Source organism: Pholis gunnellus (genome assembly GCF_910591455.1).
Source record: "Pholis gunnellus genome assembly, chromosome: 14".
Classification (NCBI taxonomy): Eukaryota; Metazoa; Chordata; class Actinopteri; order Perciformes; family Pholidae; genus Pholis; species Pholis gunnellus.
The window spans coordinates 17,583,655-17,647,324 of NC_136541.1; the positions used below are offsets into that span (position 1 = coordinate 17,583,655).

At 44.4% G+C, this 63,670-nt stretch overlaps 4 protein-coding genes and 1 pseudogene across 6 annotated transcripts in view; all 5 read left to right on the forward strand.

The window, feature by feature from the left end:
• Window positions 1-6,528, forward strand: part of dspa (desmoplakin a) — a 17,765-nt gene extending 11,237 nt beyond the window's left edge. The window contains exons 22-24 of one of the 2 annotated variants that reach the window (XM_079173426.1): window positions 241-339; window positions 474-2,288; window positions 2,817-6,528. In XM_079173426.1, coding sequence (XP_079029552.1) covers window positions 241-339; window positions 474-2,288; window positions 2,817-6,041 — 5,139 coding nt within the window. In that variant the 3' untranslated portion in view covers window positions 6,042-6,528. The remainder of the gene's footprint in view (window positions 1-240; window positions 340-473; window positions 2,289-2,816) is intronic. The other variant, XM_079173427.1, reaches the window with a different exon arrangement.
• A 9,093-nt stretch (window positions 6,529-15,621) lies between these two features.
• Window positions 15,622-26,952, forward strand: LOC306706369 (desmoplakin-A-like; the record flags this gene model as incomplete). Its single annotated transcript, XM_079173428.1, has 24 exons — window positions 15,622-16,003; window positions 16,457-16,541; window positions 16,752-16,870; window positions 17,114-17,258; window positions 18,366-18,491; window positions 18,663-18,722; window positions 18,836-19,003; window positions 19,174-19,278; window positions 19,364-19,459; window positions 19,546-19,671; window positions 19,881-20,033; window positions 20,125-20,279; window positions 20,677-20,803; window positions 20,986-21,172; window positions 21,263-21,558; window positions 21,690-21,871; window positions 22,015-22,153; window positions 22,751-22,944; window positions 23,054-23,216; window positions 23,526-23,609; window positions 23,717-23,824; window positions 24,123-24,221; window positions 24,356-24,853; window positions 26,074-26,952. The coding sequence occupies exons 1-24, from the start codon at window positions 15,774-15,776 to the stop codon at window positions 26,950-26,952; spliced, it is 4,524 nt and encodes a 1,507-aa protein (XP_079029554.1). The 5' UTR covers window positions 15,622-15,773.
• Window positions 24,996-26,085, forward strand: LOC306706372 (desmoplakin-B-like). Its single transcript, XM_079173430.1, has one exon. The coding sequence runs from the start codon at window positions 25,130-25,132 to the stop codon at window positions 25,586-25,588; it is 459 nt and encodes a 152-aa protein (XP_079029556.1). The 5' UTR covers window positions 24,996-25,129; the 3' UTR covers window positions 25,589-26,085.
• A 12-nt stretch (window positions 26,953-26,964) lies between the features above and the next one.
• On the forward strand, window positions 26,965-28,331 carry LOC306706370 (desmoplakin-A-like; annotated as a pseudogene). Its single transcript has one exon. The product of its transcript is annotated as a desmoplakin-A-like (transcript).
• Window positions 28,332-29,308: 977 nt separating this feature from the next.
• LOC306705858 (tensin-3-like) lies at window positions 29,309-60,645 on the forward strand. The gene is made up of 27 exons (XM_079172720.1): window positions 29,309-29,575; window positions 36,701-36,868; window positions 37,099-37,149; window positions 37,399-37,521; window positions 37,822-37,886; window positions 38,962-39,045; window positions 40,049-40,161; window positions 40,643-40,703; window positions 40,847-40,922; window positions 41,018-41,147; window positions 41,402-41,467; window positions 42,266-42,367; window positions 46,930-48,198; window positions 51,579-51,736; window positions 51,823-51,955; window positions 52,059-52,142; window positions 54,157-54,289; window positions 54,852-55,411; window positions 55,539-55,625; window positions 55,717-55,848; window positions 57,295-57,390; window positions 57,844-57,921; window positions 58,030-58,107; window positions 58,321-58,489; window positions 58,582-58,650; window positions 58,764-58,793; window positions 58,915-60,645. The coding sequence occupies exons 2-27, from the start codon at window positions 36,719-36,721 to the stop codon at window positions 59,057-59,059; spliced, it is 4,242 nt and encodes a 1,413-aa protein (XP_079028846.1). The 5' UTR covers window positions 29,309-29,575; window positions 36,701-36,718; the 3' UTR covers window positions 59,060-60,645.
• Window positions 60,646-63,670: the final 3,025 nt, after the last annotated feature.

Consider the following 63,670-nt stretch of genomic DNA (forward strand, 5'->3'; position numbering starts at 1 on the left):
ACACCTTAGTTATTACTACTATTTAATTATTTATCCATACTGTGGGACTAATAGATTATTATTTTATCTTAAATATAAATTAAACAATGGTTACATCATTTGTATTATGAGCTTATGTGATACAACCAATTAACCAGTCAATCCCTTAAATGCATCTGTCTGTTAATGTTCTCACTGGCATGTAATTAACACGAGAATATTTGACATCGGTATTCATCCACTCATTTTAACTCCCTTCAGGCGGCTGACCTCCAGTCTCACTACATAGAGCTACTCACCCGCTCTAGTGACTACTACAGGTTCCTAGGGGAGCTGCTGAAGAACATGGAAGAGCTGAAGGTAGGGATCACATTTGTCAAGGATATTGTGTTGGTAAAATGAATAGTATGGTAAAATAATAACATATAGGTTTGTTCAATAATATGAAAGTAGGTGACTGAGGCTCTTTCTGTTTTTGTCATTGCTGTCTTCAGATCAGAAACACCAAGATCGAGATGTTGGAGGAGGAACTGAGGCGTCTGAAGGACGACGTCCAGGATCGCAACCAGAAAAACAAGTCTCTGGAGGATGCTTTGGCCCGCTACAAGCTGGAGCTCAGTCAATCACAAAGCGAGCTCATTTCTGTTGAAGAAGTCAAGAGAACCACGGCAATACAAGTTAACGCTACCAAGGACAGCCTGGCTAGCACACACAGCCAGCTTCAAGAGCTCAATGACCAGCTGACCCAAATTAAGTTCCAGCTGGATGAAGAAAAGAGGAAAAAAAGGTTGGCAGAGGAGCGCTACACCAGCCAGCAAGACGAGTATGAGGCGGCTGTTCGCCGCAGACAGAAAGAACTGGAAGAACTCAACTGGACCAAGATTGACCTGGAGAAGTCTGTGAAGGACAAGGAACGTGAACTGGAGAGGATGAAGATACTGCTCGATGAGGAAGCGGCACATCGACGTAACGCTGAATCAGATATCTCAAAGGTAAGAACACAGTGTACCCAGGAGATTAATCAACTTAAGCAGACATACGAGACGGAGATCCACGTCACCAAGACCACGATCCTGAAAACCTCACAACAGAAAGAAGAAGACACGGCAGAGCTGAGACTGCAAGTTGACAGACTCACCTCTGAGAAGAGAGACCTCGAGGAGGAGCTGAGGAGACTGAGGCAGTCCATTGCTCACACAGAAGAGCAGAAAAGCAGAGCCGAGCAGGAGGCCAGCCAGCAGAGGGCCTCGGTGGTACAAGAAACAAGAATGCGCAGTGAGTTGGAGGTTCAGTTGAGAACACTCACGCAGCAGGGAGGAGACGCTGAGCTCAAACTAAAGGAGGCCATCAAAAACACTCAGGAAAAGTCCAGGCAGATCAGCATGCTAACATTTAACCTGGAGGAGGAGGGGAAGAAGAGGAGATCTCTGGAACTGGAGATCAATCACCTGAAACAGGCTGAGGCAGATCTGAAGGCAAAGAACGCCTCCTATCTGGAGTCCATTAACAAGCTTAAAGTGTCCGAGCAGGAGATCCGCATCACCCGAGTGGAGCTAGAGAAGCAGACCAGCGAGAAAACCAAGGTTGAGCAGAGTTCTGTCAGGCTGCAGAGCCGTATCCGGGAACTTCAGTGCTCTCTGGATGGAACGGAAGCTGAGTTGGAGAAGCAAAAGAAGGCAACCCAGGATGAGTTAACGCGTAGGAAGAGAATGGAGGCAGAGTTCGAGAAGATGACACATACCTGCAGAGAGCACACCACCACAATTACCACACTGAAATCTATCCAGCTGGAGACGTCCAACAGTGGAAGGAAGTATGAGCAGGACCTCAGCGCCCTCCAGGAGGCTCTGGACAAGAGTCTGAGGGAGCATAAAGTCACCAAGCAGGAGCTGGCAGCTGTCTCAGCCGAGCTGAAGACACTCAAACAGAAGCTCCAGCAGGAACAGGCTCGAATTCGTGAGCTCAACCAACGCAATGAGAGCCTGTATAAGACCATTGAGGAGAAGAGCCGGCAGCTTAACGAATACACTGCAGAGATCGAAAATCTGAAGACTCTGACGCAGAACATGACGAAGGAGAGACTCCGGCTGGAGGAGGAGCTAAGGGCAGTTAGACAGGCGAGGGATGAGCTGAAGCTTAGCAAAGACAGTATCGACGGAGAGAGTGCCACCCAGATCTCAGCCTTGCATGTCCAACTTCAGAGTAGCACCAAGAGGACCACGGAGCTCCAGACTCTCCTCAGTGACCTGACCAGAGAGAGAGAAAAGCTTAAACTGGAAATAGACAAATTCCAAAAACAATCAACTGAGGTATTTTTGATCGCACTGAAGGATCATCTCCACATAACTAACCCCATTTTGTTCTGCTTTTGCATGCAACTGCTATAGATGCATTGAGACTGAGCATGTTTTCAAAGTGGCCCGGTTACATTAGTGGCACGTTGCTCATTTTAGGTGTTTTGCATGAAATGCACTTACTAACAAATGCTTTATCTTTCCAACCTTTAACATTGCACATTGTGGTACTGAACAATCATTTAGTTAATGCATACTTATTAAAATAATGAATATAATGTACACATCTTTTTAGATATATACATTATAAATGAGTTCAGACAGTACAGCTGATTGGCATTTCTAAACATTCAATTATTGATTGGTGACATCACAATTTATATAGATATTGATGAAAAATGTAATATGTTGATAAGCTCTTACAACATGCTGTAAAGGAATGCAACATGTAATTAATGCATTAGAATTGTGGGTCTTGGCAAAATCTGGTTTTATTGGCATTTCTTTGCAGGCATAGTAATATGTTTTCTTGTCTCTCCCCAGACATCCATGAGGATGCATGATTCCCAAAGCCAATACAGCGAGGTGATGCTGGAGAGGGACCGTTTGCTGTCCAAGCTGAAACTGCTGGAGCAGGACAAGACTCGTCAGCTGCGCATAGAGGAGGAGCTCACTCGCATCAAGCTCACTCTAGAGACCGAGCTCCGCAACAAACAGCGGCTGCAGGATGAAAAGAATGCCGCTCTCAAGGATTTCAACTATTTTAAGAGCCAATATGAGCTGAGAGACAGCGACATCAAGAGGTTTGAATCGGACAGAGAAAAGGCTGATCGAGACAGGCTCTCCCTGAAGAACGAGATTGAGAGGCTCATGAGGGAGCTTAAGATTGTTGAGGAGAAGTACAAGAGTAGTTTGTCGATCTCTGAAAAGGAGGCTTCAGACCAGGCTCTCAAGAGAGATGCCCTGCAGAGAGAGATACAGAGGCTGCAGCAGAAACCCAACTCTCTGACCCAGCAGACCCAGACGGATGAAAAGGTCCCAACAATCGATCCATCCAAGCTGATATTTGATGGGGTGCGTCGCAAAGTCACAGCCCACCAGCTTTGCGACTGTGGCATAATCAGTAAAGCCACACTAGACCAGCTCCTAAATGGAAAAAAGAGCGTGGATGAGGTAGCTGTGGACATCCAGCTTAGTCTAAAGGGTACCGGCATCATTGCTGGCATGACAACAGGTTCCCAAGGGAAAATGCCATTCACTGAAGCAAAAAACAAGCAGCTCCTCAGCAAAGAGAGCGCCATCATGCTCCTGGAAGCTCAAGCTGCAACAGGCTACATAGTTGACCCCGCATTTGATGAAAAGATGCCTGTTGATACTGCCTGCTCAAGAGGGATTGTAGACACCGAAGACAGAGACACCCTGCTGACAGCTGAAGCAGCTAGCACAGGCTTCAAAGATCCATACACTGGCAAAGTGTTATCTGTGGGTCAGGCTTGTAAACAGGGCCGTGTGAACAAAGAGACAGCCATCCGCTTGCTCCAGGCTCAGGAGTCTGTGGGAGGTATATTGGACCCTGTCCTGAGTGTGTTCCTTCCAAAAGACCTGGCCTTGGATCGCAATCTTATTGATGAGGATCTCTACAGGGCTTTGGGCAAAAAACCCACCTGCTACCTGGAGCCAGTGACCGGAGAGAAGATAACCTATAATGACCTCAGGAAGAAGTGCACAGTGGAACCTGTTTCTGGCCTGCTTCTGCTCCGTGGTCCGGAAAAGCCCATGACAGTGAAGGGACTCCGTGGCGAAGTCTCTGTGACAGAGCTCATCAATTCTGAACTGCTGGATGAAACTGATGTGGCAATGCTCAACGAGGGAAAGCTAACCAGCAGAGAAATTGAAGACAAGCTAAAGTCCTATCTCTATGGCTCTACCTGCATTGCGGGGATCTATGATGAAGCCAATGACCGAATAATGCCCTTCTATCAGGCAATGAAGGAAGGCCTGCTCATGAGAGGAACCACACTGGAGCTTCTTGAGGCCCAAGCTGCTTCTGGCTTCATTGTTGATCCAGTCAACAATGTGTTCTTGACGGTAGAGGAGGCCACAAAGAGAGACCTGATAGGAAAAGAGTTTAAGAATAAGCTGTTGTCGGCAGAGAGGGCCGTAACTGGATACAGAGACCCATCCACAGGAAAGACAATCTCCCTCTTCCAGGCTATTGAGAAAGATCTTCTTGAGAAAGGTCATGGAATCCGTCTTCTGGAGGCCCAAATTGCCAGTGGTGGGGTTATTGACCCCAAAGAGAGCCACCGTATTGATGTTGCTGTTGCCTATAAAAGGGGATATTTTGATGAGGAGATGAATGAGATCCTAACTTATGAAGGAGATGACACAAAAGGGTTCTTTGACCCTAATACTAAAGAGAACCTGACATATCTTCAACTTAAGGACAGGTGCATGAAAGATCCGAAGACAGGCCTAATACTCCTGCCGCTAAAAGACAAGAAGAAGCCCCAGAAGTCACAGGAGAGCCGCAGCAATGTCCTTCGCAAGAGGCGAGTTGTGATCGTTGACCCAGACAATGGGCTGGAGATGTCAGTGAGGGAGGCCTATCACCGGGAGCTAATTGACTACGACACTTTCCTGGAGTTATCGGAGCAGGAGGGCGAGTGGGAGGAAATAACTATCACGGACTCTGATGGCTCTGCACGTTTGGTGATAGTGGACAGGAAAACAGGAACCCAGTATGACATCCAGGACTGCATTAAACGCGGTGTCATTGACCACAAGGCTTTGGATCAGTATCGTGCTGGAACACTAACATTGACCCAGTTCGCTGACCAAATTACCAGCAGAACCAGCAGCACGGAGATGACCATTACGGCCAGTAATGTTGATGACATGGTCACCTGCAGCAGTCCCACCCAGCTCACGCCTTCTTCTCCTACCATTCGTAAACGCTTCAATAGTATTTCGATTACTGTTTCCCCCCCTGAGATGTTCGATGACCACAGCCCTGTGGCGGCTATATTTGACACGGAGACCTTGGAGAAAATCACTTTATCTGAAGGGGTCCGAAGAGGCATCGTTGACACTATTACAGCACAGAGGCTACTGGAGGCCCAGACATGCACAGGTGGTATCATCAACCCTGCCACCGGTGAGAGACTGTCGCTGCAGGATGCTGTCCATCAGAGTATCATCGATGACAGCATGGGCGCTAAGCTGAAAGCTGCTCAGAAAGCCTTTGTTGGTTTTGAGGATGTGAAGACTAAGAGAAGGATGTCTGTAGCAGAAGCAGTGAAGGAGACATGGTTGCCCTATGAAGCTGGCCAGAGATTTTTGGAGTTTCAGTACCTGACTGGAGGCCTGATAGAACCTGGCACTGGACGTCGTGTCACTATCGAAGAAGCTATCCGCAGAGGTTGGCTGGATGGCCAAGGGGCCCAGAGGCTTCAGAATACACGGAATTACCAGAAGAACTTGACCTGTCCCAAGACCAAACTGAAGATCTCCTACAAGGAGGCCATGGACAGCTGCATGGTGGAAGAAAGCAATGGTATGAAGATGATGCAGGCCTCTTCAATATCCTCCAAAGGAATCAGCAGCCCTTACAATGTCTCTAACCCGGGTTCTCGCTCTGGGTCCAGGGCTGGTTCCCTAGCCGGCTCCAGGAGTGGATCTCGTAGAGGCAGTGTGGATTATTCCTCAACTGTCAGCTATAACTTCTCCTCCAACACTACCAGCTATAGCTCCAACGATCCCTTTTAATACACACCATAAAAAAAACAACTAGACTAGATATTACCAGCAGTTTCTATGCAATAAAAAAACGGTTTGCTTTTCTAAATGTTTGCTTTTCTAAATGTTTGCTTGAGTGCAGTTTTTGGTGTTTTAGTGTTTCAATATTCAACTTAATACAGAGTATGATTAATACTTCTAAAGCATATCTGTTGAATGGATATATTTGTCATAGCTCATTTTAATATAGGGATTTTTGGGGAATTTAACAATTTGTTATTAGAAAATATGCTTGTTCACCTCAGCTTCAGCATGCAGTGAAAATTAAGTTTCCTATTGTTTATTCCTAATTTTTTTGCACCTTGATTTATGTTGTTTTTCGTTCATGTTTTTGAAAAAAGTTGTTTTGTTAATTGCAAATACTGAAATTTGCTTAAAATACTGACTTGACAATGTAATGTCAGTATGTCCTTGCCACTAAAATGTTATTCTCACGTGATTGAAAATAAAGTTTTCGCCAAAATTTTGATTCATTCATTTACTCGATGTCTGTTCATCAAAAGCTGAAAATGTTCACTGCATGAGAGAGCAGTATCCATTGTTACCTGTGGATGGCGCTAATTGTCCTGCTAAAACTACAATTGCAAGCCTGTAGACCTCTAAGCACACCAGAGAGGTGGGAAAGAAAATTGGTAATTTCAACAGCAATGCATGCTGTTATTTTTCTATCTAATAATCATGGCCTCACCTATATATCAACAAACATTGGTATTAATAACCAATTAATTAGTCATTAAATATAAATGGACCAGCAAGTTTCTCCTGTGGCCTAATGGCAATTAAACTGCGTATATAATATAATAATTTAAACTAATGTATTTATTTACTAAGTCATTCCTTGGATGGTGCATTCAGCCCAAACAGGTCAAAACAAATCCTTTATTTCTACCATAAATACGGAATTTACCACATTGATCACTGTGCAAATGAAACATACTGAACATAACAATTGGACATATTCGCAGAATTGTAAACGACAAACTGATTTCACTGAAAAAAATGTTGGGTTGGATTTACTTAATTTTTTTTAGGTAAGTGGTTGCACGAAATAAATGTATCTAAATCCAGATATATATTTTAAGTTGACTTTACTTAATTTATATTCATAATTTTACCTCAACTATTTTGAGTAAAGTTTACTCACTATGTTCATGTTCAGTATACTCAAATGTATTATGTAACCTCATTTACTATTTACCTTTTTTGTTTTAGTAGATTGAGATCAATTTAATGGTTTCATTTCTACAAACTAAAATTAAGTTTGATTTAGTTAAACATTTTTAGCTATTACTAGTCTTAACTTTCAATACATTCCATGTTTACACAAATGAAGCAAACAAAAATACTCACTTTTTACAATTTTATTATCTTCATTACCAGCAACATAAATAAGTACATTTACTCAAGTATTGTACTTACATAAAAATATAAGGTACTTTTACTTTACATGAGTATTTCTATGTTATGCTATACTTTCCACTTCTCCTCCCATACATCTCAGAGGTAAATATTGTATTTTAACATTCGTCTGAAAGCTTTAGTTTCTTTTCAGATGAAAAGAAACTAAAGTTCTATTGTGCATTTACTGCACAATACTTTTGATAGTGCAGTAAATGTAAAAGTACATTTTGATGAGAATACTTGCTGACAACACTTTTACTTAAGACTTGGAATGCAGGACATTTACTTATACCAGTGCCATTGCTAACAAAAAAACAATGCACCAGTACCATAGCTGCCAGACAGCGAACACGTACATCAAAAGGATGCATTGAATAGAATACCCAATGTCTCACAAAAACAAGCCCCTATGTCCAGGGTTCACACTAGTGTTAATACAACAGTCCAACACATGTTTTTCAGCCTGCAACACCTTCTTAAGCTGCATTTCACATTATAGTAAATATAGTGACAACAAAACCACATTATGGCTCAAGCAGTAAATGTTCTCCATCACCTCCAAACCAGAAATAATAATGCAGCTTAATTAACAGAGTTCACATGAATGGCTGAAGAAATTCACCAATCCAGCACTGACTTTGGTCAAAGTACTTTTAGGGAAAGCAAAAGCACTTTCTGAATGAATTCACGTGTTCAGTGCATAGGTGACTCCTGGCCTCATTGTAAGGAGCTCGGGCTACGGATCCAATGTTGTCCAGAATGATTACTCCTTCAGCATTAATGTCACTGTCATCATAACGTCCAGCTTCTCCACCCTCTTTTGATGACATGTATGCACATGGTGGATATCTTCAGGTCTCTCAGGATGTCGTCTCCTTGATGTCCTGTATACTGAAAGAGAATATGAGAAAAAAGAAAAAAGTGTTTAAGTTATATATTTAATTACATACAGACAACAGTCGAGTATGAGGTTAAATCAGCATTGTTTTTGTTACTCAAAATCACAGAAATGTTCTGTACCTATTCAACAGGTGTGAACTGAGTTATTTGTGCTGTCGCAATGACTTGTTGTAACTATTAGTGATATTAGGATCTTAAAACATGTTCTGTAATACAAAACAGTACATGTGGCTGGTGACTTACCATATACTTCAGAATGAGATGCCCATCATCTTCCTCAAGTTGGATGCCTGGAGGATGGCAGCCCTTTAAGATTGAAAGCACTTGTCTCCTGTAGAAAAGAATTACAGTTGTTGAAATATCCCTCAAAACATCAATAATTACAAAAAATGTCTAGAATATATAGGACCTATAGTGACCTTAAAAAATGCACTGACTTCATTATACATTCTCTTAATGGAATAATTAATTATCTTAGTTCTGCGTACATGACCCTACTTTTACTTATAGTTATTCTCATAAAGCACAACCTGGTGATTACTTTCACTTTACTGAAGCTTCTGGTGAACTCTGACTTAAGACTTGCACAAAGTGAGCTGCTGCTGTTGCTCTGTCTGCCACTCAGCGTCATTGTGTTGACTGACCGGCAGCTTGCTGCAGCAATATAACGTTAACGTTACTGGCAGCTTGCTGCTGCAATATAACGTTAACGTTACCGGGAGCTTGCTGCTGCAATATAACGTTAACGTTACCGTGTCAGGGCTGCAACGGTAACATTAACCCCTTGCTATCTGAGAGCATCTGTAACACCATTTACGAACGTGATTTCACAGTTCGCTTTGTCTAATTCTACCATACTAAAAATATTTAAAAACATACTTGCAACCAGTCAGGAATATAACGTGACAGTTGGCAATCAGCATGGCCTTAAATAGTCCATTAACATTTGCATGCATGTTTGTGAAGTCCACAAGCTACTAAAACAGTCTAAAAGCTACTACAATTGAATTCACCTAGCATTACACTTGAGCGCAAAATCATGTTAGCTTAACGTTAACGTACATATCACCTTCACATTATGTTACTACAAAACTAAGCTAGCTGTTGAAACGTTAGCTAAAGTAGCAACTAAGCTAACGTTAGCTGTTGTAACGTTAGCTAAAGTAGCAAACACACAATTGATACTGTCAGCTAAATGCTTTTTTCTATCAAACACTGTTTTAAAGTGTAACAAATATAACACACATATGGTTAGAAATTGCTTACTTACCGAAAACAGACCAGTGGACAGACGGCAGTGCGGGAGCTTCTAACGGAAATCCCCCCAGAGTGAAAACAATCCCGCAGCAGACAGGAAAACTTGTGGAAATTAAATTGTACATATTTTTTTCTCATTACTTTTACCTGAATGGAATTAACTCATTTTAAACGAGCGCAGAACATTTTGAGATTAATTAAAAAAGATACGTAGGATTCAATTACACATTAAAATCGATTAAATAAACTAGATTAAGACATGTATCATTTACAAGGGGGCCGAATCGTTTTTTTCAGTGTTGATAAATGAGCCTATGGTCATCTTTGTTTTAATTTACTGCTAAAAGTATATGCTAAAACCGTTTAAAAATATATAATTTGCGGCTGCGCACCTTTCTGCGCCGGTCTGTTTGAGCTATGGTATCTTCTAGATAGAATCATAATTACCGCTACACTAGCTGATTGAATGTCCTATAATCTTATATTTTATTGTATAATAATATATCAAAATAATAATAATTAATTAATTAGAAGCAGAAGCAGTTCAGGAAGCAGTTCAGGAACCGAGCAAAGGCTTCAACTCTATCCCCGGCAGCCACAGCAGAAGGCAATTACATGGTCAGTGCTCCACCCGCGTGCCGCTCGCCGCCTCACCTTGAAGTGAGCCCAGGTGTCAAAGTGCAAACATTGATGTTGGGGGACCGATGGGCTCTCATGTGATATTGATGCGAGCGTATTGATCTCAGAGCGCATAGTGCATCTTTCACTCATGCTTATGTAGGCAGAATGCAGTGATCAAAGAGACGACATTATAAGTCACTGGCTGTGTTGTTGTGTGTTCTCTTTTAGATTATCAACTTGTCGGAGAAAAGACATGATCTCACTAAAATGAACCCGAAAGCGAGTTCACATTTACTGTGTCATCTGTAAAATAAAGTTTATAATATCCTAGCAGGATGAGTATATCTATATCCATCAGCTTGGGAAAAAACCGGTACAATTAATTTAAAAATAGATCTCCGTTCATAAGATCTGCACCATCTGTAAGGCCATGGAGAGCTGGCTCAAGTTTTAAAAACCCTGAAAATACTTGGCTGCACACCGATGACCCCTGCAGGCAGACTGGAGCAACAGCACCGATTTCTTGTCAGTGCAGCATTTGTAGACTTTTATTTTTTTTTAATTGTGTTTATTATTTTATATTTGTGAAGGTAAAGTAGGGATTTCCTTTTAGTGTTGAAAACAAGTTTAAAATTACTACAGATAAATATGTGTGTTAAATGAAGCTTTAGTTAATTTATAATAAGTAATTATTGATTAATGCACATGTGCAACAGCTAATGAATTATAAATAAACCTTTCTTCTTTCTCAAGCTTCTCTATTGTCTGAAAATTAGGAATACAAAACAAAACGTGAATGACCGGATCTATTTTATCTGCATCCTTTACAAATCTGTCACTCAGACAATGATTTCTTTTGCAGTGTGTGTAGAAAATATCGCTTGGCTGCGAGTCAACAGAAACCAGTCTACCGTTGTACCGTCACATTATCTCGCTGTGCTGTTTGTTATCATTCAAACCTGCTTGTCCCTCCCTAGCAACTAATGCAGGTGTGTCCAGGACCCGCCCCAGGCAATGTGTGTGTGTGTGTGTGTGTGTGTGTGTGTGTGTGTGTGTGTGTGTGTGTGTGTGTGTGTGTGTGTTCTATGTGTCTGTCTGTGTCTAATAAACCGGCTTCACAAGAAAAAATCCCAGAGGTGTAACTGAGCTTTCACTCGGCACTCAGTGATTCATCTGTCTGAAAAGATAACTGAACTCAGACAGCAGTCAGATGACAGTGTTTGTATGTATTAAAGACTTATCGATATAGACTGTGTCACAACCTATTGTGATTTAAAAACACAACAATCAATCCTTTCTCGCTGCAGCCACATATAAATATAAATATGCTTTTTAGTTCATGTTGGTTCCAAAGTCCAAGAGTCCACTGTTGTGTGATTTATTACTTTGGGATTAGTATCAATTTAGTAAAACAATAAACTCGAGGGCAGTGTGAATAAAGATCGGCGCACACTGTTGCATAGTATGATACACACACTGCAAAGAGCCTTCAGGTAATCTTCCAGCTGATAAGCAAATATTGTAAAAGAAAAGGCGGTTAACTCAAAGTTGTGGTTTTTTAGCTCTAAATCACTGAGGAATGGCCTCTAATGTTGTTGATTTGTGTCCGAGTTGATACCTGAGGCCAGTATTCTGGATGATTTGGGATGGTTTAATGACCTGAGGAGTTTACATTCTACAATTACAAAAATATGCATTTTAAGGCTGATTCTGGTGATTCTTTTTACATTGAGTTGCTTAAATATATATATATATATACATATATATATGTATATATATATATTATAATTAAATATTCTTTTCCATAATTAGACACCTTTGAAACAAAGACTTTGGACTATTTTGCAACTTGTATTACAGAGCATAACTGTCTTAATGTACGTTATCAACATGGTGATATCTTTTTGTTGAATTGTTTAACCTATTCACCTAAAATCAAATGTGAAAAAAAAAGATCAGAAAATAAAAACAAATGTTGGTCAAGTCAAACATTTCTGAAAGGCTGTGGTTTTTGTCAAATTCCTTATTTAGTGAAAGTGAATGACTCCTGTAGACAGAAGACATGTCTCTTTTCCAGTATTGTTTTATGAGTTTATGAAGCAGTGGAAAGTCTGAGGAACCATCAGTGTGTTAACAAGCTGCTGGGGAAACTCAGATCACAGTGTTAAAAAGTGAGACAATGTCAATTGTCTATGTGATTTAATAAACCAGCTGTCAGCGTTTAAATGTTCCTTTTATACTCAGTGAATACTCAGAGTCAGAGCCAGTGTCTGGAAATGACATCACGTGTGTGTCTCCAGGTGGCAGGAGGTCAAACTCTCACTGTGAATCAGCAGACATCATCTCTGGGAGTTAACCTGGTGTCACCCTCGACTTGTTTTTGATTAATCATATTTCACTTCCCTTAAGTCAGACACTTTGGTGTGCGTCTGTTTGGTTTTATATTCCAGATGTCACTTTGGTACGGGTTACACATGCGTGATTGACAAATTCCCATTTGCAAGAAATCTCCTCATCACAACCAGGAAACAGTGACCCGCACTTTGTATGCAGAAAGCAAAGAAGTTAAATATTTACTCCCAGTCTGAAGAGACAGCCAGCAAAGCTTTCACTTTCTCCTCAATAGTTCCCTTTACATGACTGAATGGACAATGCAGACAGCAAGTATAGGTTAAATACAGACAGTAAAGATAAAGGAGGATAGTCCAGAGGGTGGCTCTACTGCATGACAGATAGATATGACTTAACCCGACAAAATGAACCATCCTGCACTGTTTGGCACACCTCACCGTGTCAGTCATGACCCTTAAATCTCCCAGAAAGATTCACACCTTATTAACGACAAAAATGTAGGCGCAAATGCTGTGCACAAGGACATAAATCTTGGTCGGTTGTGCGTCTTTGGTTTTAATAGGGCCACACCCTTTTTTCTTTGTTCTTAGTTTGTCAAACCCTCCGTGTCTCTTGGCCCGAGAGCCGTTGTGAGCCGCAAGTTTTGAAAATTGTTCATGTTCAGTCTTGCAGTGTCTTTTGAGGACATGTATTAAAAAGCAAACAGGTACAGTGTCAAAATAATGACTTAGCAACTCATAATTATGACTTACTCTCTCATAATTATGAGATACGTATCTTTCCTTGTAATGCATGCTCACAGGATGGATGATCTAAGTGTCTTCCTGAGACAGAGAAATGTTCCTGAGGAAACAATAGAGACCCTAGAGCATGAGAAGGCACTTAACTGCAACTATCAACTAACAACTGTACTTTTTATCGACACTTATTATTGCTTCTAAATTATTATTTCTGAAAAAAAACATGAGCTTTGTTGTTTTGCTGTTTCATTAAACTGTAGATAACTAAATATTATCAAAAATGACTGTTATCTAATCAGGATTGCTGTTTTTTAAACAATTCTATTGCCCTTAGATTGATGCCAGCGCCATACAGATGATGACAGATGAAGAATTAACTTATTTGACATCATATGGTGATAGCAGTGTTAGGATTCAGCAACGTCGTTTTTGTCGGAGACTTTTCTGAAAATGAGCAACAGGATTTGGATGATACACTGCCTGTTTCACCACAAACCATGCCATCCAGCGAGAGAGTGGAGAGAATATCGGTTGTTCACAAAGGGCAGGTACTGCCAGAGCTCATGGCACATTTCTCTGATGATGGACTTCAAGATGTTGACATCAAAATCCAGCTTGTACTGCCAGATGGAACACCTGCTGGGATATGATGATGGAGGAGTTGTGAGAGATTGTCTTTTAGAATTCTGGAGTGAATTCTATGACCAATGCGCAACAGGGAAATGCTCTTAAAGTGCCTTTTCTAGGGCATGATTTTGGGCAGCAGCAGTGGGAGAGTGTAGGTGGAATGATTGCTTTTGGATGGGCGAGGGAGAAATATCTTCCTGTGAAGATCGCGCCTGTCATATTAGAGCAAGCTGCCTTTGGATATGTGAAGAGCGATGTATAGTGGAGAATTTCCTCCGATACATGCCTGAGTCTGAGCGTACAGTGTTTGAATCATGGAGATCAGATTTTAACAGTGTTGACCAAGAAGAATTAATTGAGATCCTAGATACTAGATAAGGGTGACAGTGGCTAAGTGAAGAGCAGGGCTGTCCTTCAATCAGAGGACCTTGAGGTTCGATCCCCGGCTCCTTTTCCGCTAGTCGCATGTCGATGTGTCCTTGAGCAAGACACTTAACCCCAAAATTGCTCCCGTAGCTGTGCCTACGGTGTGATAGGATCTGAATTGTAAGTCGCTTTGTCTAAAAGCGTCTGCTAAATGACTGTAATGTAATGTAATAACCACAACTGCAGAAGGATACCAACAGCCAGCCATGTCAATGACATCCTCCAGGAGCTTGCCCACAAAAGGCTTGTCCAAGAGCCTGACTACGTCATTGAACAATGGGTAAAAAAATACTCAGCACCGCCGGGCACAGCCTTCAGGACCTCACAACTAAACCCTGCAACCAACTGTAAGAAAGGTTGTGAAGTCTCTCACCTTCCCAGAGACAATGAATGTCCACCAGAAGGACATTCAGAAGTACCAAACTATATATTTGAAAAATGCTATTGTTATTCTTTTATTTGTTGGAAATTAAATGCAAAAGTATTGTCCTTTGTAAATAAATATAAGACATTCTGGCTCACATAACGTAATCTAGTATAAGGTAAAATTCCGTAAAAGTAAATTACGGTAGCTTCACCGTAAAATAACGGTAACTTACTGGCAGCAGGGACGCCAGTCATTTTTTTACGGTGAAATTGTTTAGAGTGTGTGTGTGTGTGTGCACAGTGGCTAAAGCTAAGGCCTTAAACACCAGAGGGCACAATGTGTCTGTAAACTATTGTTTCCCCCATTGGATATAAAGGCTGTAAGACTTTAGTATGACCTAAAGGCACCTCATGCATTGTTTGGTTATTGTGTGTACGTTTTATGTCTTTTCCATTTTCCTCACTGCCTTTCACTTTTCAAAGCTCCTGCACGCCTGCGTGTGTGGTGCTGTCTGTGCAGAGGAACGAAGAGACAGACGTAAGGACAAAGGGACAATATTAAAAAGGAGACAAAATTAAGAAGAATATACTTGGTGAACTTGGTGTCACTTAGTTGTCAGCTTCAAGCAAGCTACGCAAAACACTGAACTCTCAAACGGACTCCTTTTGACCTCAAGAATGTTGAACCCGTGATGACAAATTCTTTGCGTAACCACTATCTCTACTCCTCCCCTGGAGATTAAATGTGTTGGCTGATGTGTTACTGTCAACTGCATGTGCACATAGTCAAAATTGGAGGAGTGTCTCGTAAACACAGCAAGGTGTGGTTTCTATCCGAAAGTGGCCAGCTTCCATCTATTCACAGCAGAGCAGTGTCTGTGCAACAGTCAGGAGACGGGGAGGAGAGAGGTGCGCGTTGTGTCCTCTGTCTGGCGACGAACGAACTTGAGACTTTCGCAAAACGTTAAAAAACAACAACAACAACAACAACAACAACAACTACTCGGCAGACATGAGTGCGTTCGGCTCCACCATTGGCCAGAGAAGCAACTCGCGACCGGATTTGTCGAGTGCAAGTTTTAGAAACGACGTGTTCGCCGGTGGAAACGGCTTCCACGGAGACTACCAAGGAGGGGATGTCGTGCAGTCCTACACCACCTACTCCAAGACCTCCATGCACGGAGGGGGCGCACCGAAAGTGGCCATGAGCATGGGGGGCGCGGGTGGAGGTGGCGGCTTTAGGTAAGGAATTACCTGTTGCTTCGAAATTCGTTTTACGGCACGAGAGTGTTTGAATTTGCCATTAAATGTTAATGTAAAAAAATAAATAAAGCATAGATATCATGTTGTTCTCTCAGGCCAACAAAGCCAATATCTTTTTGTATGTTTGTTTACTGTGTCCTCACATGAAAAAGTTTAGCTGTTCCTAATTCTGTGATTCATTACCTCCTTTTTATAGATTTAATTAATTGTGTCCTGCAGGTTGCTATATATTAACTATATTAACAGCATATGTCTTTGTAGCAATGCTTATTAAAAACAAAGCTAGCTGTACTTACACACATATATGTAGAATTGAGTGTGTAAAATACACAGTAGACCGTATTCTTTGATAACACTTTACACATTGGTATTAATTAAAGCTACATTACAACCTCTGAAAACATATATATATATATTTTTCCTCATGTGTAGTGCACAGGCAAGCCATCAAAAAGGGTTGTTCCTGACCGACCAGTGCCAGGAATACCTGCAGAGAGCGAAGATGGTTCTCCAGAGCGTAAGTGCAGCACACACCTTACAATGAACATCATTCATCTCGAGTGTTTGTCTTCACTGCTAGTGATGATTACAGTAATGTTGGCTTTGTTGTTCTAATGTTTTATGCTCATCCATTATCAGATATGATTCAAGACGATATCATCAGCCACAGTTAAAGAGAAGCATAGTTTTGCAAACGGCCGGTGTCTGTACTGTGTGATTTTTATAGGGGGGTCCAGCTGGGGAGGCAGACAAACTGTTGAACATGGCTGCAGAAAGCATGGAGCAGATGAAGCTCTGCGGCAGAGAGCTGCAGCAAATGCGTATTCCCAATGACATCTTCAGAAGGTGAGGCGAGATGCACTGTGTGTTTGCATTTGATGTGTCTACTCATGACCGTGTATGTACACTGGACGAACGTGCTAGCGTTTGAATTTCCTTTTGAAGTTGAACCAAACCATGGAAAGAGTTTTATGCTCACTGAACATTCCTCTCAGCTCTACTGGCCCAGCTGAGCTCTTTGATGTGGTGCTGTCAGTGGGCCCTCGGAAGATTGACAAAGTGTTTTCCCTCTTTTCTGCAACTCTACAGCGTCGACCAGTTCCAGCACATGCACGCTGCGATCCAACAGCAACTAGTCGGTGGTATGACCATAAGACGGAAAAGAAGCAGCGTGGGTTCCCTTGAAGGGGGGAGGGTCTATAATGACGCCATGGCCTGGATCGCTCAACAGAAGGTGAGCTCTTCATACGTCAGAGACATTTAAGAACGTGATAAAAGAAAAAAAAAAATATATATATATGGGTGATGAGGTTGAAATCAATATTATAACAATAATTTGGATTTCACAATAAATTCACAATAAAGTGATTTTATACTATACAAAATATATTGAATTGAATTGAATAGATCAGCACAATGGAATGAATATATGTAGAATCACATATGAAATAATCAAATGCATGAGTAATTTGCTTCACTGTCGTGGACAAAACTCTTCAGACACGTGAAATTAAAAACTTTGATCATACGTTATCTTTTTAACTTACATTTCACTTGTAATTACTAATTTGGACGGTCATTATACGATGGCACATTCTGTTACGGCATCGCCCAAAAAACGTCTTGGTAAAACTCAGTGCCCAATAGTTTTCCAGTAAGATTAGTTGCACCTGCGTGTCCATGCATGCATGTATGCCTGGGCAGGTTAGTGTGTTTTCTTTAAGGGAAACGGATGACCTATACTGCTGCCAGCTGTACCTAGCTGCTCTATTTACTGCCGGACGTTGCTTTTAGCCATTGTACCTACAGTCCAACATAAAACTTTTACTAAAGACAGTCTCTAAACAGCTTCAGCCAAGTCTGTCATGAAGGAAAAGGGAGTGGTGAGAGAACAAAAGCCTTGAGAGAGAGAGAATGCGAGTAGAGAGCAGTGAGCAATTTCCTGCTAAACGACAGACTTAATGATTATATGCTGACACCTGGAGGGGAAGGAGGGGAAAGACATCAGGGAATTCATAGTGTATCTGTTGAGTTAAAATAATGTTGCCTTAAAGAACAAGGAGGGCTCTCTGTGTATTCTTTATTGTTTTTAAATCGAGCTTAATCCTCTGTGTCCCCAGCTTCACTTAAAACCCCATCAATTAGCCACATCGATGCGGTGGTATAGTATATTTTGAGTTCATTTCTCATACCCGGCTGTCGTAATATTCACTACGGCACCAAATGTCTGTTATATTGCAGCTCAAAATAGTGCCCAACAAATAAACACTTTGACGTTGTAATTGTGTTTATTGCTTATTGCATTTTAAAAGGTAATAAACTGCGATTTTGTATCTTGTAGCGCATGATTGAGACGGCTGCATGGGGAGATGACTCCGAGACTATAGAAAAGCAAATCCAAAGCCACAACAAAAACCACAGCTCGGTCCAGAGGAGCCAGGAAGTAGACCGTGCCAGAGATGAACTGGTGAGTGGTCATCCTGTTTTGAAGCTCTTCTTAGTGGCTTTCTTTTTACTTTGGACTGCTTTCTTTATACATCTTGTTTGTAAAGGTTATCTATGCATGATGTGCACAAAAGTGTTGTAATCTTATGTAAAAGCGAGCAAAAAAACCCCAAATATCTTCTTTTATTTTTAGAACAAGAGGGGCGACAAGTACAACCTGTCCATGCTGGAACAAGAATGGGGAAGCCTGCAGGTAGACACAAAACCTTTTATAAAAACATTTTTAGTTTTCTTTTACTTTGTCAATATCAGCTGCTCTACTGTTACTTTCTATCATAATTATATATTACCTTGTGTCTGTCTCAGAAAATGTCGGACAGCCGTGTGCAACAGCTGCGTGGGCTCCAGGGCATCATCAACGAGGTCTCCAAAGCCATCATGTGGGTGAATGAGAAAGAGGAGGAAGAGCTCATGTTCGACTGGGGAGACAAGAACATCGACCAGTACATCCCCAGGAAGCAGGAGAGCTACTCAGTAAGGACCTCCTCTTTTCTCCTGGGTGGATGTTTTCTGTCTTAGTTTATGGGCGTGATCATACCTTCAATATCTGATGTGTTTTACTTCCTATACCGTTCAAATCTTAGTTAGAATTATGTTTGCGCTCAAGAGACAAAAGCTTCCCTTACGTTCCGTTCTCCTGACAGAGCCTGATGAGAGACCTGGAGGAGAAAGAGAAGGAGCTAAACAAGCTGAAGGTGAAAGCAGATGGACTCCTGAACAACAACCACCCCGCCTCTGATAAGATTGACGTAAGGTGTTTCTGGGTGTTCTTGCTAACCTAAACAGCCAGCTATTCATTTGGCTTTGCATTGACGCCTCTGTGTGCGCCCACAGGCCTACATGGACACCTTACAGACCCAGTGGAGCTGGCTGCTCCAGATCACCAAGTGTATCGACATCCACCTGAAGGACAATGCGGCCTACAGCCAAGTAAGCGCTCGGCCCTGCGGTGAAAGTAGTGCCCTGTATGTTTTTTTGCGTGAACGCTGATCAAAGCCTTTTGCTGCCACTTTCAGTTTTTCAAGGAGGCCAACGAGACCTACGCGAAGCTGCAGAGAGCGCACGAGTCCATCCGAAACAAGTTCACGTGCAACAAGAACACCCCGCTGGATAACCTCACTGAACTCCTGAGAAACCTGGAGGTATCATCACGCTCATGCTCAAACAATTTGTTCTGTCGAGTGACACAGGTTTAAATCAATTAAAAGTCTGGTGAACTGGTTCCGCCAGTTTTTCTTTTTCTTCTCAAGAGACTAAGTGGAAGGCTTCTGAATGTCTGCATTCAGGTTGTATAGTTGCAGTGCATAGTGGCTGAGTTAAAAACACAGGTCTGATATCTGCATGTTCACAGAGAGAGAAGGAGCGTGTGATGGAGAATAAGAGGCAGGTCCAAAGTCTGGTCAACAAGTCTAAGACCATTGTCAGGCTGAAGCCTCGCAACCCCGAGGAGAAGAGCAGCAGCCCCGTCATGGTCCAGGCCATATGTGACTTTAAACAAGACCAGGTGGGGTGTATGCTCTCTCTCACACTCACACATATGAGTATGAAGTGGAATGTTAAGTGTAACTCAGCGTCTCTTCTTCTTTGTGCTTCAGAAAGGGATTCTAAATGGGAATGAAGGCATCCTGAAGGATAACTCGCAGCGCAGCAAGTGGCTGGTGACGGGACCCGGAGGCATGGACATGTTGATTCCCTCTGTGTGTCTGAAGATCCCCCCACCGAACCCGCTCAGCATCGGCCTCGCCAACAAGTAAGAACCGCTCAGTCCATGTAGACCGGTGAAGGTCTGCGGCAAATCCTTTTGGTCGGGGCGGTTCAAAATGTGTCAGCTGTAGAGGATTTATCATGTAATGACTATATTGGATACATCACATTTACTGGAGCTAGAGAGAAAAAACAGCCTTCCTTTTGGGAAAGTCATATTTATTTTGTTGACATTGTCCAATAGATTCTAAAAGGTTTCTACAAGACTCAAGTCCTTTACTGCGTAACAGTTTCAAAGGTCTTAAGCGGTCAGAAAATAAGCTGATACCAAGAAGGACCAAGTAGTTATTTCGTTAAAATGAAAACGTGGGAAACATTTTGATAAATATTACATCATGTTTATCATGTAGTGTCTGCATATTCATGGCTTGTGCTGCCCATAGGAATGAGCAGTATTATGAAGCCATCATGAGCATCTGGAATCAGCTCTACATCAACATCAAGAGCCTCATCTCGTGGCAATACTGCCTCAAAGACATGAATTACATCAGCTCCCTCACTGTCAGCATGGTAAGATATCGCAAAGACTGCAACAAACGTAGCCAATTCTGAGTTTTGCTGTTACAATAAGTCACTGTTTTCAAAACCAAGCAAAGTCAAATTAGATTTTGTTTCTGGCCTAACTCGAAACTCTGTATTTGCTTACCTCCTGTGACTCTTGCTTAACCTGACTCCTCTCCATTGTCTCTCAGCTGTCTAAGATGAGTCCCGAGGAGTACCGCACTATCATCAAAAGACTGGAGACTCACTACCAAGAGTTCCTGCGTACCAGCCAAGGTTCTGATGTGTTTGGGGAAGAGGATAAGAAAACTATCCAGGGCCAATTTGATAACGCCCAGAACCACTACGATACCCTGATTGTCCAGCTGCCTGCTTACAGTGAGTGTAAAATGTTTTTAACTAATCCTTAAATTGCAAGTCCACTACATTTGCAAAACTACTATTTTTTTTTTCCCACTATACATTAAGGTTCTTCTAATATTCCACCAGCCAATAAAGGGGATGAAGGGGTGACACTTGAACCCCCAAAACCGAACCCCGCCAAGCCTGTGTCTCCCAAGATCCCCAAGATCCCCAAGATCCCCAAGATCCCCAAGATCCCCAAGACCCCAGCCAGCTCTACCCTGAGCCTGACTCTGCTCAGTAGTCTGCAAGAACTTCGACGCAGGCTGGAGCTGGCGGAGTCTGGTCTCACCAGTCATCTCCACGTTCCCCTGGGGCACAACAGTGTGCACGAGTGCTCAGTGCACATCCAGAACCTACAGGTGTGTAACTTTGTTGTTCTATCCCAATAAAAGTGAGGTTCTTCTTGGCTACCTTTCAAAATGTGTAAAATATAGATATGAAACAAGTGATAATGCTAAATGTAACTTGTTTTTTACACATTGGTATCCAGACTGTGCACCAAGACTTGGACTCTATTCATGATGAGTACCTGCGACTAAGAGAAAAGATTATGAAGCAGCTGGAAGGAATACCTGCCGACTCCGAGCAAGCCAAGTTCCTCCGCTCTGAACTGGAAATCATCAACCAGAAACTGGGAGTCCTGCAGCGTCTCTACCCGGCCTACCATCAAAGGTGCATTATTGTAGTCTGATCGCATCAACTTTTTATCCATCCCACAATTATTTAGAAAATACTGCACAAACAAAATGAAATGTAAATGAAAGCAATTTACAAGAAGGAGTCCATATAATGTGACGGCTTTGTGTCGTTAACAGGCTGTCAGCTCTTCAGGCCTTGCTCCAGAGCCTTCTCCAGGCTGAAGATATCATTAAAGTCCACGAAGCCCGGCTGACAGAGAAGGAGACCACCTCTCTGGACCTTCAGGAGGTGGAAAACTATCGGACCATGCTAAAGGTTTGACACACTTTCTATATTTAGTTTGAACTGCAGACTCTTGCGTTCCAGTCTCAGGACTTCAGGACAAATTACATTAATTAGTAGCACTTACTGAATCCTCTTTGTCCTACAAAGACTACACTTAGTAGTAAACCATCACCGACACAGAAGTTCATTCTTGCCCTTGGAAACAGTGTTTGTGAAAAACTAATAGTAACTCAAAGGTTAATAATCCAATATATTAAAGCATAACACTTACAAAGGCCATCTTTCTGCATTATGAGGACTTTTACTTTTGATACTTTCGGGACATTTTGCTGATAACACTTTTACTTAATCCTGCACACTGTGCCTTTAAGTAACATTTGCAATGCAGGACATACACTTCTAATGAAGTTTTTTATTATTGGAGTATTGCTATTTTTTATTTCAGTAAAGGATCTGAATACTTCTTCCACCACTGACATAACCGTTGCCATTCTCTGACAAAAATACAATGATATCATGTACTTATTGTCATAGCGCCCACCTCTAGATGTAAATAAGGCTTAAATACGATGCCTGGTTATAGTTGAAATAAATGATTTGATTCAATTCATTGATTATTTATTAAAGCAAATGAAGAGTGATCTGGACCAAAAAAGAGACCTGCTGACCGCTATGGATTCTGACCTGGCTAAAGCGGTGCACTGGAATGGCCAAATCTCAGAGTCCTTTCACAAGTGTGACGCAGACTTGTCCAAGTACTCAGACCTGGTGGGTCAGATGTCTGACCGCTGGCGCCGCATCCAAACCCAGATTGACAGCAGGTGGGATCATCTGTTCATGTGCACACATTCCTTCAATACCCGTGAACCGGTAACGACATTAAGAATATCCGTTCATCCCTTCCTCTTCCTCCAACTCTTTCGTTCACAGAGTCTGGGACTTGGAGAAGCAGGAGAAACAGCTGAATCATTATCAGCAGAGCAGCACTCTCCTGCAACAGTGGATAGACAATGCCAGGAAGCGCCAGGACACGCTCCAGACGGTTAAACTCAGCGACATTCAGACTCTAATGGACCACCTCAACCAGCAGAAGGCACGTCTCTCCTAGTTTACGTCAACAGATTGTAATCAATAACGTATTTGATTTGATTGGAAATATCCACCATTTACACTCAAATTGAGACACTTTGAGCATTGGTGTAGGTGTGTGGATTTCATACATTATACATAAGCATAAGTGAAAAGTGTGCAAACATGTCCTTTGTTTCTCAACCCTTAAGTGAGTAATCGCTTATAATATTATCATTACAATTCTTGTATAACAAAATTATGGATGTCTCAGAAGAAGCAAAGACTGAGCAGTGTCATGTGAATTTAATGCCCCTTTTTGCTGACTGCACAGGCGCTTCACACTGAAATTAAAGGAAAGCAGGAGAAAGTAGAGGTTGTGCAGAAAAACGCAGACACCTGCGCTGTCTCCATTAAGGTAGGTCGTCAATCCATGTGCATAAAACCATTTCACACGTGTCAACAAGCAGATGAGCCCAAGCATGTGTGGTGCAAAATAATGAAGTCCGTGTTGTGGGTTTTCAGGACTACGAGCTACAGCTGGCTTCCTACGGTGCAGGCCTGGAAACTCTGCTTAATATTCCTATCAAGAGAACGATGATGCAGTCGCCCGCTTCTGTGGTCAGACAAGAGGTATGAGGAGGGCCTCTCCATCAAGTCACACTCAACCAATATGCTGTTAATTGTTGGTACACCTTAGTTATTATTACTATTTACTTGTTTATCCATGCTGTGGGACTAATAAATGATTATCTTATCTTAAATATAAATTAAACAATGGTTACGTCATTTGTATTATGAGCTTATGTGATACAACCAATTAACCAGTCAATCCCTTAAATGCATCTGTCTGTTAACGTTCTCACTGGCATGTAATTAACACGAGAATATTTGACATCGGTATTCATCCACTCATTTTAACTCCCTTCAGGCGGCTGACCTCCAGTCTCACTACATAGAGCTACTCACCTGCTCTAGTGACTACTACAGGTTCCTAGGGGAGCTGCTGAAGAACATGGAAGAGCTGAAGGTAGGGATCACATTTGTCAAGGATATTGTGTTGGTAAAATGAATAGTATGGTAAAAAAATAACATATAGGTTTGTTCAATAATATGAAAGTAGGTGACTGAGGCTCTTTCTGTTTTTGTCAATGCTGTCTTCAGATCAGAAACACCAAGATCGAGATGTTGGAGGAGGAACTGAGGCGTCTGAAGGACGACGTCCAGGATCGCAACCAGAAAAACAAGTCTCTGGAGGATGCTTTGGCCCGCTACAAGCTGGAGCTCAGTCAATCACAAAGCGAGCTCATTTCTGTTGAAGAAGTCAAGAGAACCACAGCAATACAAGTTAACGCTACCAAGGACAGCCTGGCTAGCACACACAGCCAGCTTCAAGAGCTCAATGACCAGCTGACCAAAATTAAGTTCCAGCTGGATGAAGAAAAGAGGAAAAGAAAGTTGGCAGAGGAGCGCTACACCAGCCAGCAAGACGAGTATGAGATGGTTGTTCGCCGCAGACAGAAAGAACTGGAAGAACTCAACTGGACCAAGATTGACCTGGAGAAGTCTGTGAAGGACAAGGAACGTGAACTGGAGAGGATGAAGATACTGCTCGACGAGGAAGCGGCACGCCGACGTAACGCTGAATCAGATATCTCAAAGGTAAGAACACAGTGCAGTCAGGAGGTTAATCAACTTAAGCAGACATACGAGACGGAGATCCACGTCACCAAGACTACGATCCTGAAAACCTCACAACAGACAGAAGAAGACACGGCAGAGCTGAGACTGCAAGTTGACAGACTCACCTCTGAGAAGAGAGACCTCGAGGAGGAGCTGAGGAGACTGAGGCAGTCCATTGCTCACACAGAAGAGTAGAAAAGCAGAGCCGAGCAGGAGGCCAGCCAGCAGAGGGCCTCGGTGGTACAAGAAACAAGAATGCGCAGTGAGTTGGAGGTTCAGCTGAGAACACTCACAGAGCAGGGAGGAGATGCTGAGCTCAAACTAAAGGAGGCCATCAAAAACACTCAGGAAAAGTCCAGGCAGATCAGCATGCTAACATTTAACCTGGAGGAGGAGGGGAAGAAGAGGAGATCTCTGGAACTGGAGATCAATCACCTGAAACAAGCTGAGGCAGATCTGAAGGCAAAGAACGCCTCATATCTGGAGTCCATTAACAAGCTTAAAGTGTCCGAGCAGGAGATCCGCATCACCCGAGTGGAGCTGGAGAAGCAGACCAGTGAGAAAACCAAGGTTGAGCAGAGTTCTGTCAGGCTGCAGAGCCGTATCCGGGAACTTCAGTGCTCTCTGGATGGAACGGAAGCTGAGTTGGAGAAGCAAAAGAAGGCAACCCAGGAGGAGTTTACGCGCACTGAAGGATCATCTCCACATAACTAACCCCATTTTGTTCTGCTTTTGCATGCAACGGCTAGATGCATTGAGACTGAGCATGTTTTCAAAGTGGCCCAGTTACATTAGTGGCACGTTGCTTATTTTAGGTGTTTTGCATGAAATGCACTTACTTACAAATGCTTTATCTTTCCAACCTTTAACATTGCACATTGTGGTACTGAACAATCATTTAATTAATGCATACTTATTAAAATAATGAATATAATGTACACATCTTTTTAGATATATACATTATAAATTAGTTCAGACAGTACAGCTGATTGGCATTTCTAAACATTCAATTAGTGATTGGTGACATCACAATTTATATAGATATTGATGAAAAATGTAATATGTTGATAAGCTCTTACAACATGCTGTAAAGGAATGCAACATGTAATTAATGCATTAGAATTGTGGGTCTTGGCAAAATCTGGTTTTATTGGCATTTCTTTGCAGGCATAATAATGTGTTTTCTTGTCTCTCCCCAGACATCCATGAGGATGCATGATTCCCAAAGCCAATACAGCGAGGTGATGCTGGAGAGGGACCGTTTGCTGTCCAAGCTGAAACTGCTGGAGCAGGACAAGACTCGTCAGCTGCGCATAGAGGAGGAGCTCACTCGCATCAAGCTCACTCTAGAGACCGAGCTCCGCAACAACCAGCGGCTGCAGGATGAAAAGAATGCCGTCCTCAAGGATTTCAACTATTTTAAGAGCCAGTATGAGCTGAGAGACAGCGACATCAAGAGGTTTGAATCGGACAGAGACAAGGCTGATCGAGACAGGCTCTCCCTGAAGAACGAGATTGAGAGGCTCATGAGGGAGCTTAAGATTGTTGAGGAGAAGTACAAGAGTCGTTTGTCGATCTCTGAAAAGGAGGCTTCAGACCAGGCTCTCAAGAGAGATGCCCTGCAGAGAGAGATACAGAGGCTGCAGCAGAAACCCAACTCTCTGACCCAGCAGACCCAGACGGATGAAAAGGTCCCAACAATCGATCCAGAAAAGGCCATGACAGAGAGCCGCAGCAATATCCGTCGCCAGAGGCGAGTTGTGGTCGTTGACCCAGACAATGGGCTGGAGATGTCAGTGAAGGAGGCCTTTCACCGGGAGATAATAGACTACGACACTTTCCTGGAGTTGTCGGAGCAGGAGGGCGAGTGGGAGGAAATAACTATCACGGGGTCTGATGGCTCTACACGTTTGGTGATAGTGGACAGGAAAGCAGGAACCCAGTATGACATCCAGGACTGCATTAAACGCGGTGTCATTGACCACAAGGATGTGGATCAGTATCGTGCTGGAACACTAACATTGAACCAGCTCGCTGACCAAATTACCAGCAGAACCAGCAGCACAGCACGTAGATGACATGTTGATGACATGGTCACCTGCAGCAGTCCCACCCAGCTTGCACCTTCTTCTCCTACCGTTCGTAAACGCTTCAACAGTATTTCGATTACTGTTTCCCCCCCTGAGATGTTCGATGACCACAGCCCTGTGGCGGCTATATTTGACACGGAGACCTTGGAGAAAATCACTTTATCTGAAGGGCTCCGAAGAGGCATCGTTGACACTATTACAGCACAGAGGCTACTGGAGGCCCAGACATGCACAGGTGGTATCATCAACCCTGCCACCGGTGAGAGACTGTCGCTGCAGGATGCTGTCCATCAGAGTATCATCGATGACAGCATGGGCGCTAAGCTGAAAGCTGCTCAGAAAGCCTTTGTTGGTTTTGAGGATGTGAAGACTAAGAGAAAGATGTCTGTAGCAGAGGCAGTGAAGGAGACATGGTTGCCCTATGAAGCTGGCCAGAGATTTTTGGAGTTTCAGTACCTGACTGGAGGCCTGATAGAACCTGGCACTGGACATCGTGTCACTATCGAAGAAGCTATCCGCAGAGGTTGGCTGGATGGCCAAGGGGCCCAGAGGCTTCAGAATACACGGAACCACCAGAAGAACTTGACCTGTCCCAAGACCAAACTGAAGATCTCCTACAAGGAGGCCATGGACAGCTGCATGGTGGAAGAAAGCAATGGTATGAAGATGATGCAGGCCTCTTCAATATCCTCCAAAGGAATCAGCAGCCCTTACAATGTCTCTAACCCGGGTTCTCGCTCTGGGTCCAGGGCTGGTTCCCTAGCCGGCTCCAGGAGTGGATCTCGTAGGCAGTGTGGATTATTCCTCAACTGTCAGCTATAACTTCTCCTCCAACACTACCAGCTATAGCTCCAACGATCCCTTTTAATACACACCATAAAAAAAACAACTAGACTAGATATTACCAGCAGTTTCTATGCAATAAAAAAACGGTTTGCTTTTCTAAATGTTTGCTTTTCTAAATGTTTGCTTGAGTGCAGTTTTTGGTGATTTAGTGTTTTAATATTCAACTTAATACAGAGTATGATTAATACTTCTAAAGCATATCTGTTGAATGGATATATTTGTCATAGCTCATTTTAATATAGGGATTTTTGGGGGAATTTAAGAATTTGTTATTAGAAAATATGCTTGTTCACCTCAGCTTCAGCATGCAGTGAAAATTAAGTTTCCTATTGTTTATTCCTAATTTTTTTGCACCTTGATTTATGTTGTTTTTCATTCATGTTTTTGAAAAAAGTTGTTTTGTTAATTGCAAATGCTGAAATTTAGCTTAAAATACTGACCTGACAATGTAATGTCAGTATGTCCTTGCCACTAAAATGTTATTCTCACGTGATTGAAAATAAAGTTTTCGCCAAAATTTTGATCCATTCATTTACTCGATGTCTGTTCATTAAAAGCTGAAAATGTTCACTGCATGAGGAGAGAGCAGTATCCATTGTTACCTGTGGATGGCGCTAATTGTCCTGCTAAAACTACAATTGCAAGCCTGTAGCCCTCTATGCACACCAGAGGTGGGAAACAAAATTGTATATTTTATGCTATAACACAAGCAGGACTGTAGTGTTGGAAATAGTTATGGAGTGAAAGGTCATTTCAACAGCAATACATGCTGTTATTTTTTTAATTTAATAATCATGGTCTCACCTATATATATTAACACATTAACATTAATAACAAATTAATTAGTCATTCAATACATTTCCGTATCTGCGTATATAATATAATAATTTAAACAATAATTTATTTATTTACTAAGTCATTCCTTGGATGGTGCATTCAGCCCAAACAGGTAAAACCAAATCCTTTATTTCTAACATAAATACGGAATGTACCACTTCTATTGATCACTGTGCCAATGAAACACACTGAATAAAACAATTGGACATATTCACAGCACCTTTCTGCGCCGGTCTGTTTGAGCTACTACCAGCATGTTCAACTTATACTTACCGCTACACTAGCTGACTGAATGTCCTATCATCTTATTAAAAAAAAGCTCACTTCATAACAACCACTCCTGCTACCGTTATCTGTAGCCATCGTCCCACTCCCCCCTGACATGTTGATGGGTTTTTGGGGGGTCCAGTAGGAGGACGAGGGAGGAAGTCTCCTTCTGCGTGTGAGGAGTGAGGGTGTGAACAAATGGAGACAGGCAGAGGAGAAGGAGGAGGCCTTAGAGAGGGGAGGTAGGTGGAAGGGGGAGGGAACAAGGGAGACAGGCCTAGCGGCGCAGTGGGAGGGGGACTATCCCCATGCCAGGACTTGTGGCGGCTGCAGCGGCAGCACCGACTGGAGGAAGTGTGCTCGGGGAGGGGGGGGCGCTGAGCAGAAGCAGAAGCAGAAGCAGTTCAGGAACCGAGCAAGGGCTTCAACTTTATCCCCGGCAGCCACAGCAGAAGGCCGAGGAGAGCGAATTCCAGCAGAGGAGAATGAGCCTCCCAGCCTGCACTAAGCCTGTATGACGGGCTGAGGGCTCTTTGATCAGGACTTTTACCCGACTCGTTCTCTGTCTGCAGCTCCGACTGACAAAGGGGACACAGAGCAGAACCCCCCCCCAAAAAAGAGACAGAAGAAGAATCAAAGTACTCGCCTTCAGTTTGAAAAGGTAAGGCACGGTGTCTGCACTTTTCCACGGTCAATCGTTTTGCACGCAGGGTTTCTTAAAGTCGGGCTGGTCAGTGCTTAGAAAAAAAAAAAAGTAGGATTAGACTTCCACACACTGTTGTACTCTTTCCTCCCCCTTCTCTCTTTAGCCCTTTGCTCAGTCCCATTTCATTGAGTCTGCTCAGTTATATAAAGTGCAAAACAGGGCACTGCTCTCTGTATTTATTTTGGCTCCTACTAAAACCAGCGGTGTGTGTTGGTGGCCCAGCTCCTTCCTCCAGCACCCTGAAGACAGAGAAGGGACTCATTCAAACTGACCCAGCACTGATCTTGGGATTTTTTTGTTGGGGGGGGGGGGGGGTCAATGTGAATGAGTATTATTTAGAGCCTTTGAATTAAACTCATTAAAAAGCTTGGCTTGAACTCTTACGGTCTCTTTTTTTTTTTTAGCTTTTAAACGTCTTCCTCAATGAACTGTGTTTTGCCATGGCTATAATTTGGGGTTCCTTGCTGTTGTGGGCTCGGGTGCACTGGAGACCTTTTGTAATGTGAAACACATGGGGTCATTCTTGTAGAAGACTTGCTCCCAGTAGTCTAATAGAGCTCCACCGAGAAGCCCTTTGGAGACTGTCTGGACTCCTCAGTCAGTGGATAAATGATGGAGACAGTCAGAGTATGCCTTTTTTTTCCCTTCTTCTTCCTTTGAGCTACAGCTGCTGCGTGGTATTTGCTGCCCTAGGGCTATGCTTCTCAAGCAGCCATTGTTGATGACATGTACAAGCGTCCTTGCATCACAACAGCTACAGCCCTCTTCACCTGAATATTGCGTCCCTCCCTTGCTTGGAAATCACACACACACACCTGCATTTACACCCTCTTGCGCACCTCTCTTTCACGCAACATAAACCATGCAGGTTGTTCTGAACATTTTGCAGGCTAAACTCTTTCAAGATTAGCTTTAATTACAGGCCCGGCGAGAGAGGAGAAACATCTTTCAACCGGCAATTACAGCTTTTGTTGGCGGTTCTATTTTGAGGTTGCTCCTATGAACAATATTTGGCCCCTCAAGGCGAACGAAATGTGACAGAAACCCAAAGTGTCAGGCGGTGCTCGCAAAGTCCCGGGTTAGGGCGACAGATGAACGGGCATGCTGATGGTGTGGGTTTGGACAGGTGGGGTTGGCGTGAGGGTTGGGGTTGTGTACTGTAAGCAGAGCACCGTGATCTAACCCTGGGAGGAACAGCAGGGGACGGAGCACTGGGGCATTTCACTGTGTCGCAGCGGTGCCGCGGCCACTCGGCTGACATGTGTAAGCCATTAAACGGAGGGAAGGAGACCTGGAGAATGGAAGCAATAAAGGGGAAAGGAAAAGAGAGATGGAGGGAATGAGAGAGCGAGAGTGGGAACGTAATCCATTTTGGAACGCATTCCACTATGACCTTGGGATAGAAAACGGTAATCAGGGAGTTTAGGAGCCTTAAGGGTGTGCAGTTTTTGCCCGGGGCTGTCATTTTTATTCCCTATAAAATATCTCGTGAAAATGTGGGAGAGTTCTAGGGTTGCTAAATAAACGTTCAAGAAATACCCAGCTCCCCATCTCCATTTTCAATAGTTCTCATGGTTTTGTTTATGTCGGTTCTTCAGCAGTGAATGAGTGTCAAAGCCACAGCGTAAACATTTAGAGCCCCTAACAAACTGTGGCCTTGTCCCTCTCCGGGGCCCTTCAACCAGCCTGTAGTGTCACTGTGGACATGTTATCCCACAGTGTGAGGCGCGCGCTCGTGCCAAGTATGAATACAAGGCGGTTTGGAACAGTGAAGCTGATGGTATCAAGGTTAGGGGGCTATTAGATGTGAATGCTAAATACCAACTGGGGGCTACAGCCAGAGGATAATGGCAAGTAACTAATCTGTTCTGGTCGTACAACTCCTGTCATCTGATGGAGTGGTAAACAGGCGTGAATAGTTCTTTCCATGTGCTGGGCAATCAAAGAAAGAAAGAAAGTTAATGTAAGAAAAAAATAAATCCATCAAGAAGTCCCCCCCCGCAGGCCCCCAGACTTCCTGAAGCATTTATTGCACTTTCGGTGTTACTCAGGTTTGCAGACAAACGGCTTCGGAGATCATTAATCTGTCCAGAGTCTCCCACTGTAAGTGTAGCTGTTTTTTTTTTGGGATTGGTGCAAAACAGAGCCAGTTCCTACATGCTGGGTTTGATGACGTTTGATGAGCTTTATTACCGGGACTTGGATTTGACCGCAGTCTGAACCAGAGAAAGTTTGTGTTGAGTCTGGGTTTTGGTTCTTCTTTTTATTCTCCTATTATTGAGGAATACCAGCGCGCCTACTTTTTTTTTTTTTCGATCTCAGACACATCATTTCAGTTTAATGGACTGAATTGACACAAAATGGAGGCCATTGCCACAACATGTCAATCATAAACTAGAAGCTGGAGCCGACCGAAGCAACTCGGTCTGATTTTTGGAGTGTGAATGGGGGGAAGGGATACCATGATTGCTTTCATATGTGCGCAGGCGTAATGTTTGTGGACATTGTAGTTTTCTTTAATTGACTAAAAAACACTTGGCACATGTTACCAATTTGCGACCTATCCATTTAAATGTGGATTAGTCGATTAGCTAGATTTAAGTGTGGGAAAACTAGACTAAAGTTGGGTCGCTGCAGCTTCTATAATATTGGGGTTGAATGCACTCCTGCTTCTTGTGATGAGAATTTATATTTTTATATTTAACATAGAATCAAAAAAGAGTGACACATAGATTGATAGCAAAAATAAAAGTTGCTCAGCATGAAACTTCCCCAGTTGAGTGCTTACATTTGGACACTTATTTTTTTATATTACAAGTTTTCTGAAAGTGTTATGTTTAGATATGCAATTGATACATAATGTCTTAATCTTAAATATGTGCTAATTTGCATACATTGGATAAAGCCAATGTTGTCATTTGAGTCAGAGATATTCAGAGTTTAGTGTGTGTAAGTGGACATTTTTGGCCCAGAGTATGAGGAAAAAAAAGTAATTTGAGAAAATGACCTTGAAAGATATGTTGACATCTACAGACACTACAGGCGAATAGGGTAAAAAAGTTCAAGTAGTAAATATCACCATGAAACTCCCACAGTTGATTCCTTACATTAAGACAATATTCTGTTTTGTAATACAAGTTTCCTGAAATTTTAGGTTTAAATATGCAAATGAGAAGTTCATAGTGGTCGTTGATGAGGTGTATGCACTACTAGGTAGACGGGTGGGTCTCAGATGAGACAGTGGGTACACTTTCCTATATTCCAGTGGCTTTATGCCTGATAGGTGGGTATAATGTACACGCAGTATACCCTTCACGACATCACTGCAAATGAGGTAGCATCTAATGCTAACTTTTGGACACCTAAATGTGTATTTTTTGATGGTTTTTTTTCTTCTAGTCTGAAAGAAGACATGTTATAAAAGCAAAATGGACCCAAATCTCAAAAATGACCGGAGCATGAAAAAGTTTTCGCACTTAACCAAGTCTCTGTACGCTGTATCTTCCACTGGTTTGTACAAATATGTAAAAGCAATCTGCATGCTGATGGCCTCACTGAAATCGCTAATGGAAAATGCAGTTAGGGCGCATGTAGACATGTAGCAACCGGCCTAATCGCATACAAACATACTTTTGAGTAAATGGATTCGGTTGCTGTGGCTCAAACCCCAGGCTCGGGAGAGTCTTTATTATTTGTGTTGAGACGAGCAAAGTTTTTGCCAACTGTTGTCACCACAAGTGGACTCAAAATTGAAAACAACCTATGAGATCACTGTTCACATGATGAGGCCGTGAATTAACCCACAGGGTCTGACTAAGTGATGTCTGGATTTTGAGACGGTTCATGATGCTGTCTTCTTTCATCCCACGGTTCACCTGCTCCCACAAAATGGAGGATTCCATACGGTGCGGGCCAGGTGAAGGGTGTGGCTCCTGAAATAGAAACGGGCTTCATCCCAGCACTTTGATATGTCTTCACTGCATTTCTTTCACGCATAAATGGAATGTCTGATTAATTTATTTTCAGCGTTTTGAGCCCGTCCCAAGTTAGTGATGGTTATGCATGTGGCTGACGGCACCCACGCAGCCTAGTCAAGCTCTTACCTGCAGGGGTTGGAGCTGGGGGTGCCAGACACACCCTAATCCCCCAACATCCTGACCTCAGTAAACCTGTCGCTGCTTGTTCACGGTAGACCTGGCGACCCGTTTACTCAAATCTCTCTGCCTACCCGGCTCCTCTGCCAGCCTTGCTCTCCCAGTGCCATGGGTGGGCTCGGGGTTCTGCTTATTCTGCCTTTGTGAGCTAATGCTGCGCCTCAAACCGGGAACAAAAGCAGTCGGTGCAAATTAAAGACCAATTATCTTTAGTGCGTGCTGGGGCAAGTCGCCCATGTTCACTTGAATGATGAGTGGGAGAAGTGAGAGGTCTAGTACGAGGAGGATGTTGGTTACTGCAACATTGCGCGTGAACGTTTCATGAGAGATGAATCATTCAAAGTCGATATTTAGAAAATGTTGAATTATTTTATGTGATTTTAGCTACTTTTTAATGTATTTTATTTAATTTGGTTGAAACCTTGATATCTCTTAGTTCAGTTACCCTGAAATTAGTAATGTAATCAGTTATTTAATAGTTTTTAAGCATGTACAAATTAAGCTAACGTTACTGCCAGTAGCTGGTTAGCTTGGTTTAGCATGAAGACTGGAAACAGCTAGCCTGGCTCTGTCCGTAATCGGTCATAAAGTTTGCCAACAGCACATCCAAAAACAAACGTGTGGAAAAAAACCATGTTGTGGTTTTAGGGGGTGATTATGGGCCTGACTATTTCTTTGCGTAAGCAAGTCAGTAGGAAGCTAGGAGCCCGGCACATAACCCTCTGTGTCATTTTTCACACTTTGGTTTTTGTATAAACTTGTGAGATACATGATGCTAAGCTGTGTGTTTCTTGGCAGATTTTGTTACCTCGTATGGACAGAGCCTGGCTAGCTGTGTCCCTGCTTCCAGTCTTTATGCTAAACAAAGCTAAACAGCTACTGGCAGCAACGTTAGCTTAATTATTACCGCAGAGGCGTAAGAGTGGTATCAATCTGTTCACGTAACTCTCAGCAAGAAAGCATATTTTCCCATAATGTCAAACTTGAAATACTTTAAAACGAATCTTAATACACCAAGTTAAGTAAGTAAGTAAAGTTTTTGTCGGCAAGTGCTTGTTAGATAGGATACCTTCCCCGTTTCCAGTTGGTGCAGTACTTTGACACCTCCATGACAAAGCCTTATTCCCAAGCCCGTGCCCTGGAGAGACGCACAGAGCCGAAGTACTGGCCAGCCTGTTCATTAATATCCCATTAGTCAACAGTTTTCCTGTTAGAGTCTCAGGGGAAATTGACTAACCCCGACTTTAGTTACAACAATCCCAGAGGACCGCTCCCACCACCTCCACCAACACACACACACACACACACACACACACACACACACACACACACACACACACACACACACACACACACACACACACACAGCCCTGTTTCCCCGAGTGATGACCTCTTCATACACATGGCCTCTTTCATTCCGCTCTGAGGGTTGGTTTAAGCCGTGGCTGCACTGTCCCTGGTTTATGGCTCCCGCTCTGGCCCCCTTCAAAGTGTTGGGCTGTAGCCTGCAGTCATTGCAGACTTAATTGACGGACACATTCTTGACTGTGGCTCGTTCAATCACAACAAACAATTGGAGTTATTCAAGAAGGATGATGACATCTTTGGCAGCTTTAGGAATATGTTTCTGTTTGTGAGAGTGTGTTTGTGTGAAATCTGAAACATTTATCAAGCTCTTTTGATCAGTTATCTCGTACAAATATAGATTAGTCATCGACATTTGGCCTAATTATGTCTCTCAAAAGGTAGGGTTTGGTTTGTTTTATTGACAATAATCTATTACATTTATAAAAAAAAGATAAAAGTTAAGTCAAAAAGAAGTATATAGAATAATAGAAAGAAAAATAGGAACTATACAAGAGCATTAAACTCAATACTACAAGGCAAGTACAAACACAGTACCCACAGGGTTGCACTTCAGCTAATGCAATACTGCTGCAAATGAAGTGACACAGTTGTGTGATTAGTAGCTACAAAGTATAGTATATGTAATATTATACCATCCACTATGTACGATTACTTGTAAAATACTTGATCATGTTTTTCTGTATGAATATAGAAGCATGATACAGTACATAAAGTAATACAGTACAACATGGGACCATTCAATATACTATAGTACAGCAATATAGCATGTAAAGTATTATATATAATATGATTGTAGTATAATATATTATTAACAATAAAATAGTATAATACATTTTATATCGCGTTTTCCCACGGATTATAAAAATGGCCGATGAAATAAACAGTTAGTTCGTTTGATCTATAGTTGAATCGACGAATGGCGTCGGCACTAGTGACAGCCGCGGGCAACACTTTTGCTATTCTTGGGCTGACAACCAGCACAGAGCACACAGAGATGACCAGATAAGAGAATAAGGGATGTGTCTGTGGTTGTGGTGGGGTGAGACAGGCTCTCCCTCCAGACCACCAGTGCAGGAAGTGCCATGAGGTCACAGGGACACGCCATCACCCAGGGATTTACAGCAACTGGTTCTATCCGGAATTGTTTGAAAGTTTTTTTTTCTGTTTTTGTCGCTGTTGCTCCGACTGACTGAGGGGGGTGGGGGGGGGGGGGGCTCTACCACTGCACTGTATATCTATTTGCAGTGGAGATAAGTGGCACTAATCTCTCACATGTTAAAAAAAAAAAAAAGCTTTTGATTTATGTTGTTTTGTTTCAACCAGTAAAGTGATTGTGACTCACGCTGTTGACCGTTTCTGTGCAAACAAAGACACCCTCTGTCATGCAATCTGGAATTGAGGTCGATCTCTAAAGATATCTGCGGACACAATGACTAAAGCTGAGGACTTTGACCGCCAAATATTGACTGGAGCAAAGTCACCTGCTTTTAAGTGGAAAAGCTGTGAGGTTATTGCAGGGCCTGAGTCACCCGTGTCTCTGCTTGGGTATTTTCAACAGGAAGTCCCGAGATTCAGCATGGAGGAGGGATACGAACTCGACCTGACGTACATCACGGAGCGCATCATCGCCGTGTCCTTCCCCCGGGGGTGCACGGAGGAGATCTACTCCCACAACCTGAAGGATGTCACGCGAATGCTCAAGTCCAAGCATGCAGACAATTACCTGGTCAGTGCTTCACCGGCGTGCCGCTCGCCGCCTCACCTTGAAGTGAGCCCAGGTGTCAAAGTGCAAACATTGATGTCGGGGGGGGCCGATGGGCTCTCATGTGATATTGATGCGAGCGTATTGATCTCAGAGCGCATAGTGCATCTTTGACTCATGCTTATGTAGGCAGAATGCAGTGATCAAAGAGACGACATTATAAGTCACTGGCTGTGTTGTGTGTTCTCTTTTAGATTATCAACTTGTCGGAGAAAAGACATGATCTCACTAGAATGAACCCGAAGGTGAGTTCACATTTACTATGTCATCTGTAAAATAAAGTGTATAATATCCTAGCAGGATGAGTATATCTATATCCATCAGCTTGAAAAAAGAACCGGTACAATTCATTTCAATGGCAAAATAGATCTCCGTTCATCCCCTTTGTTCGGCTCTTGTCTGACCAGCCACAGTAAATAGTATACTATTGATTGGTAATGCATAGCTGTATAGAGCGCTACTGTGTCTGTTTACAGTGAGGGATGTGTTTTCAGACTCTAGATACAGGCTGGCCGGACATGCATGCTCCACCTCTGGATAAGATCTGCACCATCTGTAAGGCCATGGAGAGCTGGCTCAATGCCGACCCCCTCCACGTGGTGGTTATACACTGCAGGGTGAGCATCCAAGCTTTCTTTTTTTTTTAAGTGTTAAAACCCCTGAAAACGTATTTAGTATTTTAAGTATTTCACGTGACATCATATTCTGGTTCAGAAATTGCTAAATCCTGACTGGTGGATGGAAATATGTGACTGCCTTTTTCTAAATTAGCCATGCCCACTTCGAGCATACAGAGATACGTATTTGTGTCACGTGAAATAACCAATACATTGGACAGAAACTGGTTTGTTTATGTAGGATGAAGAAAAGTGCTGCACGTGTAGTGAATCTGTTCCCGTCCTCTCTCGTTTCTTCAGGGCGGCAAGGGTCGAATCGGCGTCGTCATTTCATCCTTTGTGCATTTTACCGACGTGTCAGCCAGGTAACCACCACTGTGTGTCACATTGTTCATGCTGGGCTACTGTGAATTTCCTTGGAAGTCGGGATTGATCCCGATACGAGTGCGCGCCCACTCGCTGTAGCAGCGAACAACCCACAACAGCTCCCGAAGACCACAAGAAGTGTCATTGCCTAACCGCGGCTGATTTATTTACCTGCTTTGATTTTAGGGTCACGGTGACTCAGAGAGTGAGTCAAAAGGAAAGTCACTTCTCTCAAATTCAAAAAAGGAAACCGCACAATTTAAGCCATGAATCACCCCCCGTGTAGAATTCCATGACTCAACTTGGAAACATGTTGGTTACTGTAACAGCATCTGGCCACAGTGTCGGCTTCATGAAATCCCATTCATCACCAAGAAAACTGATTCCGATTTCTTTTTTTCTTTTTTTTTAAGCCATTGTTATTGTCCAAGCCCTGAAGTGAAAGAATGCAGCAAACATTAGGAGAGGCGGCCTGCTGTTACGCCGCTAATGTAGATCCTCTCTGCACACAGCACTCATTGTGGCGAGAGCACACATCGGCCTTCGATTTAGCCTCTGCGTTTGTGTCCCGCTGGGGAAGACCCCGGTCGGTAGGGCGAATGTGAAAGACGGAGGGCAAAAAGAGGTAGAGGAAGAGATAGGAAAAACAATGAGGCTGATTTACAATGGAACATATGCATGGGGGGGAGGCAGAGGGAGAGGGAGAGGGAGAGGGCCGATGAGAGAGAGAAACAGAGCTGTGGTGAAAAGGCTCCGGAGCTTGTTGGTTTTAGGTCCGTCTGAATAGCAGAGCTGTGCACACACTCTGGCCTCTCTCTGTCCTCCTCTCCCCCTCCGTGTTTACTTAAGGCTGGCATTCTCTTCCTCTCTGCTGGAATCCCCTGTCTCTCCGCTTACTTTCACTCTTGTCCATTATGCATGTGTATGCAATGTGTATGTGTGTGTGTGTGTGTGTGTGCCGTCCCAATTTAAGTCGGGGTTAACGCCGTTCAATTACAGAGCAGCAGAGTGTAATCTCTCTCCTGAGTCGTAATTACCTAAAGTGTTTAATGTGCCTCGCTGTCTCCCTCAAAGTGCTGATCAGGCGTTGGACCGCTTCGCCATGAGGAAATACTACGATGATAAGGTCTCAGGTCTGATGACGCCTTCGCAGAAACGGTAAGACCCAAAAAAAAAAAAGAGAAAAGAAACGAACACACCCTTTCTACATAAGCAGCATGCGTCTATCTGCGTGTTGTTTTGAGTTGGTGCTTTGTTGACCCACATTCATGCCCCCAAGACCTGATTCACCACCCACCTGGTCTATATTTTTCCACTGAAAAGCCCGTCGTTGTGGATCATCGTAATGAGAATGGGACCCTTCTTTCTGTACCAAAAACCATGATGATACTTTTGCATTATTTTGTCATGAGCAATATAAACGTTGTTTGACAAAAGAAGCCGAACTTCTCAAATGTTAAGTGATTTCTTAAAGGAATGGTTGAAGTGATGACAGACATTTTTGGGAAATATTTGCTTTCTTGCCAAGAGCTGGATGAGAAGATGGATACCACTCTCATGTCTGTACGTTAAATATGAAGCTTCAGCCAGCAGCAGATTAGTTTAGCTTAGCATAAAGACTGGGGGGGAAAAGGCTGGAGCAGCTATAGCTGCTAGAATATGAAGCTAACCGGCTGCTGCTTAACTTCATACTCAACCTTGAGGCAAGAGTGTTTTCCAAAAATGTTGAACTATTGTGAAGTATGAGAAAATAACCCTGAATAATGTCATAGAGATGTCACCAGGGTTAGATTGAAAAGACATGGGAATTTTCCAGACAGGGACAAACAAATAAAAAAAAGTCCTCAAGTTCCATTATGGTAAGTGTAGGATCCAGTGTTTGTTGACCCACTGTAGGGTTTAAAGGCCTGTATATCTCGGCCCTGTGATGCCCTAATTATGATAAATCGTCTCGCTTTGGAGTTCCCCTGAACACAAGCAGTCAACACCAAGTTGTGGTCAGTAAATATGTGATTTAAAAGAAGTGAGCAAGACTATTCGACACAATTTGGACTGCCCAACAGCAAATGTGATACCCTTGAAGGTTTAGTTTTTCGTTGTTGGAATAGCTACAATAGTCCTGTGTTATTTACGTCCACCTTTTGTTGTCCTTTGGTGTCAGGTACGTTTGGATCCTCAACAGCCTTCTGAGTGGATCCATGAAGATCAACGCCTCGCCCCTGTTCCTGCACTGCGTCGTCCTTCACGGGATCCCAAACTTCGACGCCACCGGAGGTTAAACTCTTCATTGTTTACCGCAACACACAGCTGCAACTCCCCAATGAAAATGCAGTCGCTGCCACCATGGCGGCGTAAAAAGAACCCCAGACACGACCACATCAGAGCCGGAGCAGTAAACAAGACGGAGACTTATCTCTTCTTTTATATCGTTCTCTTTTTCCAACACGCGTGCATGCTCAGACAGGAAGAGGCACTTGCGTAAACAGAGCTGAGGAGAAGAACCTTCTTCATGGGTTCCCAGTAAACCCATGGGAACTCACAGCCGTGTATGCATGTAAATTGCTGTTTTTACTAATTTCACCGTCTACGTCACGTCATGTAGCTGAAACTCCTTTTCTCACGACAGCAGCTTATCACACTTGCTGTGAGCAAAACAATCTGAGAAGGTACTCATGAGTATCTTGTCTGACATGCTACTAAAGGTCATGCTATCAGTGCACTTGTAACTTTTTAAGTTTTTTTTGTTTCGTTTCAGTATGTCGTCCGTACATCAGGGTTTACCAGGGAATGCAAACCGTGTATTCATCCGGGATCTAGTAAGTAGCTCTTACACATGTGGTACAGTAATTTGTTTACTGCAGAGAATATTGGAGCACATCAAAGCAACCTTCTGTTTAACTGACTGTAATGCTGATTTTCATTCAGAGCTACTGCTGACTCACTGTTGTTTGTGTTCCAGTCACATTGGTCCAGGCCACAGAGGCCGTGTGTGCATCACCCTGGAGCCTGCCCAGCTTCTGAAAGGAGACATCATGGTAGGGCGGAAAAAAAAAAGAACTCTCAAGAGTCTCTGCCGTCAGTATTTAGTGTAGCAATCCCAATGTTAAGTTTTGTATTTTCTGTTTTGCAGGTTAAATGCTATCACAAGAGTGACGTAACTTCAGAGCGGGAAGTTGTTTTCCGGCTGCAGTTCCACACGGGAGCAGTGCAGGGCTACAACCTGATGTTTGAGAAAGAGGACATGGAGACTGCCAACAAAGGTAGAAAAAAAACAAAACAGAGAGCAGGTCTCAACGTGCCGCCGCCGCTGGTTTACGGCGACCCCTCTGCTCCACGCAGCATCTGCGGGGCTCGGTCTGGACTTAATTTAGACTTTGTTCTTTTGAGACCAATAAACTTGTTTTCCCAAACATGTTACGTGGGAGAGAATCCTATTGGCAGACTACACCATTCATCCTTTCCACTTCTGAATGAATGGCCACACTAACGGCATTCCTGTGTGCTTACGTTCCAGATCCCAGATTTGCAGATTATGGTAAAGTGGAGCTGGTGTTCTCCGAGGGACCGGAGAAGATCCCAGGTAGATTCCCAGCTCTTTGTGGCTTTTATTCTCAGAGGTTTGCGACGGGGAGAGGTAGTTGGGGAAAGCAGACACACAGAGCTTTTCTCCGTGTTCCCCTTTCGCGTTGTCCTGTGCTCCCGGGCCTCCCCCTCTGCCCCCCCACCCACCCCCGGTGAGAAGGGACGTGGAATGCTGCAGAGGGGAAGTGTAGTGTGAAGTGTGTGCTGACAGAGAGGTAAAGAAGCACAGCATGTGCTGCCCCAGAGCCCCACAGGAGGGAAACTATGTTGTGTGGGTCTCTGTGTGTGTGTGTGTGTGTGTGTGTGTGTGTGTGCAGCATGTGTTGTATACATCTGCTTGAGTGTTTATCAAATAGTTCCTGTATACTTTATATAGGGTGATGCAAAAATTCGAATGGTCATTTGATCAAAAGTGTGCTATTTTTGCCCTCCGCCCCAACATGGATGTACATATGATTTTGATCTACAGCATCAGGGGTGGAAGAATAAACCCATTGTCCCATGATGTGCTAAGGCTATTTTTTTTAAAAGGAATATTTTCGCTTGTTAGCTTTCTTGCCGAGAGTTGGCTGAAAATATCACATGTCTGTACAGTAAATATGAAGCATCTGGCAGGAGCTAGCTTAGCTTAGCAGAAAAACACAGCTCACAAATGAACACATGATGTATGGTTTCTTTAATCCATACATATATCTTTAAAAAAAAATGATAATGACAACTATTATTTTATAAATGCTCACTCTCCTTTCAACATCCAGATGCAGTATGAACAAATGTGTTATTTCTTTGGGTCCAGGTGCCGACAGGTGGCAAAACGGGGCCGATGTTATCGTGGACTACAACACAGCAGATCCTCTAATCCGCTGGGACTCCTACCAGAACATCTGTGACGGTGAAGGTACGGTTATAACGCTCACCACATGACTCACAAGACATTATGACAAAGCTATGGTCTGCCTAATGGATCAAAGTATCAATGGCTGTTTCATGAAGGGAAGAAGTATGCAAAGGGAGGTTATTTAGACATTAAATATTAGTAAGTATGTTCAGTAAGTTCCCTCTGTCCCCACAAACGCACACTCACACACAAGCTCTCTTTTCCCCTCAGGGAATTAACACGCAGCGTGACGGGTCCTGTGCTGCAGTGTGAATGCATTAACATGCGCGCACAGTCACCCACTGACTCAGTTTGCGTTGCAAGCGTCGCTAGCGGGAGTTATTGCTCACGAGCGGGACTTGCAACCCGGGCGGGCGTGCCCTGTGGAGACGAGGCTTTTATTGTAGCGAAGGGAAGGACAGGAAGCTGCACTTTGCCTTCAGGTTGCTGTGCGATGGGCAACGACGAGCAGTGTTGTTTCTGCGTGAAGGATAGGGAGGAGTGTTGTTGTATGTAGGGAATGCTGGGTTCGGAGGAAGAGCAATCAGTTCTCAGGTTCTTTTTTGTTGTTTCATCAAATGAATAGGCAAGCTTTAACCATCCCACACACACATATACACACTCTTAGTAGCGCCTGCACAGACACACACACACACACACACACACACACACACACACACACAGACTCACACTCTGAGCCACCCTGTTGGGACGTCCCGTCCCGGCTGCGGTTGTTGCTCTCCACTCAACCACAGAATTCACAACAACCTCCCAGAATAGAGCGACGTGGTGGTAGCTTTATAACACAGATCCACCCTTTCCCAGGATTCATTGAGCGTTTTTATAAGCGACTTTCCGCTTGATGAAAATGAGCTGGCTTTTTTTCTTTCTTTTCATTTTTCATTTAAAATACCCCAACACGTCCATATATAGTTTTATGCTCACCTTCTGGGAATGCAATGAAAGAGCTAAACACTCACATTTAAGAAATCATCAAAGCCGAGCACAGATATTAACAAAGGAGGATCTTCTCTTCGCCTTAATTCCGAAGCATTCATGTGGGATATTTACAGCCTTGCTTTCTCATGTAAACACTACATCTGAGACGGGAGACTGGGAGCTTTGTTTGGAATTCTGCATCTACTTACCAGCAGTCCTCCGGCAGGCCCAGTTTGACTCCGAGAGGCTGTCACTCAGAGGCCGGTCGGGAGGAGGAAGTCTGAAGGACGCTTGCCACTGCAGTGCTACGGTTGTGAAAAGACAACCTCATTTACTTCAATGGCTTCCCTCCGACCGCCGCTGAGAGTGTGTGCTCATCCCCACGTGTGAATGAAGAGTTGAGTTTTAAACGATTGCTTTTCCAGAAAGCTTGTTTACTGTGGGTCGCCGTCTTCGTGTAGCTCGGGCCACACAGGCTGCGGAAATGAATATCCGATAGTGAAGTTTAGCGTGAGTTTTTTGTTTTCTCCCTACCTCTGGCAGTGTGTAGCCATGCAGACAGCTCGTGATATCTGGTTCTCTGCTTTCTGCTGCCGCTTCAATGCATTGCGTCGTCTTTCCAGAACCGGGTCTGGATCACTCTCGGACCATGTTCTCATCAGTTTTCATAAGGGGGTTTAAATTTTCTCTGGTAGAATGTAACTCCAATGGAGATTGTTCACAGCAACAACCTAATCTAATATCTCAATCAGACAATAGAATAGAGAACACAATGCAAAAATAGAAACGGGGGACTTCATCAGACCAGACTAAGACCACCAATTCACGGTCCAACATGATCTAATATTTTGGGACAACAAAGACAGTGACCGTTATAAAAATGGCCATTTCCTTTTCCAAGAGGTCATTAAAAAGATTAGGAAAATATTTTGAATAACCAACATTCCAGATGGGTTCATGGCACAGGTGTGACTGCCTCTTTAAAACACTTTCACATTGGAATGGCGGCAAGAAACCCCTCCGACCGAGGACAGCTGATTAGCTGCAACCCTGCTCCTGTACAAGTATTGTGCTGCCCGTGTCATACCGCACACTTTTCTTGACAACATCAATTTTAAGGAAAGTTGCAAAAAGATAATTGAGAAAACAACCTAAATCTTTGGATTAACTGAGATGTTGGTTCTGCAAGGAAATGCTTTGTGGTTTTCTAATGTTTATTTACCTTCGTGGTATTGAAGTATCTCAAACTGTGTGCATGGCAAGACGCCGCCAGGGGGTATGTGAGAAAGCGTTATGACACAGTTTAACTCCTCCACAATGGAGTTTACCCTCCGTATGAGTGTTTATTCTGCTAGAGGCACATGTAGAAGCTCTGGGCGGATGATCATCATTATGCTTTTTGACTCACGGTTTTGGCATTCAGGAGGCGCGGGATAGTAGGTAGTAACTGAGGAGGAATGGGACTGGGTTGGGTAATTGCATATCCGTACACAACCAGACCTCCTCCTGCGAGAGCAGCTTGAGGAACGGTTCTGGTTTCACCGCTCTCTGCACTGTAATTGGTGGATTATTCAGGGACTGGCCACACCACAACAGCCAACATGATGAACGCTAGATATAAAGGGCTCGACTGATTTTCTTAAGTCGGGAACACACTCGGTTAACCATTGAACGGGAGTGTAATCCCGATAGGTGAAACAGTTTTTTTTTAACAATCACCGAACCCCACAATTGAGTTTCGGGCACATCTGTTACTCGCCGATATTGTTCATGAGAACGGCAGGCATGCAATTTCATGACACACAAAGGAGGGAGAGGGGAAAAACAACCTCGGCTTCTGCTTCTCCGAAGCTTCAAGTAGAAGGCGAGGATTGCTTTAATTAAAAAGTGTCTTTTTACAGAGCAAAGAAAAGTCTGAAGCGGCAGGAATGTGGTTTTCTCTCTCTGATCCTCTCCAGGCCGCCCTTTCTTTCTTTCGGTCTTTTCTTCTCCCCAGTGGGGTAGTCCCCTGCATGCAAGGGCAAGAGGTCGGGTTACGGCTCTCCTCCAGCCCGCCTCCACACCTAAGCCCCGCCTCAGTTGTTTACATTCCTCTGCCCTTATTTGGAGATCTCAAGGCCCCCCCCCCATTGCGTGGAGTGCAAGCACTCTCACCTTCTCAGCAGAGGAAGAAAGCAAGGGGCCAACTTCTTGGTGCTCTCTTGATTTGACCCCTTACCATTATCTGCTGGTTAAAAGCCACGTCCGCTCTCGTGTGCCTGCGTTGCCTCTTCTCCCCGGCGAGTTTTGTTTTCCCCGAGACTGGGATTGTCTTGTGTGCTTACCTGGCAGTGGAAGCGGAGGTAAGAGATATATTTATTTTTTCTTTCCTGCTTCTTGAGACAGATGGGTGGCCGCCAGGGGGGGGAGGGAAAGGGAAAAAAGGGAGGCAGCACGATGACAGGGGTGACAGAGTGAGATGAAGAGGGGCCTGCATTGAGGAGGGGAAAAAAGGGGGAAACATCTGTCTCGAAACCTGCTTGCACCTTGCCAGTAGGAATGTTACGAGAGGGATTTGTTGGGGAAAACTCCCAGGCGGAACTGACCTGCATGGAGGCCTGAGCCGAGGCTGCTCAAGGCCGGATGCAGGTTCAACTAGCGTGTGCGTGTGAGCGAGGGGGGGGGGAGGGCAAGCCATACATACAGCAGCTTTTGGAGAGGAGGAGGAGGAGGGGGAGCTTTTATCATGCGTGTCTGGTATTCAGATCCTCCAGTCATGGTTTGACTGAAAGGCAAGTACTTAAGGCGGCAGATTGAGGGAGAATCGCAGGAGTCATGTTCTAGCTCTCTGTTGTTGAGGAGAGAGTGACAGCGAGGCAGCAGGTCTCACTCACTTGGCAACGCCGCTCGCGCACGCTTCTCCTCCGGCCCTCGTTTTGCGTGAGTAAAAAAAATGTTTTTGTTGTTTTTCTTCTGTGATGGATTCGACTCTTTCTTGCAAAAGTGATTATGGAGGTTGTTTGGACATGTGCTGAGGTGGGGGGGGGGGGGGGTCAAGGGGCAGGCGAGAGGGAGTAGGGTGGCTCAATCACGGCAGGGTGAGGAATGCAAGGGGTCAGACGCTGAGGATCCACAGCCGCCTGAAGAACTTAACATCTATTATATAACCCGAGCATGAGAAAAAAAAGCTTTTGTCTGCGGCGCGCGCTGCATACACTAGCACCGTGGCAGTTCACCTCGAAGGCTGGTGGGAGTTGTCAGAGCAGGATGAGTGGACTGTCTTTGGAATAAACTCTGATTTAGAACCTTAAAAAGAGGGATAAAACCATTTTGGGTGATTTTTGTTCTGTTTTTTTTTGTTCTCTGTCAATGTGTTATTGTCCTAGTTATTTGCAGTCTTGATGTTTGCTCTGTATTGTCTGGAATGTTGTCTTCGTCAGGTGAGGTGTGATTGAGCTTTGTCCAGGACAGATTCTGAATGACGGGGGTTTTTGTGGGCTGACAGGACCGTGCATGCTGACGGAGTGTGGTTTTTGTGCCGCTTGTGTTGGTCTTCGTGAGTCCCCCCCCCCCACCCCCCCGCTGCTGTCTGTGTGTCTCTTGTGTGTTCGTGTGCCCATGCCAGCTGACCGTATGAAGCGCTTGCGTCTCTTCTATTTTTGCAGCGCCCTGCTCTCAAGGCCTAACCCGGGACAAAGCGGCGAACAAGAGAAGCCCCGGCGGAGGAGAGGCGACGCTGGGCAGAGGGGCCCGCACCACCTCCGCCACCTCCAGCCCCGACCACAGCGACCACGCCCTCTCTGTCAGCAGTGACTCGGGCCTGTCCAGCACTTCTCTGTGGGCAGACAGACCCGCACCTGCGCCTGCCCCTGCCACCAACATCACCACCGCTACCACCACCAACACCACCACCATCCGGCCTAACCAGGGCCCCAGCCAGCAGGAGAAGGTCCAGCTGAAGCGCCTTTTAAGTGGCTTCGGTCTTGAGGACCCCTTACTGGGGGAGATGGGTGATCAAGGGCCCAGAGTGATCATCCAGCAGATAGTCCCGGCGCAAGTGCACATCAACGGAGACCCCAGACCCCGAGAGAGGGAAACGGACATCCTGGACGATGAGGTCATCACGGGTCACGATCTGCACAGCGTGGACAGCTTAGGGACCTTGTCGTCCTCCTGCCACAAGAGCAGCCAGAACTCCCTGCTGTCGGATGGCTTCGGGAGTCCCGGAGGAGAGGAGCAGCAGCAGCAGCATCAGCATCAGCAGCAGCAGCACCAGCAGCAGAGCCAAAACCAGCACCACCTCCACCACCCGGCACCCCCTCCCACGGAGGAGTACGAGAGGGCCTACACTGAGGCCGGACGGGGCTGCCTGAGCTCCAGGAGCAACTCTGTGGCCTCCGCTAATCCCAGCAGTGCTCCCACGGCCAAGCAGCACGTCTACAGGCAGGGCAGCTATTCCACGCAGTCCTGGGTCCGCCAGCAGCAGATGGTCGCCGCGCAGCAGTTCATCTACATGCCCGAGGACGGGAACGACGCGGAGAGGTACCCAGGGAACAAGCAAGGGAGCGGTTCACCCAAGGCCGGCCTGCCCACCGAGCCCCAGGGCCCCGCAAGGGACATGACGACGGACGCTCTGAGGAGCGTGGCGCCGCACAAGGAGCAGGCAACGGTCAACAACAACAACAACAACCACCACCAGCGTGACGAGGAGTTCAAGTCCCTGACGATGGACATCGATAACTCCATCGACCAGCTCAACCAGCTGATCATGGACCTGGATCCCACATTTGTGCCGGTTCCCAGCCACAGCGGCTCCCTCAAGAGGAACGGCGGGACACGCGCGAACGGCTCGGTCTCCAAGTGCCCGAACGGCATCGATCTCAGATTCGGCGATAATAACGCCGCAACAGCCCTGAAAAACACACAGCAGACAGGTAAGACAGTCGGGACAGTCTGGGTGTGGTGGTGGTGGTGGTGATGGTGGTGGTGGTGGTGGTGATGGTGATGATGTGGTGGTGTGGAAGCGCGGTTGTGAAAAAGAAATGTGTGTCGGGCCATTGTGAAACCAGAGGAGATGTTTTTGCTAGAACCGTCTAATAAACATAATCAACAGCTTTAATTAACGTGCTCGGAGCATTTCCAAAAGGCCCTCTCCGACAGCATCGGCCTTCCTCCTCCCTTCACGGCAGAGTTAAGTTTCACGAAAGCACTCCTCCTCTCCCTCTCCCACCTGGCGTGTTTTTAGTGGCAGAAATAGCAGGGCTGTTGCCAGCTTTTTCAGATGTTTTCAGTGTGAATCTTGGGGAGAGGGGGGGGGGGAGAGAGAGAGCGCCGTCCAGACTTGTCTGTGCAGCTATCTGAGTGGAGGATCTGTACGGTACATGGAGAGAGGGAGAGCAGCTGTCATCGACCTCTCTGAACATCGCCGTCTCTCTTGTGTTTGATTAGTAGGTGATTGCGTTCTAAAGGCGTACGGGTATTTACTAAATCAAAGTGTTTCCCTCAGACCGTCCCCACTGCTTAGTTCTTTCATGAGACGTTTAGTCATCTCTTAAATAGATGCTCTCCGTTTCGTCGTCCCGCGTTCGTCACGCTTCCGTCTGTCCGGCTCTTAGCGGTGATGCGTTCTTATGTACGTTTTCTCATTTGACTGTTGTTGTTGTTGTGTCTATCGCGCAGGCGGAGGTTATGCAACGTAGTGACGCCACAGTAAATATCCACCGAGTAATAGTTTCCACTTTGTTCATGTTGAGACTGATTCCAGGACAGATCCCAGGAGGCTATTCTAAGATCTTAAAACACTGTTTCAGTCACTGCGTGTGCGCTTCTACCAACAAGCTGTACAATTTCAAGATTACAAGATTCCTCTCTCTCCGGTGCTACAGACAATAGACCCTTTTGACATTTGGCTCACTCCTACAGGTTTGGTGCTATTGGCTTGAACATTCACACTAGATGCAATGAAACAGTCTTTATTTTTTTTCTTCTTTGGCTGAGAACCAGCGAAGCAGAGAAAATGCACAAAGCTGTGTGGATGCTGTAGCAGTGTTTGAATCACACCCGTGCATGTGGTTGCAGGGGGGCACAAGATGGGGAGGCCTGAGGAATTTCCAAAACAGGAACAAGTGAGGCCGGAGGCAATGCTTTTTCCATTCGCATCCAAAAGGCATACCTGCCCGTGCATAACAAGCACAGAGAAGCGTCATTCCAAGAAACAAACGCCAAAGGCAATAACTTTTTTTTTTTGCTCATTGGCAGATAACTGGCAGGAAGTACGGGATTGTTGTTAACGTCGGCTTTTATCCGTTTGCTCAGAGTCACTCTGCCCGGCTGTGTTGCAGCAAAAGTGGTTCACCGCGAGGGAAGGCTGGTTGGATGACATTGAGTGGCGCAAGTTACAGTATCCGTGTAACTAGGCCGCTCACGCTTTTCCTGCCCGTCTCGTCACGTCATTGCACCACGCCTCCATCTTGTTATTGTTTTTACTGTAAAGAAGGCGAGAAACAGAGGAGATGGAGATAGAGGAGGAAGGCTACAGTGTTTATGATGTGCCAAGGGGGCTGGGACTGACATCGAGCAACTGATGAGAGGGGATGCTCTAAAAGTAAAGCTTGCAGGAGAATTTGGTGCATCGCAAAGTTCTTCATCTTCTTATTTCTTATATGTTAATGTCAATATTCACTTGATGAATTATTGGGCTTTTTCTTATGATGTTGGATCAAATAGAGTGCTGCAGGGACGTCGTATTGTTGTAGGTCAACCCCAGAGCATTGCACTGGTTTCCTCTCTAAAGAGCCAATGGGATTTTTCCATTGGATTTTTGGGATTATTGCAGAATATAAACTCTGTGGCAAACACACGTTTTTGATACTTACACTTTTCGTGCAGCAAGTAATAAGCTAACGCTAGGCTATAAACGACGCCGCGGTCGCATTTAGCCACGGCTAGCTTTTTTTTAGGACATGTAAAAGCTTCAAAATTCACGAGAGGAGTATTTACTGACATATTTTAATTCGTGGAACAAAATGGGAAAAAATCTCTTAAGCTTGTGCTAAACACAGACCTTATTTTAGGCATCAAACCAAAAAAACACGTTGACTTTGAGACGAGGGAACCGAAAGTGCAAAAAATGCTAATTTCCAGGCTTTAGGACTCATTCCTGCTGCACTTGAATGTCCCAGTGTACGATTCCTCTTTAGTATGGATGAGCGTTACGGATCGATTCGTCTGTTAGAGTGTATGTACTTTTATAACACCATATTATAATAAAGTACATTTAAAATTCAAGTGAGAAATGATGTCTAGCTAAGGTAACCATATGGGAATGTTTCTTTGTCAATATAGCCTTAAAGTCATCCCGCTCATTGATTTGCAGCGGCCCGACACAACTAGGTACCTCAAAGGAGCCCCCTCAGGGGAAATAGCCAAATCTATGTTGCCTCACATTACTGTGTTTATCCTCATATTGCCCGACTCTACTCTTGAGGGTATATTAGGTGACAGAAAAGATAGCGGTGGAAGTGTGTCATTGGAGAAGAAAGAAGGTCTCCCAACATTCAGACCCATTGCTCGAATGTGTCTCGTACCTCCAGTACGCTGATGTATTTAATGAAAGAGAGGAAAAAGAACACGGACCAGTATGTATGTCAGTGTCACCCAGCCTCAGTGAGTAATGATCCCCGGCATTAGCCCCTCTGCAACCATTAGCATTCTTTAGGGCTGAGAGGTCGGAGCTCGCTGGGAGGGCTCAAATTAACACCCTGGTGCTGAGTGGCAACACTCTTCAGAGTTGTCACAACATTGACCCCCCCACCACACACACACACACACACACACACTCTCCCTCCAGCCCACCAGCCAGACCTCCTGGCATTCCTCAGCTGTCCTCTCAAAACATGGTAGTATGCAGTAGCCCCATGGTCACTTTATGGACGGGCTTAATTCAAATGTCATCATTCCCAAACCTTTTACAGAGAGTTGCCGTCAAAGTCGGTATTCAATAGTTCTGACTAGAGGAAGATGCAGCGTTGGAAAAAACATGTAACACTTACCAAAAAAGTACCAACGGTTGAAGCGCTGGTATTTTTTATGTCAGTGTTATTATTATTTTTTAAATGTACTTTGCTTCCCTGAAACCAGCGATGCCTGTTTATCTGCTAATATTAATGATCTGGTTGTGTGTGTGTGTGTGTGTGTGTGTGTGTGTGTGTGTGTGTGTGTGTGTGTGTGTGTGTGTGTGTGTGTGTGTGTGTGTGTGTGTGTGTGTGTGTGTGTGTGTGTGTGTGTGTGTGTGTGTGTGTGTGTGTGTATCCAGCTGTCCAGTCCAGTGACGGACGGGCGGGCGTCACGCGGATCCTGAGTCGCCAAGGAAGTGATGTCACGGATCAACCGGGCTTCTGTTCCTCAGGGTGGGGTGTGACGGAGGAGTACAGGGGCCAGCGGACGTACTCCCCCTGCGTGCCACAGTCCCAGGTAAGTGCAACGAGCGCCTTCCCACCTCATGGAGCGTTCTGTTACGGTCGGTTACATGTTTGTAAGTGTGTGTTGTTTGCCTGCAGCACCCCATGTTGTACAGGACCGAGAGTGCGGACTACAGGGCCCAGGGCCCGGAGATGGACAGCGGGGTGGAGGCTGGGAGTGACATGACTCCGCCCACTCCCGCCTTCCCCATCTCTCCGCCAACACCTTATGGTAAGTGATGGGAGTTTGCAGGTGCTTGCGACCAGCTTTCTTTGTCCCGTTTTAATTAAATGTTCACGTCCTCGTCTCCTTTTGTGTGTTTTTTTTTTTACAGTGAAAAGTATGTCGGAATTGACCCACCTCACGCAAACGCCATCTCCCAGCATGCAGTCTTATGGAGGCTACAGAACAGACCACGGTGGGTGCAAATCTCTACAAAACGCCAACTTGAGCGCAAACGTATGAATCCGTTATGGAGATTCTTCAAGCTGAGGGAAGGAAAGTGGTCAGTGTTCAAGAATAGACGCTGGGAAACGGACCCGTGGCATAAAAAACAATTCCCCGTGTAATTTCACGGTGCATATATATATATATATATATATATATATATATATATATATATATATATATATATATAATGCAGAAATGTCAGTCCATTGTGATCTAAAAATATGGTTCTTTTGACCTTTTTTCTAAGCCTATGGATTTGAGGCACTTTATCATAGTGAAGTTAAACAGTTGACCAAGTTGCTGCGAAGAACTAAACACAACCAATTAAGACTGTTTTTCTTTGTGCAGACGCTCTTTAACGTGAGCTTGTGTTTTTCCATTCAACCAGTTAAAGACAGTGGGTGACAAAAGTGCAGGCAGTGAGTGGGAGCTAATTGAGTCGTCTTTCATGTCTGCCCTGCGACTGCATGTGTGGATCCACTGTCTCATTAGAGCGGGGCTATTTCAGCTCCCTCTGGCTTTACCTAATAATAGTGACATTGTTGTTTGTGGAATTTTTTAGAGGTTTTGAGACTTGAGGCCCAAAAACAAAGACGTCTCATAAATGTGAAAGGAGGGAGATTCCTAACCCTTCGTGTTTGTTTTTTTGGAGAATGTCTGTGTGGTCACGGTCTGGAGGGATTTTTTTTTAAACATTTTTTTTTTAGACATAACAGTGTTGATCTAAAGATTAAAACTGAGCCTTTTTTTTTGTGTGAGGTCGAACACATCCTGGCTATAAGATTGTCGGAAGTGGGAAGAGTTGTGCATTCATAGCACTTTGTAGCATCAGCATTTTTTGGACTCCCCAAATCCAAGTTTTTTTTTATTGTTTAGGAATTCTTTGATCATAGACGGAGCGGAGAAAACTGAAGTATATGTTGCGCCCCAAGCCGTTTAAATAATTCAAATTAAATCAAAAAATAATTTAAATCAAATACAGCTGATAGCGCCGTCCCGACCGACCGGCTTCCCCTTCGATAAACACTGCTAGCTCTGTCAGCACTTTAGCCGTAGTTTGCACCGTTAATGCTGTTCGCACTGTTGGCTGCGAGCCGCCGGCTCAGCCGTCGCCATGTCGAGAGCCTTTGAGAGGAAATACAAATGCTCCCAATCTCGTATTAAGCACCTTTTGTGTTAGCTGTGTTTTATTTGGCATGTTTTGGGATCAGTGTTGTCGCAGATGCACAAGATTGCACATTGTCAGGAACAACCCACACACTTTTTATTTTCACTCTACTTTGACCTCCTGTGGACTTGTTTCCATAGATCTAGAGTTAGTCTAAAGGTCGGAGGGCCTGGGAGCAGACTGGCGGCCCTGCTTGTGCCTCTCGCTACCTCAGACACCCAGGAAAGAATCGCCACATCTCCATGGTTACTGTGGCACAAAAAAAAAAAAACACTTTTCTTCCCCCCCATGAAAGTGTCTCCGTGCACACAGAAGGGAAATGGGGACAAGAAGAAAAAAGCAACTCTTTCCGCTTTGCGCCTCTCGTTCCTATGAAAGTAACCCAGAGAGACGTCGGTGGCTCCAGGCTCTGGCTGATTGTAATAAAAGCTTTTAGATAATTATGTCAGAGGGCTTTTAATTTCTAGCTGCAACGGAGTCTGATTTGTTGACTCGGTGGGTTGTGGCAGAGGGTAATTGGTGAGTGGTTTTATGTAGATTGATGGCCATGTGGACAGTTTTTACTTCATTTCAACTCCAATATTGATTGTTTGTTACTGGAAAGAACCCAGAGATCTCCCCAAGGGACTTGTTGCCATATCGCACAGTTCTTCTCAGCCAGCTTATTTTCGCTTTTTTAAGTTTGTTTTGGGTTGATTTTTGTTTTAGATTCAATGTATTTGTGTTCCTTTTCAAAACCAGCGCTTGACGATGTGAATGTGATCATGTAAATGTGCTTGAATTTGTATTTCTGATTTTGTTTTCTCGTACACAGAACCCCGAGGATTTTCAGAGATTATCAGTCATGTTGGAGGCGACGGCTTACCAGACTCCTCCATCAACTGCCACAGGACGCTAAGTGCTACACACTCTGCCTCTATTGTTGGGACCCTTCAGTGGACGGACAGGTACAGATCTGCCCTACGCAGAAACCTTTAAGCTTCACTGAACATTGTTTTTCATGCCGGAGGATAGAATTTCCTAAAGAAACTTCAGCCTGGTGTTGATTTCCAGTGGGATCGAGAGTATTTGCAGCACCTTTACATGAATTACTGTACAATCTACAAGTCCTCTGCTTCAGAGATGAGGCCCAACCTATGTGCATGTTTTCATGCTACATTTTTCACGTGTTTAAGACGAGCGGAAACGCTCGAAATTTTGGGGAAATATTGCGGCTGTGGCTCAGGTGGAACGGTTTGTGTATTAAAAACAAAAATAATGAAGCATGTGATTTAAAGGTCACCCGACAATAAAGAGGCGGCCGATTGGGACTGAGGAGAGGAGACTGTAATGATCCTCAAAGGAATACATGAAATAAACTTTTAAATAAATAAAATTTTCCAGGTTTTAACTTGAGATTTGACTCGGCGCTCTTCCTCTTAGTTATCTTCTTCTTCAATAGTTTTGATGGCTCCTGATGAAAGTGCCACCAACTTCATCTTTTATCCTTTTTTTTTCTGCTATTCAAAGTTCCTCCGCGAGCCAGTCCTGGCCAGAGCATCCCGTCCTGACCCGCCACTCGTCTCTGAGCAGCTATCCCTCGACCAGACAACCGCCGCAGCACTCCGTGCCACAGGACTACGGCCACCACTCTCCTCCCTTGCACCACCCCCACATCCACCCGGCCCCCAACGCCCACAGCTCTCCTCGAAGCAGCCAGCGGAACCGCACGGCCCGCTACGCTCTCAGCCGCAGTCCAGCACAGAGCTTCGACGAGCAGGACCACCCGGGTCTCGGGTACGGCGCCGACTGTCCCAACGCCGCCTCCAATCTGCTGGGACACGGAGGCGCGGACAGGGAACTTTTGACCTCCGTAAACGGGCGGAGCCAGTCACAGCTGCTCCAGGTGCAGCCCCCGCTTCTGCCTGAGAAGAAGAGGGCGTCCGACGGGGAGCATTCGCTGGGAACGGCGTCTCCGGCCCTCAGCGGGTTCTCGAGTCCCCACAGTGGGAGCTCCCTGAGTATTCCCTTCCCCAACATTTTGCCAGACCTCTCAGCCCAGACGCTGGGCACAGCCTCACCTCTGCCAGGTGAGCCTCGCCCCCCCCCCCACCCCCCTTACGAAGCTTAACACCATCACTGCTGTCACATGGCTTGATAACCCCCACACAAATGAAGCATATACTGATTATTTTGCGTAATAATTCTGTTTTCCAGATGTGCTGGCTGGCAAGCAGGTTACTGTAAAATTTGTGCAGGACACATCAAAATTCTGGTACAAGCCGGATATCTCAAGAGATCAAGGTACGCTTCCAGTGTCCAAATTAATAAAAGAAAGGAAACTTTTCAACAGAGCTACAGAGCCGACTCACAATGATGTTTTCTCTTCACTCAGCCATTTTGGTCCTGAAGGACAAGGAGCCCGGTTGCTTCATCGTGCGGGACAGCCATTCCTTCAGGGGGGCTTATGGGCTGGCGATGAAGGTGGCTACTCCTCCGCCCTCAGTTCTCCAACAAACCAAGAAAGGTACGGTAGACGTGGAGGATTAACTTTTTGATGGGAATAGTTGGTTTATACAAATTTGGTTTGAAAATAAGGTTCATTGTTTGCATATCTATTCTGAAATAATGTTTTGGAAAAATACACAGTATTTGCTGGCTTCCAATGAGAAGATAGAAACCGGCGTGTGTTCATAAGTATAGAGCTGAAGTCAGGATGCGGTTAGCCTAGCTTAGCATAAAAACTGGAAGCTAGGGGGAAGCGGCTAACCTTTCTCAGACAAAATTCAAAAATATCCACATCTTCTGTTATCATGAAGAAGATATCCCGTCACAGATTGGTTCGGTAGTACAGATTCCCTGGGAATCAACCATCACACAACCGCACACAAAGCCGTCTACAGTTACAGCCCCGCTGTGCTTGCCTTCATGCTGGTGTGCGTGTGCGTGTGCGTGTGCGTGTGTGTGTGAGAGCTCGTCGCCTCGTTTCTCTCCCGGGCATCAACGTAGCTGAACAGACCCCATTTTGCCCTGATAGCCTGTTGTTCGGCTAATGTTTCAGCCCCGAACAAAAGATGTGCCGGGTCCATAAGCCAACTCTGATCCCAGGGCCTTCTCCTGGGAAGCGGTCTGCCCCACATAACTCTGTCTGATATGGACGCAACACGTCCAGGGACTGGGGTCAAAACGGTAGTGTGTTTGTTTAGCATATTCAGGAAAAAACGGGGGGGAAGGATTTTTTTTATTTTTTTAGAAAGAAAACAAAGTCTCTCTAGGAATCTGGCCAAACATTCTCTGGCCATGTTTCAACATGAAAACAAAGGCTGACTGAGTGATGATTCACACTTCATTTCTGTGTTACTCAGAGAAGGGGCCAGAGGACATTAAATCACACACAGAAACGAGTTGGACATTTTTTTACAATATTCCATCGAGGATGCCCTTCCTGCGCCGGCCCACCCCCGGCGCCCGACCCTTTAATTTCACCGCCCACTCACACCTGTCCCTTTTGTTTGCCTTCACCCCTACGCAGTCCCGACGGCACCTGTGCGGTTGACGTCGCGACGCGGCCCTTCTCCACACTTTCGGCTTAGAGCACTGTGGCTCCTCCAGAAGTGTGAAACTCAACCCGCCTTAAGGAGCGGGGGGGCCTTTCTCCGAGCCTTTGTGTCGAGACATTCCTCACGTAGACTCCTCCTGCCCCCTCGCAGGCGCTTCTGTTGAATCCTAATCCCATTAATCTCCGGGGAGGCTGAATGTAGCGATTTAACATGTTTTGGGTTACTCTTCGGGGCTGGGGAAATGACATGCTGCACTGAGATAAATGCTCGGGGGCCGTTATTTAGGTCAGAGTAAATCTAGGGTGTTCGATGCAGGACAGTTTCACTCAAACAGACCGCGGGCTATTAAGAGGAATTGATCATCTGTCGTCATCTCTTTCTCGTCTCTTCTCTCTGTGCTTTTTTGCAAGCAGGGGGCGATCTAGCCAATGAATTAGTGCGCCACTTCCTGATTGAGTGCACACAGAAAGGCGTGCGGTTGAAGGGTTGCCCCAACGAGCCCTATTTTGGTGAGTACCTACTCTGTTAAGACTTCTCCCTTCACAGCTGGTTAACAACAGGGACACCTCCTGGCTGTTTGGCTGCACCGCACCAAGTGAAGTGACTTCACACACACACACCACACTGCCCTCTGTTGGTGTGCAGCGGGTTGTACCGCTGTCTGCTGTTTGTCTGCATCTTAGCGTGACACAGGAATGCACCGAGCACTTTATCCACGGCCTGCTGTCACATGCTTTAAACAATTCAGTGTGCACTTGACACTGAAACAGGAAGCTGTTCCTATTCAAATCTGCATGCATGTTAATGCTAAACCCATCTTACAAAATCGTAAAGTGGACTTCTTGCAACCTAAAAGCACAAATGTATACGTCAGTAACAATGCACAGTGTGTGACAGTTGCGGCAATAAAGCCTCACGAGATCTCACCGTGATATTGATCTGATATCTTGTTGTTTTTGCAGGAAGCTTAACCGCGCTGGTCTGCCAACATTCAATCACGCCCTTGGCCCTGCCCTGCAAACTCATCATCCCTGACCGAGGTAAAGTGCTCCACACGCAGTCACAGACCTCCATTTAAAAGCTTGTCTGGTCTGTTTCGTCACTTTCTTTGTTCACGGAGACGGATTTTTGCTTTTCTGTGTCCATAGATCCTCTTGAAGATGTTGTGGAGACTACCTCACAGTCGGTCACCAACTCCGCGGCTGAGTTGCTAAAACAGGGCGCAGGTAACCAGGCGTCTTAAGATCACTCGCTCTGAATAGACACCATGACATAGCAATGACACAAAAACAGTGTTCTGTGGCGCGCATCCACACATTTTGTCCTTGTCCCCTGTTATTACGGGCCTTGCCACTGAATGCACTTGCTCTACCGTCATTTGCACTTCACGGCAGTCGTGATCCGAGTGTATTTTTGAATCTGCTGATTTGCTCCCGCAGCCTGTAATGTGTGGTACCTGGGCTCCGTGGAGATGGAGTCGCTAACAGGCGTCCAGGCGGTGCAGAAAGCCGCCAGTATGTCTCTGAGCTCCAGCCCTCCACCGACCTCCACCGTAGTTCACTTCAAGGTATCCTCCCAGGGGATCACCCTCACTGACAACCAGAGGAAGTGAGTGCCACGCAAGGCATATTCACACCATACACACACATGCGGAGATATTTCTTTTCCTCACAATAATCACTCCCCCTGTCTTTTTTTAGGCTGTTCTTCAGGAGGCACTACAATGTCAATACCGTCATATTTTGTGCATTGGACCCTCAAGAAAGAAAGTGAGTATTGCTGATGTTTGTGTTTTTTTTGTACACATTGTCACTGCTAATTTAGAATGTGCAGTTGGAAAGTTCTGCAAAGCCCATAACCATCCTCCTTTCACTGCTCACAGGTGGAAAAAAGATGGCTGCCCTTCAGCAAAGTAAGTAGATGATGATTATTTTGTACATCAGGTGCAACCAGGGCAGCATGAAAGCAGTTCTTTTTAAAGGGGACTTGGTCACTTTGAGGCAGATGACAGTGTTCTTCTCCACCTCTTGCAGGATCTTTGGCTTTGTGGCGAGGAAAACTGGCACTTCCATGGACAATGTGTGTCACCTGTTTGCAGAGCATGACCCCGAGCAGCCAGCGAGTGCCATCGTCAACTTTGTTTCCAAGGTGATGATTGGCTCGCAGAAGAGCAAGTAGGTCTGACTCGGACTGTCGCCGGTCGCCGGGGCAGACTTTTACTCGTAGAAAGAAGAAATAAAGACTGAACAAAGGACACAACGTAAAGACTGAAGATGGTGACGCTATCCCTGGACATTAACTGGATATTACGTACATAATGATCACTTACCAGCACCAGGACATTTAATTACATCTTTCAGTAGAAACGTGTAAATAACTTCTCTGCTGTTATTTTTCTTTCCTGTAAAATGAACTGTAAAGTACGAAAACAACAAAACTATAATAAAACCAATCCAAATGTAATGACTTATACCGTTCGATATAATCTTTAAAGATATTTTATGACACATAACACAAAGGCTGCATTTTCATGGACAAATCAAGAAAACCGTACCTTGCTGCATGTTACCTTTTTCCAATATTTAACCAAAACAATCTTCATTTAAGCTGTTAACATTCTGTAAAGTCGTAGCCGATGTAGACGCGCCTCTGTGCTGCGTCTGTCCACCGGGAGGTTATTTGTTGTGGAGTTTAAAAATGCAGAAAAGCAGCGCATCCGATATGTATCATTTGGATTAAGGACAGGCTACATCTCATACAGGATTATCCTGTTTTATCTATGCAATGTAAATGTTTATTTTTTTAAACCACGGACATTTCTACATGCACAGCATGTGTGTGGCTCCTCTGAATCTGTTAAATCATTTTTCTTCTTAAGATGTATGTGAATATGACCAGTGTGTGTGTGTGTGTGTGTGTGTGTGTGTGTGTGTGTGTGTGTGTGTGTGTGTGTGTGTGTGTGTGTGTGTGTGTGTGCGTGTGTGTGTGTGTGTGTGTGTGCGTGTGTGTGTGTGTGTGTGTGTGTGTGTGTGTGTCCGTATGTGTTGCAATGAGAGAAACCATAGCAAATGATTTTAATGAAACCCTAATATATATTGATTTGACATGAGTTAGTTAAAAACGCATCAGTGCTTTGCGTAGGAGATAGTACACGATAGTACACTCAAAGTTGCCAAACTTTATTTTGCCCTCTTTGGGGGGCTCATGGCCATTAACAGCACCGCAGTGCTTCCGCATCAAAAACATATCAGTATCGTTGATTTTTTGTACATTTAAGTTTCATTTTTTTTTTTTTAAAAGGCCATAGGCTGCTATATGGAGAGAAGAACTGCTGCAGTTGTGTTCGTGTTTTAAAAGTTCTTTGAAGAAAGAAAAGCGCTCAGTGTTTGAATTGCACAAATAAATTTAGGATTTGACGTACACCTCGTTAGTCATCTGTCGGTGACATTTACAATATAACTTCCTCTGGGACCAAGATGAAGCGGCTAAAGCTGTTTATACCCCAGTTGATAGCTGGTTGACATTGTATATATGCGATGGTGACCATGATGGTGTATTCCTTCAACTTCTACGGCCACAATACAGCTCTGTTGGTATTCTTACATTGATTATGTACACATTTGTTATCTTTGTTATCTATTATCTGTACCTCATACTTATCTCATACAATACTCTGCCTCTGTGTATAACATGCCACATGTGAACAGTTTATTTGTATATTGACGATGGATTGTTTGATGTGTTCTGTAAATAAACAAAATGAAACCTGTACTTAATCTCCGTGATCAGTTAACCCCTGAAAAGAAACTACACAGGCATCGACATAGCTGGGAGCAGTGGCCAGGCGTCCGGCTAAGACTACAATGGTGACGGATAAACAGACATTTGTTGGTGATTTAGACTTTGGTTTACCAAATGAGATGTATGGAGCCAAATCCAGGTCAATAGTTTTGATCATTTGTAAATATAATTGAAACTGAAAGTTCAAATTTGGGTCTTGAACTTTGAAAAATACAACAATGTATTCAAAAGTTTCCGTGGGTTGAATGTAACAGATTTATTTCTGGAATATATTTGAATAAAAAATGTTTCACTTTCATATATATATATATATATATATATATATTTTGATATTTAAGGTCTTCTATATTTCAGTTGCAGATTTAATATTTTCAGATTCAGATCACATTTTTTAAATATTTTTTCAATTGCAGATCTTTTTTTCAGTTTCAGACGTGATTTGGCGTGGGGGCGGGGCGTGGCATCACCTGAGAGGGGCGTGAAATCATGAGTGACAGCATAACAAAGAAGGCTGACGACCTTCCTCAACCAGGTTGCCTTCAGGAAACGTAGGTACTGCGAGAATTATGACTCAATGCTTTTGATACACCATATTATTCACATGAATGCAGTGGGGAAAAAACTAGGAGACACTGAGCGTCATCTATCATGAAGGAAACTTCAGAAGGAACCAGCTACGAATATAAAACAATTCCAGAACTGAATCAAGGTTATATTGAAACCCCCAAATCTTCTCTTTCATTTATTTTTAGTTTGAATACATTGCTGTATTTTTCAAAGTTCAAGAGCAAAATGTGGACTTTCAGTTTCAATTTCTTTTTCCAAATGATATGGACTTGGCTCCATAGAGATGCACCATGTTAATTAGACCAGCTGGGTGCATGTTATTACACAGCTAGTCGTTTCCAGTATTTGTGCTAACTAAGCTAGCTCAGCTTCATATTTACCAAACCAGACCCTCAACTTCAACCAGACGGCGGGTTAGCACATTTGCCTAAATGTCTAACTTTTTCGTCAATGTACTGTGTTCTGCGTTTGTTTCCTCTGCAGTAGCTTTTTGTTTCTTTTAAATCTCATTCCACTCTCTCTGACCGCATTACCTGTGTTATTAACGTTTTACATGTTTTTTGTTCACATATGTGACGTCATGTTAGCACCTTTCCGTCTAACAGACACGTGTCTCGTGCATCACTTTGTATAGTTACCTACCATTGCCTTGAAATTCGGCATCATAATTGGTAAACGTTTGGGTCGCCACGAGAATTTTTAATAAAGTTCTGTGGGTTTGAATCAAGTATGGCTGCACTGACCCACTGGCACGCTGCTGTTGAAGTGGGTCACCGCTGAACCAGACACACCTGGTCTTTCCTCTCTCAAGTCTCAGCCACAGCAGCTTGAGTACCAGCCACGGGCTGTGTCTTCTGTGGCTAGTCTCGTGATGCAATGGAGGATTTGAGAAGTAAGCGGACCAAGACACCACTGCCCAGAGGCCAGTAACAAGAAAACTCAGTATCCTTGTAGATATATATATATATATATTCAGTTCAACTTGTAGCCACCAGAGGGCGCCAACAACACAACACTTTTGAACTTGAGCATGTAGAGTCAAGTCCAGAGACGTGCCTTATTTCCCCATTTTGAATAGTAACTAACGAAGTGGATCACCATGATATCTTTAACACGGCTGTTCATCAGTGTCTTTCTCTCTCGGTACATATGCACCCACACCATATACGGCACCTCTTTTACGAAGTGCCGTAAAAAGGAGGATTTTACCTCCACACAAGCCTGGACAGGTTGCTCTAATGGAGCTCAGGGGGAATACAATTGCATTGCCTAGCCAAAGAGGGAGGAAAGAGGTGTAATGAAGTAGTCCCCCCCCCCCCCCCTCACTACTGTCCCTTTGCAGGTGGTGAAAGTGAAGAATTCCCGGGGAGGGCAGGAAGGAAGCGAAGGCCCAGGTGTGGCGGCTGCGGAGAGCCCAGAGCCCAGTGTTCCTCTGTTATTTGGCGCCGGAGTCGCCTCGAAATAAAAAGAAGCCGGGGAAAGTCCAGAAAACCAAGTAACATTATTAGACCGCAGAGGAACCCTGTCAGGAGACAATATTTCACACAGGTAATAACAGTGTGTGTGAGCATGACACAGCTATGTAGGCCCAACTTCATCCTGCAATAATTGCCCATCAAACTTGATTTATACGTCTTGCTAATTGCTGTCTGATTATTGGTACGTGAGAATGTACATTCAAAGAAATACAAGAGAAGAAATTGCCCGACGGCTTATTTTCCAACTGATGAGCCTCTGTAATTTAATCACTGCTATTGTGTTGACATTCCTGACCTGAGAGAGGACCCGTAACAGACGCTGATGAAGCCTGTCACATACAGTGTGCCCGTCTCAACAAATGGCAGCAAACGTCACCGGTTAACACCAGTCTCTTCCAGCGGGCTGAGGCCAATCGAGCTTCACTTCGCCAATAATGTGGAGGTGAAAGGGCACGTTTATCAAGGCTGACGGAGCTCATTCTCGATCCCGGAGCACCCCCCCCCCCCCCCCCCCCCCTCAGCTCTGCAGAGACTTTTACGGCCACTTAATTAGAGGGGCACGGCTCATCTCGTTCCCTTTGAGGCGGAATAAAGGTTGGGGAGCAAAAATAGAAAGTGCATGTCTGGCATGGCTGCACAATTTGAGGCCCATCAATTTAGTTTTTAGCAGACGCCGAAACCTCAAAAACGCACTGAGATTAATTGTGGGGCTTTCATATCTTTCATATAGTACGGGTCGGGTCGAGACGATGCCCGACATCATCGATGCGTCATTAGTTGTTTTTGAGTAATGCTGTGTGAGTATTTTTTTGTTGTTGTGTGTGTTTGTTTCGGAATCATTTCGAAATGTATGTTAAGTGTCAAAGCTGCACATTTCTGCGCCATACGTGGAGAGAAACCAAAAACACGCACTGAACGGTGACCCATTAACTGGAGGGTTGTA

Excerpts from the sequence above, each read along its gene's own strand:
- LOC306706372 (XM_079173430.1), top strand. The coding sequence starts at position 25,130 with ATGCGCAGTGAGTTGGAGGTTCAGCTGAGAACACTCACAGAGCAGGGA.
- LOC306705858 (XM_079172720.1), top strand. The coding sequence starts at position 36,719 with ATGGAGGAGGGATACGAACTCGACCTGACGTACATCACGGAGCGCATC. Across the intron at positions 40,923-41,017 it reads TTCTGAAAGGAGACATCATG|GTTAAATGCTATCACAAGAG; the intron begins GTAGGGCGGAAA and ends TCTGTTTTGCAG. Across the intron at positions 54,290-54,851 it reads ACCCTTCAGTGGACGGACAG|TTCCTCCGCGAGCCAGTCCT; the intron begins GTACAGATCTGC and ends TGCTATTCAAAG.